Consider the following 70,298-nt stretch of genomic DNA (forward strand, 5'->3'; position numbering starts at 1 on the left):
CACCTCTGGTTTCAGCCAGGGGGTTAAACTTCCTAGATTCTTAGTAAGCATCTCTCTTTTGGATTTGGGGCCACATAGTAGGACTTCAGTTTTGTCTTCATTTAATTTAAGAAAGTTATCATTCATTCATTTGTTTATTGCCAACAGGCAGCTGGTAATGGAATTGATGGCCGTTTCATTGTTGGGTTCAGTGGATATATATAGTTGTGTGTCGTCCGCATAGCTATGGAAATTCATGTTATGTTCTCTGATTATGTAACCGAGTGTTAACATATAAAGAAAAAAAGTAATGGAACTAGGTAGCTTCCTTGAGCAACCCCGTAGCAGTTCTCATGTTTCTTAGACCTATGGTCTTCTAAACTAACATAAAACTTCCTTCCCGTGATATATGATTTCAGCCATCTCAATACACTATCCGTGAGCCCAATAAGCTTTTCCAGTCCATTGATTAGGATGTTATGATTAATGGTATCAAATGCTGAACTAAAAGGATCTAAAAGGATAAGGAAAGAGACTTTATTTGCATCAGAGTTTAGTCTGAGGTCGCTAATTATTTTGGTGAGAGCAGTTTCAGTACTGTGATATTTCCTGAAACCTGACTGCGAGACTTCCAGAATGTTATTTTCTTCAAGAAAATTATTTAGTTGGACTGAAATCTTTTCCAGTACTTTACTAATAAATGGAAGGTTTGATATTGGTCTGTAATTTGCAAGTAGACAGTTATCCAATTTGGGTTTCTTTAATAGGGGCTTTACAACAGCTCTTTTGAAGGCATCTGGGAAGACGCCAGTTCTAAGCGATGTGTTTATAATCTCTAGCACCGGACCTGAAATACTATCAAACACTCGCTTAAAGAATGTTGTGGGTATAGGATCAATATCTGAGGTTGTGGAGTTAGATTCACTGACAATTTTTGAAAGTTCACTAAGTGTGATACAGGTAAATGTGCTCATGGTTATGTTGCAGAATCTACTGATGTCAGTTTCGACCCCACTATTACTATTACTAGCTCTGATCAAAGTTATTTTGTTCTTGAAGAACAAAGCAAGCTCTTCACATTTAACTGCTGAGGATGGCGGGGGGGGGGGGGGGGGCAGGGACAGTGTTTAGCAGCTGGTTGATGGTGGAGAAAAGAACTCTGGAGTTTCTGGCATTTTCTGTAATAATGTTGGAGAAATATTCTCTCCTCGCTAGACGGATGGTTTTATTGTAGGTGGTTAGTGTATCTTCATAGATATTGTAGTGAATAGTGATCTTTGTTTTCCTCCATTTTCTCTCTGCTGCACGGCATTTTCTTTCTAACATTTTTATTTCTCAGCCATGGGGAGGTTCTGCTTGTGGACTTCTTTTTGGTTTTCAGTGGTGCAACAGAGTCTAACACAGATAATAGTGCATCATTGAGGTTCTCTACCATTTCATTCAGAGAGCAATCATGATTGGTTGGTTCATATAGAGCAAATTGTTCAGAAAATTTCATCATAGCTGTATGGTCTAAATATCTTCTTTGGACTAAGAATTCTTTTGTGGTTTTTGTTACGATAATTTCCACATTAAAAAGTATACAGTGATGGTCTGAGAGGGGTAGATCAGTTACTGAGATATTATTGATATTTAGTCCAGTTGTTATCACTAGTTCTAGTGTGTTTCCGTGTCGGTGTGTTGGGTCTGTTATGTATTGAGTTAGAATGAGACTGTCTAGGAGATTTAGGAGCTCAATAGTTCTTGGGTTGCCTTTTTTATTTACTTGGATATTAAAGTCTCCGTATGGCGCCCTTAGTCACACATCCAAGGTCCAGGTTCTTTGTACTGATGTTCTTTATTGGGCCGACAAAGATTGACACCAAAACACCGTAGAACTATGCAGAAATGAATAAAAGACATACAGCAATCAATCATACGTTCATAAACACTTAAACAATAACCATATAAAACACACATACCACTTTTGCCTGCTTGTGGACTAAGAGTGGATGGATATACTGCTTGTACCGTCTTCTTCACTTAGCTCAACCTTAGCTAACTTAAACATGCGAACATCAATTATTTGATATGCTTCACAGGAAGTGACATACCACATGTGTGATTGCTCAAGATGCCACATAGTGGAGAAACAATATAAAACTAGTGACTGCAATTACAGTCCCACCATCACACAAGGTGTGATCTTAAAGACTCAAAGGTTAGTTCAAACATAAAATTCCTCACATTTATCAAAACACAAGTACATGAACACATGTCAGTTGCATTTGGGAAACACATTAAACTTACACTTTAATCAGATTCAAGTAAAGATACTGTTTTGTGTATGGGTCTGTCTAGATATACTGGCTTAGTGGTGCGTGCACCGTTGCTGTCTAGTGTTGCATCACCAACCAAAAGTTTGACTTTCCTGACCCGTCCATCAGATCCTGGGAAGACTTCAACCACTTTCGCAAGCTTCCAACAGTTCCGTGGTACCAGGTCATCTTGAAGTAGGACAACGTCATTGACCTTTTTGTCTCGGCGATTCTTACTCCACTTACTCCTTTGTTGCAAAGTCAAAATATACTCTTTCTTTCACCTGGTCCAGAACTCATTAGCCAGGAATTGGACTCTCTTCCATCTCTTCCTTAAATAGAGATCTTCTCTAGAGAACTCTCCAGGTGGTTGTGCAATAATCTCAGACTTCATAGTCAAGATATGATTTGGCGTGAATGGCTCTGGTGCAAATGGATCGTTAAGGTGTTCAGAGGTCAACTATTCACGATTGCCATGGCTTCATACATGAAAGTTCTAAGTGAAGAACTGTCTAGGGTCCTGGCAGACTGATCTAAGATGGCTGTCAAGACACTCCTAACTGTTCGGATCTGTCGCTCCCAGACTCTGCCCATATGACTGGAGGAAGGCGGATTCAGGATGAAGCGACAGCCTAGCTCTTTCAGGCGCTCTTGAGTGAATCCTTTCATGAGTTCCATGAACTCTCTCTTTGCACCGACAAAGTTAGTGCCTTGGTCGCTATGGAGCTGACTTACATTCCCACGGATGGAAATGAAGCAACACAATGCGTTAAGAAATGCGTCAGAACTGAGATCATCAAGCACTTCAATATGAACAGCTCTAGAACACATGCAAGTGAACAGAAGGCCATGTCGCTTCAATTCCTTTCTTCCATCCATCACATAGAATGGCCCGAAACAGTCCATGCCACTGTATGTAAATGGATGGGTAGGTTCTAATCTTTCAGGCGGTAGATCAGCCAAGACTTGTTCTTGAATGCATTTGCGATACTTCCTGCATTTCACACCTTTGTAGATGATGGAGGACACATTACTGCTACATCCCAGAATCCAAAAGCCATTAGAGCGGATCTCTTTCATGGTCATGCCACGACCTTGATGGCAAATCCGTTCATGAAAATGCGTTATGAGTAGACGAGAAACATGATGTCCCTTAGGCAGAATAGCAGGGTGCTTGACATACGGATGGAGTGCTGCGCGAGTCAATGTTCCTCCCACCCGCAGAATATCCTGGTCATCCACAAATTGACTTAACTTATGCAGTCTGGAAGACTGGTTTGATTTCACCTCTTTCCCTTGCTTAAGAGCCTTGATTTCTTCCATGAAGACTTCTTCTTGGACTAAGCGGATTATGAATTGTTCAGCATCTCGTCTTTCATCAAGTGATGTGGACTCTGATCTTTCTGTCAGCCTTTTCATATTCTTTGCACAACGCTTGAGTCTTGCTACAGCCTTCGCCATTTTACTCCAGTCTGAGGAACTTTGCAAGCGATCCAACAGAGATTTCAGCTCCGTTACTTTAGTTGTGCGGACTTGAGCCTTTTTGAGCTCTGGGTTACCGTCACTCACTCCCACCTTGACCTCTTCTTTGGGGAGTTCTCTTTGCCACAGGAAACTCGGCCTAGTGAACCAATTTGACTCCATGAGCTCCTTCGCAGTGAGTCCACGAGAGGCATGGTCCGCTTGGTTATGTTCTGTAGCCACATGCCTCCATTGTTGAGGTTCTGTGCTTGACTTGATCTGCTGAATTCTATTGGCCACAAAGACATGAAACCGTCTTGCCTCATTGTTAATGTAGCCAAGAACGACCTTGGAATCGGTCCAATCGGTCTCTTTTAAGCAGATCACCTGTTCTGGTGGCAATGAGGGCAGCAGAGAGCTCTAATCTGGGGATGGTCGTCACTTTTGTTGGTGCCACTCTGGCTTTCCCCATGACAAGCATACAATGCACTTCACCAGACAGGGTCATAGTCCTAAGGTAAGAGCAGACACCATAGCCGGTAGCACTAGCATCAGCAAAATTGTGCAATTCATGACACTGAACATCTTTAAATGTTGGTGGCACATACCAGCGGGATATCTTTATAGCTGACAGATCATGGAGGTCTTGAAGCCAAGCTTCCCAATGTGGCTTGAGGTCATCTGGAAGTGGCTCGTCCCAGCCTACATTGTCTCTACACATGGTTTGCAGTATTCTTTTCCCAACTTGAATGAAGGTTGCCACAAAACCAAGGGGATCAAAAATTGAGGCCACTGTTGATAGAACACCTCTTTTGGTGAATGGGTTTTCCTTCACGGTCACTCGGAATTGGAATGTGTCAGATGCCACACACCACTGCACTCCAAGTGCCCGTTCTACCTTGGACTCTCCTAGGGCAAGGTCAAAGTCAGCTGAAGAGAATAGAAGTTTCGTTTTATGAATGTTACTGCAGCTTGACTGAACTTGCCCTCGCCTTGAGGAGCGAGATACTTGAGTCCAAAGAGGCAGCGCCGAACAGGTGGACTCTCATTCGGAATACTGATGGCTGAGCTTCCAATTCACCCTTTTCCCACCACAAGAATCTGAAGTAGTCTTGGATCTTCCTGTGTGACATGGAACTGATGAAACATGCGCTCTACATCGTACATGATGGCCACTTGACCCTTACGGAAGCGACACAGGACTCCTACAAGGGTGTTTGTGAGGTCCGGTCCAGCCAGAAGATGTTCATTTAGGTAAGTGCCATGAAATTTTGCAGAGCAGTCAAAGACTATTCGGATCTTGCCAGGTTTCTGGGGGTGATAGACCCCATGGTGAGGGATGTACCAGGCTGGCCGACTACTAATCTCCCACTCCGGAACCTTTTCCTCAGGATTAGCTGCTGTTGACACGTACACAGGAAGGATTGACAATGTGTGAGTACTTTTCTTCTGCTGAATGACTCTGTTGGAGGTTGCTTGCTGCGTCTCTAGATTGTCATTGGGTTGCTCAGGCCTTCTTTCTGCAGACCCTTGGCTCACCAGGGTGTTTTGGTGAGTTTTGAGTCTTGGGTTTCTCTCCCAATCTTGATGCAGACAGGTTGGATGACGTTTGTTGCATTTCTCACTGACGCTTCTTGAGATGCAGCACTTGGAATTGTGACCGATCTTGAGACAGCCAAAGCACAGTTTCTCTGACTGAACAAATTTCACCCTTTCTTCAACTGGCTTTTCAAAGATTTTTCGACATTTATGCAAAGTATGTCCATGCCTTTTGCAAAAAACACACACAGAGCTGCTCTTCTCACTTGAACTTGTGGTAGACGTCTTGGCGCTTGAGTTACGATTTCTTTGAAGCTTCTGATCTGGATCACTTTGTCTAGACCTTTCTTGTTCTGCTGGCTTTAATGCTTGCAATGAGGTAATAGGATTACAGGCAATCCTGGCTTCTTTGTTGAGAAAATGAACAAAGTATTTGAAGTCAGGAAAGGCTTTGCGTTCATCTTGAAAGGTTGTAACTGTTCTGTTCCAACGGGAACTCAACCAGTCAGGCAACTTGGCGATGATTCTCTGATTTTCAACACAGTCATTCAGAGTTTGCAAGCCCTGAATATAAGGCATGGCGGTTTCAACGCTCATTAAGAAGTCTACAAACTCACGAAGATCCTTACAGTCTTTAGAAGCAATCTTACGCCATGACTGTATCTTGTCTCTGTATGCTTTGCCAACTATGAAGGGATTTCCAAAGCGGTCATCAAGTATGTCCCAGGCATCACGATAGGCATCTTGTATTCCGATTAAGGAATATTCTTCAATAGCTCATTTGGCCAAGCCACCTACGTACTTGCTTGAGTAAGTTGAGTGCAGTGACACAACTGCCTTGTCTATCTAGCCCCTTCAGACCTGAATTTTTTCTGCTGGGCAAAAAAAAAGTTCCTAGTTGATTCTTAGTCTCTTATATCAATAAAGGGGAAAAAAAACTTTTTTGAAAACATGTTTTTATTTGTATTTTTTCATGACCATTACAATGGACGCCAGGACTAAATGAGCGTAAAACGCCATGAAAACTTAGTTTTACATAGGCCATGTTTTTAACATAGGAACAGTGGAATCTCCAAACACAATTAAGTTGATTATTATCTTATGGTTATACTTTTAATATTGTAAGCTAATAACAGATCACACTACTATTAAACAAATGGAAAATAACAAAATTACATGTCCCGGATTTTCCCATATATTCTCTCATTTGCGATGAGCAGCCTTAAAGCAGTTTCAGTGTGGCACAAAGCAAAGGTGGATGTTGCATTTGTCACAGAATACACATGTTTTTCCTGTGCAGTATGGCCTCTTGCACCTGGTGGCCTCTGTCTTCTCATCATAATTTGGCATGTGGTCAACCATATCATACTGCACTTCAGGTAGAGGTCTTGCATTTTGAACTTGTGGTCTGTGGGCATGTGGTTTTGGCTCTGGAGACATACTGGGCCTTCCACATTTTGCTGCCTCTGGTTTATGGACACTCACCAGACACCGGGCCACATTGATCTTGAAATGGAGGAGATCCAGGGTGTCTTTTGTCTGGAGATTTGCCCTCTTGGCATCCAGCCTGTACTCTAGCCAACTGTTGACCACAGCCAGATCAAAAGCGCCTGTGATCATTCTCAGGGTCCACTTTCTTGACCGAATTTCTGTGCGGTACAGACTGACAAGTTGATCAAGCAGGTCAACACCTCCCATCGCTTCATTGTACAGCTTGACCACCTCTGGACGGGACACCTTCAAAAATCTTTTCTGCTTTTTAACCCACCGCTGTACCTCATCAATCCTGCCAACACCAACAAAGTTGGAGGCCATGACAACTAATCTGCTGTCAAACCATTTGACCAGTGCGACCTTACCATCACGGCTTACAGCTTCATCGCAGCTTCCTCATGGCATTTTTGTCATCACTTTGTCGGACTGTAGAGGAGGATTGGCAAAGCGACAGATCCTTGCTGTTCCAGCGGCATGAATTTTCCTCTCAGCCAGCAGTTCCAGAATATTGTATGACGTGAAATAATTGTCAAAATACAATTTGTGGTTGGCCTCTGTGATGCGCTGGCAGAGATGGTACACCACTCCAACTCTTAGCTGTGTCTTCAACTGCTCTGACACTTCCATTGTAGCCCCTTGATGCAGAAGGAAGTCATAGGCCATGCCACCTTTTCCACACAGGAAGTATAATTTCACCCCCCAAGGGTGTGGCTTGCCTTTAACATACTGCTTGACGTTGAGAGCTCCACGAAATGGCACCATTTGTTCGTCAACACAAAGGTTTTCCTCTAGTGGAAGCTCCAAGCATCTCCTGCGCAGGGCATCATAGAGAGGACGTACCTTATAAAACACGTAATTGTTCTCTGCTGGCCTCTCCAAATTGTTAACCAAATGCAAATGTGACCGAAGCTGGAAGAATCTATCACGGATCATAGTGTTACGAAAAATACCAATGTCCATCCCGGCTTCCCAGTTCATGGAGACTCTTGGCATTGTCATCACGCCCATAGCAAGGTGGAGACCAATGAGGGTTCTGAGTTATCCTGAACTGGTGGGTTTCAAACCTAGTGTGCCACTTTGCATTGCATAAATGTTGGTGCTGTCTAGGGATGGGTATTGAGAACCGGTTCTGTAAGGACCTGGTTCCAAATTTCTCAAAACCCGAATATCAATAAGGTCCAAGCTTATCGATACCGCTATCGAGACCAAGGAATATAATGTAACGTTGACTTATGTCTCAAGAAATAAGTAATGTTATTTAAATCAAATCGCTGGTGCACAAACATACAACATATAAACTAATAAAATGACTAAATTCAATTGAATGGCCTGCCAACCGCCTTTAAACTAAACAAAGAAGAATGTTATTGCCTCAAGCGCTACCTAGGTAGCAAGCTCGCTTCATTTATCATTTTGTTGCTAGCTATGATGGCAGAACGCACAAAACGGTCAAAGGCTTGGCTACATTTTATTAAAGCCAAAGATAAAGACGAAGCAAAGTGCAATATATGTTCTAAAGTAATTTATTGTAAAGGGGGGGAAACAACTGCGATGAAAAAGCACCTCAACGTTTTGCATCAGATAAAGATAAAGCAGTACTTTGACTGTCTCCGAGTCGCAACGGTGCAAACTCCAGCTGCCTTTGCAGGACAATCCTCTGGTGATCCCACCACAACTTCGTAGCGAGTCTCCGTCGTTGACAATAATAAGCCAATTCAGGGCTCAGCAGTGCAACTATTTCACGCGCATATGCCCCTAAAATTTGATGTGTGCGCGAACTGCAAAAATTATTTACGAGCACAGTGTGTGAGTATAGACAAGCCTCCCCCCCTCACTGTTGATCATTCAAAACATAGCCACCGCAAGCATGGCTTTGTGGGATGCTTAAACATCGTGTTAAACAAAAACAGAGACATAAGAAAATAGGGATAAGATAAGGAAGGTTTGGGTTTGGTTAGCTGGTCATTTAGCTATATCAGGTGCATTTTGTTGAAAGGTGTTCAACTTTTCATAAAGTCGATGAGCTTGACAATGTCACTTCGTCAACCAACCAATCACAGTCTAGTTACTCATCCAGGTTGTGGACAGATTTAGATATAGCCAGAGTCAGGATCCATTGTGCCTATTTGCTCCTTTTAGCCAGCCTCCTCCTGAGAGCAACACGTTCCCCTTGTTGTTTTTTACATCTGTTTTACTTAAGAAATAGAAAAGTATCGATAAAAACTCGAATCGTTAAGCAGTCTCACAAATTGTATCGATATCGATAAAAATTTACGATACCCATCCTTAGTGCTGTCAGACATCAGATCGAAGAGTTCATCTGGTACATACGGTTTGAAGTATTTGTATGGGCTCATGGGATGTCGGTCATAAATGAGATGATTCTCAAAGGAAGTATCAATGATTGTGGTGAATGGCCTATGGCGCCACTTTATCTCATCCTTCCTGGTTACTGTAATCTGCTCATGGACATCTTCCTCTCTGTTCACAGTAATCTCTTCCTGATCCTCTGTCACTACACTTTCTTCTATCTCAACCTCAGCTACCACCTCAAGTTCTTCAAGCATGCATGGAACCTCTTCACTGTCACTTTTCTCTCTCCCTCATCCTATCCAATAACAAAACAATTTGATTTATAACTATTTTTCCATAGTCTCACTTGTGACATATATTTTATGCAATTTACATATTATATAAGGCATACAACTTTGTACTATATTCTCAACATCTACACTTACCCTCTCTTTTTCCTGCTCTTATCTTCCTAATTTCCTGAATCCAAGCAGTAAAGATCAGATAACTGTCCATTTACAAGGTGATCTAGGAAGTCTGCGACTTTATACTCTAAAAGCACATGTGTGATAAAATGGGTTATATACCTAATATACGTATATATATATACAATATAAATCAATTGTGAATTCATAGTTTAGCTATGAAATGCTTATAGGTATTTTTTTCTTTGCAAGTAGACACAGACTAAATGTGTGCTGGCTAATATCTCTTGACTCCCGATGTCCATTGGGATGGACATTAAACTTCTAAAAAATCCTGTAACTCAATTAAATGGAATATTGTCAAAATAACTTGAAATATTAACACTTGAAATGGTTAAAATTATGCTGAGAGAAAATGTATTAGGTTAGCGTGAACATTAATTAACATTTTTAATGAAATATAGGCACTTACTCCTCCCTCTCTTGAGCTTCAGAGCCATGCTTGTCTTGTCTGAAGCGCTCTCAGATCAAGTCAAAGGTCATTGCACCATTGTGATTGGATAATAAGGAACCAATGAATGATAAGCATCATTCAAATAATGAAATCACAGATTTTCTATTGGTTTAGACCCAGAAATATGCAATGTCCATTCCAATGGACGCCAGGTCTGAAGGGGCTAGAGAAGCTAAAGCAGGAAGGTCTTCTGGCTCTTCCCCAGCATAAACCTTTAGTCTGGCCTGTGCACCCGTCGCCCTGACCTCTGTGGTAATGAAGTCTTTTGAGCGCCTGGTGCTGGCACACCTTAAAGCCATCACAGACCCTCTACTGGACCCCCTGCAGTTTGCCTACAGAGCCAACAGGTCTGTGGACGATGCAGTTAACATGGCCCTCCACATCACCCTACAGCACCTGGACTCCCCAGCATCCTACGCCAGGATCCTGTTTGTGGACTTCAGCTCTGCCTTTAATACCATCATCCCCGCTCTGCTTCAGGACAAGCTCTCCCAGCTGAACGTGCCTGATTCCACCTGCAGGTGGATCACAGACTTCCTGTCTGACAGGAAGCAGTACGTTAAGCTGGGAACACAAGTCTCTGATTCCCGGTCCATCAGCACTGGATCTCCCCAGGGCTGCGTCCTTTCTCCTCTACTCTTCTCCCTGTACACCAACAGCTGCACCTCCAGTCATCCGTCCGTGAAACTCCTGAAGTTTGCGGACGACACCACCCTCATTGGGCTCATCTCTGGTGGAGACGAGTCTGATTATAGGTGGGAAGCAGACAACCTGGTGACCTGGTGCAGCCAGAACAACCTAGAGCTCAATGCCCTCAAGACAGTGGAGATGGTTGTGGACTTCAGGAAGAACACAGCCCCACTCACCCCCATCACCCTGTGTGACTCCCCAGTCAACACTGTGGAGTCCTTCCGCTTCCTGGGCACTATCCTCTCCCAGGACCTCAAGTGGGAACTGAACATCAGCTCCCTCACCAAGAAAGCACAACAGAGGATGTACTTCCTGCTGCAGCTGAAGAAATTCAACCTGCCAAAGACAATGATGGTGCACTTCTACACAGCCATCATTGAGTCCATCCTCACCTCCTCCATCACCACCTGGTACGCTGCTGCCACTGCCAAGGACAAGAGCAGGCTGCAGCGTATCATCCGCACTGCAGAGAAGGTGATTGGCTGCAATCTGCCTTCCCTCGAGGACCTGCACACCTCGAGGACCGTGAAACGGGCGAAGAAGATTGTGGCTGACTACTCCCACCCTGGACACTCCCTGTTTCAGTCCCTACCCTCTGGCAGAAGGCTGCAGTCCATCAGGACCAAAACCTCATGCCATACAAACAGTTTCTTCCCTTCTGCTGTTGGCCTACTCAACAAGGCCAAAGCTCACACTGACTGAATGTCCTCAAAAACGTTTTACTTTTTGCACTACACTCAACTCCTGTAATATTTGTATTTTATATTGTAAATTGGCAACTTATATTCTACTTTATTGTATATTTTATTTTTGTTGTATTCCACTTAGTATTGCTAGTTTATGTATCCTTAGTATAGTTAGACCACATATTTAAATTTAAGATTCCTATATGTTTACTGTATGCACCTTCCTGTCAAAGCAAATTCCTTGTCTGTGCAAACTTTCATGGCAAATAAAGCCCATTCTGATTCTGATTCTGCAGCATTATGCCATTTCAGTTCCTCCAATAGTTCCACTTCTTTTTTCTTTTCCTCTAATCTCCTTTTTCTTGCAGAGCTTTCTGCTACAAACAGAGCCTTTTGCCTTGCCTTCTCTGCTTCCATCGCTTTTTCATCTGCTTCTGGCTCAGCGGTCACTCTTTTCTCCTCTGTTCCTGAATCTCCTCCTCATATTGACGTTGAGATTTCATGATTTTAAGCACCTCTTGAGTTGCTGCCACTTCGGCTGCCGCTTGCTGCCTTTTCTGTGCTGACTTGAGAGAGGTCCGATCGGAAAACTGGGAAGCAGAAAAGGATTGCAGAGAAGCGATGGTAGACTCTGTGAGACTAAACACTGAGTCAGTCTTAGGCCAGGGTATGTCTTCTGGATCACCAGCAGCATTAATGCAGCACTGAGCCTTTTCATTTGCCGTCTTTGTGATGGCATTACATGAGTCATTTTTTCTTCTAATTTCAAAGTCAGGCACTGCAATAGCTCTGATTTGATCATAAATGATGTTAACATCAACGTGATGGGCATTAAGGGTAGTGACAACTTCAGAAATAAACTCTGGATCTTCTTTGTGTTTAATGGATCTTTTTAATCCATTGATATTATACTTCCACCTTGTATATGTGCATTCAAAGTCTCTTCTTAGATTATTCAGTTTAGCATCTTGCAACACCTTTCCCTTTTCAGTGTGCGTGTGCGTTGACTTTTCCGAACGTCTATGGTTTCAACTGAATCATCAACATCTGGGCTTTTGTGTGTCTGTTGAATTTGTGTAGACTCTTCAATTTGTTTATCTTCATCAACTTGTTCCTTATTCGTATCTTGTGGGTCAGGAAGATTTGCCTTTTCACTAGTGTCTGACATGTTAAATTACTATCTGGTGTCAAAATTAATCTTTTAAGCTAACTTGCTATTAAACTAGCGTATGAAATTGCATCAGTAGGCTATTCAATAAACTGCAATGTTAATGTTTGAACATTAAACTTAATGTGTCAGTTAAGGCGAATGTGAATTGAAATATAAATGAAATCTGAGTTTAAATAGTCTAAACGGGAGCAGTGTTAGACTAGGTTACAATGCAATATCACATTGAGATGTTAACATTTAACACAACATTTAACATTTAACATAGCATAGCATCCAAGTCAGACTAGGCTACGATGGAAGTCCAGTGTAACACAGCAATAGCAACTAGCATTCAATATTCACACATTAGTCAAAGCAACTTCAAAATGGCAAATCGTAGAAATACCCTTGAAACAATTTGATGCAGTCGATATCCGTTAATCTTAGAACGCACGGGAGGACGTGAGATTGAAAGTTCCAACAACAGTTCACAGAGGCTACTTGCGCGACTAACAAGACACCAACCTTAAGTGCTTGCTTGTTTGCTTAGCCTTACTTGTCTGCTAGCTGCTTTAGTCCTTCAAACGACTTGATCCTGGAATGCGTTACTTCTTTGCCGAACACGAAAGGTTTCTCATTTGCTTGGCGACCTCAACGTGCAGGTAACTTCTGATCCTCGACTTCACCGAAGTGTTCTACTATGCCGCCATACATCCAAGGTGGTTCTTTGTACTGATGTTCTTTATTGCGCCGACAAAGATTGACACCAAAACAGTGTCAGTGCGTGTCCACTGCAGCGACGCGAATCGCTTGCCATCGCTCGCCTACCCACAGCTCACCACGCTCGGGGGCGTTTCAAACAGATTCATGTAGAATGTAGTTCTCTAAAGTCACTGTTGTAGTTGTAATGGCCAAGTGTACAGACTTGGGTTTACCTACTCGCAACATCGATCAAAATACAACTTGTATAAAAAATACAAAACTGTTTAATAGACATACACGTTGACATGTGTAAAAAACGTTTTATTATATTACTCAGTCTCTGCTAATCTGTCGATACGATAGGGAGTTCCAGCCGGGCTAGCTAGCTAGCTTGTTACTACAGAACAAAGTTATGTAATGTCACTAAACTGAATTAGAAAGTACAAGCACCAACAACTTCGGCAACCATGCGCCATGCTTCGTTTTTTTAAAATTAACATCTCTGTACGAATACAGCTATGTATCGTACAGGACTGGGTAAGCAGCAACACAAACGATTAGTTTCTCCTCCACCTTGAAACCTAGAAAGCTAGAAATGTTTACTATGGTTGCTACGTTACGAGAAACGAGAAAACACTCCGATTGGCCATCGCTAGCGAAAATCGCTCCTCATTTGCATAAAGTTGAGAAAATCTCAACTCTGTCGCGTCGCCTCGCTACCCACAATGCACCACGCAAGCGATTCGCCTGGCTTCATAGAAAATGAATGGAAAACATGTTGTCGCTTGCATGTGTCGCTGCAGTGTGAACGCACTGTAACGGAGCGACGCGAATCGCTTGCCATCGCTCGCCTTCCCACAGTGCACCACGCTCGGGGGCGTGTCGACAGAATAATGCAGAGTTGTAGTTCTCTAAAGTCACTGCTGTAGTTCGTATAATGTCACGGCAAAGTGTGCAGACAAAATACAACTTTTACACACATTAGGAAAAAATCCGATATGCTTTCTAGATCTGACCACACCCTGTATTCAGAACAAACAAATTAAATTCCCTCCCGCTCTTTATATATTTTTAGTGGCAATACATTGGTATAAATACAGGTGCTCTCCATCAATATTCTATCATTCATCATGAATAACGTCCAGAGGATTACTCTCATTGCCCTGCTCTACTGCCGGAGAAGACCCCGCCGACGCTTCTGGGTTCATCCCATTCGCCGTTTGCGGGTAACCAACGGAGCTTATCACCGGCTGGTTCAGGAGCTGCAACTGGACGACGACTTGTTCCAGCGGTACTTCAGGCTAAACCGGGCCAAGTTCGATGACCTGCTGACCAGAGTGGGACCCCGGATAGAGAGGCTAAACACCTCTATCCGCGAGGCGATCAGCCCAGCTGAACGCCTCGCTATTTGTCTACGGTGAGCTTTAATAGCCTTTATGGTAAACAATTAATATTTCAGTGTTGTCAGACTAAAATATTGTGTAGTTATTTTATATGCATTAAATTGTATGTATGGTATTTCTTTGTAGATACCTTGCCACGGGGGATTCGTTCATGACGATCAGCTTCAGTTTTCGTGTGGGCGCAAGCACTGTGGCAGGTGTTGTTGGGACTGTGTCTCAGGCCATTTGGGACTGCCTGGTGGAGGAGTACATGCCTGTGCCAACCAAGCAGGACTGGAGGGACATTGCTGCAGGTTTCCTTCAGAGGTGGAACTTCCCAAACTGCCTGGGCTCCATTGATGGCAAGCATGTAGTCATCCAGGCCCCTCACAGCTCAGGGTCACTGTTCCACAGTTACAAGGGGACATTCTCCTCCTTGCAGTTGTAGACGCCGACTGCATGTTCCGGGTCATCAATGTCGGTGGCTATGGACGGAACAGTGACGGCGGGACCCTGGGGAACTCTGCGTTTGGTGAGGCCCTGAAAGATGGAACCCTGGACCTCCCAGAGAACTGCATCCTCCCTGGAGCAGAGCCACGTGGACCACTGCCACATGTCTTCGTGGGTGATGAGGCCTTTCCTCTACGGAGCAACCTCATGCGCCCCTTCCCTGGGACAAACCTCGTCAGGGAGAAGAGGATGTTCAATTACCGCCTCAGCCGTGCCAGGTTGACAGTCGAGTGTGCGTTTGGTATTCTCTCCAGCCAGTGGAGAATGTATCGGCGTGTCATTGGTGTCAACCTGGCAAAAGCGGAGGCCTGTGTGAAGGCCACCTGCATCCTCCACAACTTCATCCGGAGATCCAGGAGAGGGGCCACTGGATCTGCAGAAGCCAGTCCTGACCAGGAGTCAGCAGGTCTCAAGGAGGCTCCACGACTGGGCAGCAACAATGCTGCACGTGCAGCAATTCACATGAGGGATGCATTCACTGCCTATTTCAATGCAGAAGGTGCAGTGTCCTGGCAGCAATCAGTTGTGCAGCCCATGTCATCAAGAAACAAAGGCTCTTTTAAGAGCCACCCACATTAATCAGCAAAAGGCAAACAGTTCCAGAATGTTCTTTTCATAAAATATGAGCTTAATATGAGTTGTTTTTCTTATCATTATACATTTTCACTGTAAATAATAGTATCTTAATACCTAACAGCCCAATCCAATAAAAGGAACACACAGTTTTGTCAGTGACAATTTTTGTTTTATTACACATCACTGTGTGGCTTGCATCTCTGCCTCAAAAAACAAGCGGTGAATATTAAATTTCAATTCTGACCGCTTAGCTGGTGGCAGTCTTTTCAGGGCAGGGAGAAGGCTTTTAAAAAACAGCTCATCCTCGTCCTCTGCTTGAGGTGGTGGAAGAGGAGCTGCGGCAGGTGTCTGTGCCATCTCCAAAGCACCAAGCATCCTCTCCTCAAATGCCGACAGCCTCACTTTGCGCACCCTCTTTCGGCCAGAGGATGCTGGGGGCTGGCTGGTGGTTGCTGCTGCTCTGGCCTCACTGGCAGGGGTTCCTTGCTCACCTGGCTCGCTGTATGGCTGTGTGGCTGTCTGCCCTATTTCATCCTCACTGACCTGGCTGACTGAGGATGTGGTAGCAGGCCTCTGGAAGTTGCTGCTGGAGTCCCTGTACTCCATAAATGGAGCCAGGAACCCCATGACAGCAGCATACTTCCAGGGTTTGTGACTAGTCAGGCCTGCTCCACTCCTTCCCAACTCTTTCTCCTTGTTCCTTTCCCTCTTGTAGCTGTCTCTTAAATTTTTTTTATTTTTTTTTGCAATCCTCAGCTAGAAAGACATTTGAAAATTGTTTAATAGACATACATGTTGACATATGTAAACACGTTTTATTATATTACTCGAAGTGTCTGCTAATCTGTCGATACAACGGCTAATTAGCTACCTCTAGTTACCACAGAACGAAGTTACTTAATGTGAATAGACTGAATTACAAAATACCCACCAGTAGCACCGACAATTTCGGCAACCTTGCGCCATGCATCATTTTTTATATTAACGTCTCTGTACGAATACAGAGACATGTCATAGAGTACTGGGTACCCAGCCACACAAACAATCAGTTTCTCCTCCATCTTGAAACCTAGAAAGCTAGAAATGTTCACCGTGGTTGCTACGTTACGAGAAGACAAGCAAACACTCCGATTGGCCATCGCTAGCGAAAATCACTCCTCATTTGCATAAAGTTGAGAAAATCTCAACTGTCGCGTTGCGTCGCTACCCACAATGTACCACGCAAGCGATTCGCATGGCTCCATTAAAAATGAATGGGAAACATGTTGTCGCTCGCATCGCGTCGCTGCAGTGTGAACGCACCGTAAAAGTGGATGGATATACTGCTTGTACCGTCTTCTTCAATTAGCTCAACCTTAAACATGCGAACATCAATTATTTTATATGCTTCACAGAAAGTGACATACCACATGTGTGATTGCTCAAGATGCCACATAGTAGAGAAACAATATAAAACTAGTGACTGCAATTACAGTCCGTTTAAAACTACTTTGTCATATCTAGTGACACATAGTGATAATAGTTCAGAGAATACTTGTATGAATATTGGCGAGTGCTTGGGTGGCTAATATATAATGACAAAAAGTATTGATTTGGTTTTGAGCTCTATAGCAAAATATTCATATGAGGTGAATTCACCTAGCTCAGTAATTTTGAACAATAGTTCACAGGAGAAAATAGCTGCGACTCCTCCACCTTTTTTGGATTTCCTAGAAACTTGGTGGAAGTTGTAATCTGGCGGACACACTTCTATCAAAGTTGCTGTTGCCGTGTTGTTGTTTAGCTTTCTTGTGTTCTTGTAGTTGTTTAGGTTTCTGTTTAACAGATGCAGTCTAATTTGTTTTATTTGACCTGATCATTAACTAGAAATGTTTTGTTTTTTAGTGATCTAACATTTAGAAGGGCCAGTTTCATCTGTGGGGTATTAACAGATAAAATAGGGGTTGATAAATCTGTTTAAAGAATATGTATAGTTCTGTGACTTCTAACACTAGTTTTAGGTTTGTAACCAGGGTTCTAAATTAACACCCGCTAACCCGCCAAATGGGGGTTAAAATTCATTTTGGCGGGTGTTAATAAAAACTCACTAGCCAGTTTGGCCAGTGATACGAGGCATTACATGAATGATACATAAGGCTCTGTTCTCGGCATGGTTCTCGGTCATTTATCCCCCTGGCAGTACTTCCTGAGTTTCCTATGAACACTGTGCCGTAATGCTACGTGATAACGTTTTATACGCCCATTGGCTGCACGCAGTTGAAATGAAACCGGCACGAGAAACCGTGGAAACGAACGGAGCGTCCACCAGAAAAACACAAGGAAGGAGTCAAATGAAGCATAGCGGATCACAGGAGGTAATAACAGTTAGCTAGAGTAGTAGAAGTAGAGTAGGAATAAAAAGTTTACTTAATGTGGCGGTGGTTAGGACAAAGTTCTGGGGGCGAGAAGAGGAACGAGGCAGGGGATGAGGATATTGATATCACTAGAGAAACGAAGAAAAGAAAATGTAATGAAATGGCTGATGGGTAGAGAATGGCTTGTGTTTGACAATGAAAATGTTGTCATGTTTTGTAAGGATTGCCGCATGTAGTCTACGCATAAGAAAAATTATGTTGATTACTGACACAGTCTAGTGTAATGTAAATACACTGTTCTTAATAAAGAGTATATTAGGTCAGTTTAATTAAAGCCTGCTTAGGACAAAACGTTACTGTAAATCAGGGCTGCCAACTCTCATGCATTGGCGGTGAGACACACGCATTTCAAACATTTCACACACTCTCACGCCACACCTTCTATATCTCACGCTGAAAAGACAAAGGCAACCAAGTAGCCCTGTTAACGTTGTAAACAGGGCCGTGATGGGTAATCGGGATAGTTCCCGGTGGGCCGTTTCACTTTTGGGCAGGTCGAAGACTTTTTGTTGTTGAAATTTGTCACGTTAGTATTATCTATCTTTTCTTAAAGTAGGCAACACACGTTCCGCATTTTGACACCTCAGCCTCTCCATGGATTGTACCATGTGAGGGAGTTCTCCCCTCCCAAATGGAGTTGGTTGGGTCTATAGCCCGTCTTTTCCAAAACTTTTGGGCCGGGGGGCCCTATCACGATACGCGTCAGCGAGGATGGATGGGAGCAGGGCCAGAGTGATGGCATCACTAAGGTTTTACCAATTGAAAAAGGTCAATGTTTATTTTATTCAAAAAAAAAGAATTGTCACGCGCTATGCGCGCTCGCATTACGTGTGGTGGTTCCCATCTTGCATCACATCGAACCCATACATCCTAGGTTTGGGCTAAGCCCGGAATGTTTACAAAGTCTGGCTCCGTGCCTGATTAGCATTCTGATCGTTAGCAGTCAAAAAAAATGTAACAATATAAATAATAATACGATCCCTTTCTGTAATCATGATCATGAAAAGGCTGCATCCGGCCCTGTTTGGTATACAAAAAAGTGGGCGGGGGGGGGGGCACCAATACCAAATCCCACTCAAAGGTTTTTGCAAAAGTTGGCAGCCCTGTGTAAATGCACGGGCAGGAGTCAATCTCATCATGATTCGAATGGACGTTTTAGCCATTTACAATAAATCGTGTCCTTACTTAGTCACGTGTTGGTGATTTCACATACCCTTGCATCATACTTCTGTGCTTCATTTTACTTCATTTTGTGTTTTTCATGCCAACAATGTTAATAAAATGATCAAATGCATTCAGTGAAACTCATAATTGTTCTTATTTTCACCGGGAAGAATTCGGCTAGTGGAAATTCTGATTGGCTGGTAACTTTAGAATGTTACCAGTCAAATTGGCTGGTGATCCAAAAAGTTAATTTAGAACCCTGTTTGTAACCATGCATTTTACCATGCCATTTTCTGTTTGTGATGATGACCGGTATGTTTAATGAAATAGCATGGTGGCTGTCCTTGCGTAGCTTGTCTTTGGGAAAGTCTATGTCACTGAGCTGTTCCATCACAAGGGAATTCATCCGGGGGGGGGGGGGGGGGGGGGGGCAGATCTTTGCAAGGCCCATGTCCTTGCAGGAGGCTGTTTGAATGTTCTGTTCCATGGGAGGTTGTTTGGGATGTGTCAGTCAGCTTAGACACAACAGGGATAGGGGGAGCAACTTGATTTGTGGTCAGGAGCACGTGACTGATGTTTGCTGTTAGTATTTGAGATCCTCTACGGTTTGGGTGGAGTCCGTCAGCTTGAAAACGGTCTGCACAGTTCCAGAACACATTGAAATTATCGATATATCTCAGTTTGTGTGCCAGACAGACAGATGCCAACCATGTGTTAAAAGATAGTAGTCGACTGAAGGCTTCTTTTCCTCTTCGAAAGCCTGCAATTGGTCCACTGATAAATACATCTTGATATCTGTTGAGTGTGTTCAGTAGCTGGGTGAAATATTTTTTAAGTATCTCAGTGCCAGTTTTCTTGTGTAGGATATCAAACGAGCCAGTGTGGATGATAATCTTAGGGTTGTTTGGTTTATTGTTGAGGATTGTTAGTACCTCTGACGACAGTTCCTCGACAGATGTGTTGCTAAGACAAATATTTTCTGTCTTTGCCAGTTTAACATGTTGTTGGGAAAATTGAAGATGTAGCACATTTATCCTGTATAAGAATGATTCTGTGTTCAGCATTCCTTGTGTGTAGAGAGAGGCCTACCCCCAAATCTGAACTTTGGGGAACACGAGGCATATGTAAACAAGGTGACCTGGGCTGACCACTCTCTCTTACTGGAGAGGCCATAAAAGATGTCTGGCCTTATCTTTGTCGGGTGAATCATGTGGTCAAGCTTACAGGGGTCAGAAGGCACACACACTCAAACACGCACGCACACACGCGCGCCAGGTCTATGCAAGGAGCCAATGAAGAAGAGCAATGGAACATTTGCATGCCTTTGTCTTAACCAATGACTGTAAAGAGCGGTTCTGCTTAAATAGCTAGCTAGCACAACATGCTAGCGGACAAACTTTGTATTGCGATCAGACTTTGTCTCCTTGCTGGCAAGCATTAAACTATTGTACTTTCTTTGAATCCGACGACTCTGTGCATTACTTGAGAAATTATCCTAACAAATTGGTCCTTCGAGCCGGATCTCAATATCTTTTTCCGCTGTCCAGGGTCGGGACCGAATCCGTGCACGGCAGGGGTTTCTAAACTCCTGATAAAAAGACCTTGCAGCTAATTGCTGTTTCTCAAAGGCCGGTCCCACTGGAGGTTGGTAAAGAAGTGACGAGATTAAAAGAATAGCCTGAGGCACAGTCTCGTTGAATTTCAAGGTGAGAACAAGATTTGTGTTTTATTTTTACTAATATGTTTAAGGCCAAATTGATTTAAAAATGCCATAGTGTAGTCGTTAAAGGTGCACTCTGGTCCTTATCTGCTAAGATCTGGTTAAAGCCCAGTGCAGCAAGTAGGGCGTCATATTTACTGAGATCCGTGATCTGTGACGCATTGGGAGCAGAAAGATCGGTGAAGTAAATAGACAGTAGGTTTTGCTAAGAATATGGCGCCGGGAGATCCGGGAAACAGAATCAGTTACGGCCTGACCGACCAGAACTGAGATATTTGAAACATATCTGAGTTTGGTGGTAGTTAAATACCTAACCAGATTATTGCTGATTTATGTGGGAATGCCATTGCAGTAAAACTGAGGGATGAAATACTCCGCTGTGAAGTTGTACACTAAAACTCTAAATGGATCCTGACCTGTAAATGTATATTGGTTGAATTTGACACATAATAACTGATTGTTATTGCTGATGAATTGGGAATTGTAATTTACACATGGTAAAGGCGTTTGACATGCCATTAGAGAGTGGAGTTCTGCATTAGTGCGTTTATTGTTGCTGAGATGTAATTGTTTTGATAGATCTGGGTCTGGTGGTAGACACGTGCCTTACAAACATGTGTTATTAAATCCTAGCCAAACGAACAGGTTGAGGCCTGGGCGACCAGGACTCAGATATATGTGTGAACAAAAGATAGGACTTTTCAGTGTACAATGCAGAATTTGAACTCTCGATTTTTAAGTTAAAGTTAAATTAGACGTGCAGTTCTATCACCTACATTTGCTTAATTCAGATCCAGTTGTGAGATAGTGAAGACTAATCACAGAGTCATACTCGCTAAGATGTGGTGCCGGAGTCCGGGAAGCAGCGTTAGTAACCTATTTTACTAAGTTCTGTAGAATACCAGTGAAGCGGGTAAGCTGTCCACAGCCTGTGAGAAGGCTACAGGTAAAAGATATCTCCGTGCGCCCGTAAAAAAGATCCAGTCTGAAGGACTGAAGTGTATACAAGGGGAAATAATTCGCGATTGTTGTTAAGGCCTAATTTTTATGTTGTTATTAAAATAGTACTAAGAGTTGATAGAATTGTAAATATCGAGGTTCTATATAAATATAACCATGGTTAATTGTTTTAAAAGTTGTACATTGGAAGTGTGAAATGCTTAGAGATATGGAAACCAAAATTCGGGTTCAATGGTGAAATTGAAGTTTGAATTCCGTTTTTGGGGTTAAAGAGTGAGGAGAATGTGGTAATTTGTCTCAAATGAGTCTCAAAGAAGGCTGACATGATTCTAGGAAATTGCCAGTCCGCTGTCTGTTGAATAATGTCAGAAAAATTGCCAGAAAGACAGCGCTTGGATCGGAAAGATCAAGGCTGTGGTTTCGTGAGTGTCCAGAGAGACAGGAAAAATCGCAAAGGTATTTGTCATAGTTTACAGACAGAATCAACAGCGATGGCGGCGGGTACAGGCTAGTAAAGGAATTGCAGCTTGACATATGAGATCAGAGATGAGTAACCGCATGACGCATGCGCAGAGAAATTGAGAGATTGAAAAAGACGCAAATTTAGAGAAATAGGCGAATTTGATATTAATTTGGTGATTTTTTAAACATGTTACGTGATGAGTATTTTGAAATATTTGCTAACAAGGTTTTTGGTTGTTTGAGTACATTTTACATGAGTTTCAGAAATTCCGAGGAAAGGTGACTCCAGAGGGTAATTCTGCATAATTATGTGAGTATTAAGGCTGAAAGATGTATCCGTTTGGATGAATTCGAAGTTTGGTGGTTAACAAATGCGTGATCAACATTTGTTGTAATTCCTAGCCAAACAGGGAGGTTTTTGGAGCCTTTCCGACCAGAACTTGTATTTATAAGCGGCATATCTGTGTGAAGGTATTCAATAAGAATGCAGAAATTACACCCCTGGTTTATACATTGGTTCTAATACATACAATCAGAAGAGTTATAGAGCAAAATTAAGTGAATAGAAGGTAAACGCCAACCATATGTGTTGTTCAAAGAAAAATACGTTTTTGCTTTGTTCCAGAGCGCACTGTTTGTTTGATTCGAGTTTGAAGCGGGCGCTGATGGAAACAATGTGATAGATTTGAGTTATTAAAAATTAAGAGTAATTGAGAAAGTAACAAGAGTGTTGCATTAAATCATAATACAAACTATAAAATATTAAAATTCAATATTTTCATTTAGGGTTTTTGGTCCGCAAAATTGAGATTTGAAGAATTGTCCGTGCATTACGCATGCCGAGGGCACAATGGCTGGTAAATATAAGAATATTCAAAGGAGTATTCTGTATTACTTTCTTTGATAAGACTTTTGAGAAGTTAAAGAATACGGTTTTGTTTTACGGGCTTATTTTACTCTTGTTAAATTGTGAATTTAAAGGTTTAAAACAGAAAAAGGGAGAATTTATATTTTCTTTTGTCTTAAGGGCATTGTTTGGTTGACGTGATTACGGAGCGAAATACTGGCATGAGTGACTTAGGTCTAGGAGCAGTTAACTTTCCGAACATTGATTTGATAAAACAACATTATGATAACGATAGTTTAAAGCAAATTAAAATGTGGCTCAGAGAATTAGTAGAAGGCTAATTTTGAAATCAAAAGTGAGATTTAGTCAATAATGGCAACCTTGGGTGTTATGGGAACTTATGGGAAGTTTGTGTTTACACAGGAAGGTTGTTTTTATTTGGCAAAGGAATGTGTTTTGTTTATTGGTTCAAACACATTGATGTTCTGAAAAGGGAACTATCGCATATACTTTAGGTATATGGGAAAACATTTTAAGTCAAAATAGTCAAATCTAGGGTTTTTAAGAGTTTTGATAAAGGTATTGGATGCAATTTGGTTACAAATGAGAAAGAGAAAATAACTAAAATATACTTTTATTTTGAGTTTGATTGTAATTTGGCTTTAAGTTTTATTTTGATGTTTTGTCAAGAGCATGACACAATGGTTGGGATAAACAGTTACAGTGCGTGTCCACTGCAGCGACGCGAATCGCTTGCCATCGCTTGCCTTCCCACAGTTCACCACGCTCGGGGGCGTTTCAAACAGATTAATGTAGAATGTAGTTCTCTAAAGTCACTGTTGTAGTTGTCATGGCCAAGTGTACAGACTTGGGTTTACGTAGTTGCAACATCGATCAAAATACAACTTGTTTACAAAATATAAAACTGTTTAATACTGTAGACATACACGTTGACATATGTAAAAAAAACGTTTTACTCTATATTCCTCAATCTCTGCTAATCTGCCGATACGATAGGGAGTTTCAGCCCGGCTAGCTAACTAGTTAGGACAGAACGAAGTTACGTAATGTGACTAAACTGAATTTGAAAGTACAAGCACCCACAACTTCGGCAAACCTTGCGCCATGCCTCGTTTTTTTGTATTAACATCTCTGTACGAATACAGATATGTATCGTACAGGACTGGGTAAGCAGCCACACAAACAATTAGTTTCTCCTCCAGTTTGAAACCTAGAAAGCTAGAAATGTTTACCATGGTTTCTACGTTACGAGAAACAAGAAAACACTCCGATTGGCCATCGCTAGCGAAAATCGCTCCTCATTAGCATAAAGTTGAGAAAATCTCAACTCGAATCGCTTGAATCGCGTCGCGTCGCTACCCACAATGCACCACGCAAGCGATTCGCCTGACTCCATAGAAAATGAATGGAAAACTTGTTGTCGCTCGCATCGCGTCGCTGCAGTGGACACACACTGTAAGACTGTGGTGAGATTGTATTAATGAATGGTATTAGTGCATAAGGAGGGTTATTATAACCTTTGTTCTGAAAGAATTTGGGAAGACTCATTAAGTCTGATAAATTGTGGTTATGATGGTTCGTGCTAATTAGCTTGTTTTGGACTGCAGCCAAAGCAGGTTATGAAGTTCTACCTATCTGACCTTTATAGAAAATATAGTTGGGAAAAAATGTTTGGTTACTTGCTACATTAAGAACATTATGTGGTTTATATTTTCATTTGAGAAACATACAGAATAAATTCTGGTTTGGGATGACAATGGTTTTTATCATATCTTTGACAAAAAGAGGTGTGATTTGGTTAAACAGAGAATCTAAAATTATATAGGTCTTAAACTTAACAGGTTTTAAACAAAGAAAGGTTTTTGGAGTGAAAGAAATTAGACTAACAGTTGATTTTGTTTAAAAGGGAACAAAGAAACAGATTTCTAGACATAAGTAATAGGAGTTGAATATCAAATGATGAGATATTGTCTTGTTATATATGTTTGCTCAACAATGGAGAAATAGGGCAATGATCACTTGGAAAGATAAGAATTCTGAAGAACTTGTTGGTTCTACTAGAAGTAGTCCAAATTCCTGAAGAGGTGGATCAAAACGTTAACCGATTTTATACAAAATGCTAACTAGAAAAGAGATATCTTCTGCTAAATTCTGTTCCAGGTGAAGCAGTAAACCAAAGCGTGGATGAGTCAAACCAGGAGATTGGGTATTGATTAAAGTTATTAAAAGAAAGAACTGGTCCAGCCCAGGTGGGGGGGACCATAACAGGTACTCCTCACCACACCCACTGCAGTCAAAATAGCAGAGAGGACGTCTTAGATGCATTTGTCACATTGTAAGAAAGTAAGGGACATTGATACAGGGACAGATTAGTTACTCACCACAGTCTTGAGGCACAAGTCTGACTACAAAGGGGAGTCATTCTCTTAAAGAAAGGCGCGTCTCAACCTCAGTGAAGAAACCAACAGCCAACAGAGACATAGGGTGTAGACTAAATAGGCTAAAAAGATAGGAGACAGTAAGCAGGGACAGTTAGAAAAGATGGATGACCTATTTCCTCATCCGTAGTATTGTGACATCCGTGGTACCATATTTAGCTTACTGTTGCTAATATTCATAATAAGTCTTCCCTATACTATGGTTTGAAAAAGTGATTGCTCCTGTATGATGCTCCTAGTGGAAACAATAGGACAGATAAAGACAACAACGCTGAGACGAGCAGAACACACTAGTATTAAGAACTGGATTTACTGACAGAAAATTAGTGGTTGGAATGGATAATGTTTAAACTCGCAAAAAGGGAAGTCCAACTGTCTTGCATGCGTCAAGCTAGACCTCAACTAGGCACAGTGCTATTCCGGCTGATTCAACAGATTACACAGGGTATAATGTGTGCTTCAACATTATGACAATAGTTTTATGTTTACTGAACAATGAAATAGCATCTCATTACTGTTCGCTATGGTTAAAAGATGCAATGTTTTAACCTCAGTGACTATCTACAAGGAAAGATGTCAATTATGAAGAATTTGTTTGCTCAACCAGAAGTTCATACTGATGACATTGATTTTATTTTTCTGGGAATGCTAAAACAGATGTGGCAGCAAAAGAGGCAGCCATACAGGTCTGTCTGTCTTAACATTAGAAAAGGTATAATGAGGATGTGACTGTCTTGAGATATGCTAAATCACCAAAATGATGGGTTGTGTAAATTCACAGGAGGAACTTATGTTACTGAAGAATCTATTTCGTTATGCTATAATATTGAGCCATGAGTTTAATCATGTCTCAACAGGAGGGAGTGATAACGAAAGAGTGTTCACAGCATATGGATTTGCAAACTATTCAAGAAAAACTTTAAGAAAACTTTTTTAGCATACCCGATTTGAGTGAGAACAAGATATGCATGAACTTTATTGAGTTAAAGAAATGTTGTAAAGATTCAGGAATGGGCCCATGACGAGTCAGTTGCTTTCAACTGACCTCTGTGAGAATGTAATTTTAATTACTGTGTAGTCTACTTCTTCTGAAATTCGCAGACAGGAGAAAGATGCTGTCTCAATCCAGTGAGAGGTTCCTGACCTAAGGACACTGGATTGTGGTGACGGATTTGACACGTTAAGTCCTGGAAAATGACCCAAGGTGAACGAGGTCATTCCTGTCTAGTTTCAGAGGTGATAAACAAGGAGATATCATGGTACACGTGAGTCAAGCGTGCATTTTGTTTGACGTCAAAATAAGGAAAACTCCGCGCTGTGCCTGTAGTACAGTGCGTTGAGGTTGCCGTTGTAACCAGACTACATCTTCTACGAGAAGATTACACAATCACCATGCACACAATCATGGCATCCGTTTCAACAAATTGGACTTTGAGAAACAAGGAAAAGTAAAGATTTAACTGTTTCATTGATAACAATGCAAATGTTAAATAGATTTAGAAGTGAAGTTTTAATCTTGAGATAAGTGAGAAACTTTTCTGTGGAATAAAATTTAGGTACAAACACTCCTATCATGATACGTTCTACCAGTTACGTAAATATGTTCCAGTTGATTTGTTATGTTCCAGGGCAGAAGTTTGAATGTTTTGAGAACAGTTATGGACTGTCGGAAGAGGTGATAACAATGCTGTTTCATTTATGTGACTTGATGAAGTATTACTTGGGAATTGCATTAAAGCTTCATGTTTAGTTTTTGAGAAACTTGGTTATACTACAGGAAATTGATATTAATTTGAGAAGAAACAGAAATTGATAACATATAATGAGATTTCAGGATTTGTGCCCAAGTGATGTCTTATCATGCAAAGGTTGTAAAAGAGTTAGCAGCAGGCTGGAAAGAAATGTCTGTTGATCGTAAGTCCTGACTGCTCTGTAGGAGATCACCTTCGGGGGAGGGGGAGAAGCTTTTGCCACCTATAAAATGGAGATAAGGTTGACTGGGGGTGTACATTTGGAGACAAAATCTGGGGTGACTTAAGGGTTAAACAGGTTTTTGTTAAACAGGCACACTCCTGCGCCAGGTCTATGCAAGGAGCCAATGAAGAAGAGCAATGGAACATTTGCATGCCTTTGTCTTAACCAATGACTGTAAAGAGCGGTTCTGCTTAAATAGCTAGCTAGCACAACATGCTAGCGGACAAACTTTGTATTGCGATCAGACTTTGTCTCCTTGCTGGCAAGCATTAAACTATTGTACTTTCTTTGAATCCGACGACTCTGTGCATTACTTGAGAAATTATCCTAACACATGTGCTGTCATGGCATCTCCAATCAAGATAGTGGCTATATGTGGTGTTGTGTTTGCATTTCTAACGTTTGCGTTATTTGTAGCAGCGGAGCCAGTTCTTATCTTATTTGGGTTAGCAATGATAGGTCCTTGTGCTAGACCAAGGTTAGCCACTGTGTCAGTGCTAGCAATAGATTCTATAGTACTAGCAGCGTTAGCTCCTCTAAGAGCTGATGGGCTGTGGATAGTCTTAGCATACCTTGGATCTTTATAATCCTGTGATATTGTTGTCTGATTAGACTTGATAGGGGGTCGAACAGCGCCCCGAGAGGGGCTTGGAGTGAAATGGGGGACTCCCGGTCGTAGCAGACGATGATATGTTGGATTTGCATGTGTGTAGTAGCTACCATCATGGTGTGTCGGCAATCCGGGCTCTTCATGTTGGTTAGCTGCGTGGCTAGCACTCCTGTGCCTCTTCGCCTTGGATTCCACACACAAGGGAGAGAAAGTTCCCAGTGCTCAAATCTGTTTCTGAGTGGGACAGGAGGAGAGGTGATGCGGGAAGAGTTTCTGCCTCGCTTTTTTGGCTTTTTATCCTTGGCGCCATTCCCATCTCCGATGAAGGTAGAGGCAGCGCTAGGCCTCTTTGGTTTAGCGCAGAGAGCAGTCCATGACTCATCTGGTCCATCGGCTGGTGGAGAGAGAGCTGGTTCCAAGGGTGGCTCATTAGCTGGTAGCTTAGCCTCCGGGCTAGGTAGCATGGAATCTATAAGGTCTTCGGTTTCTCTGATATCTAAGAGGGTTTTGACTCTTAACTCCAGTTCAGCTATCCTCTGCGTAAGTTGTTTGCAGTCGTTGCAAGCCATAGTTCTACAGGGAACACGCTTTACCTTGCTTGCCTGTGGTCAGTCTGGGAGAGCAGCCCAAAATACTTCTGTTCTCCTTGGTCTTCAGTCCCTCAGGTTGTTCCTTTTTGTGGTTGTAGTCAATTCACTTGATTTTGAATAATATCATCAAAAACTATACAAATTACTGAAACTTAGAGCATTTCTCCGTGAAGCCAAGCAGGGAAGCAAGCAGGGAAGGTCAGGGGGAGGAGAGGGAAAGAAAATGCGACTGCCTTCGTTGAGAGCAAAGAGAAGAGTTTAATGTGCTGATACTTGAATATCAAAGTACAGCATGGGTTTTTATTTCTGAAACATTTATAGAAAATATCTGTCCATGGCCTTCGCAGCAGATGGTTGCCAGGTAAAGGTCTTATTTTTTGTTGTCTATTTCAATGAAAATTTTATTTGGCACTTGGTTAAGCTTTCTGCATGTTTTTTCATTATTGACATTATTTTCTCCACTCTTTTTATATTTTGCCTTTCCAGAATTGTTATATCGTCCTCAAACTCTAAAGACCTACTGTCCTCATGGCTGACCTTAACAATAGCCTTGTCCTTTGACACCATTACACTCCACTTCCTCAGTGGGCTCCATTTCTACACTCTTGTTTTCATTTGTATTGTCAACAGATTCCTCTTTGGACATTACCATCAATTTTCTCTTTTTCATGACCATATTGTTCTCAACGGTTTCTCTCATATCAACCGGCTCAGAGTGTGTCTCCATGTGGTCTTTCGCAAAGCCATGGACATCATCGTCCATGACTACAGCACATCCAGCACATCATTGTTTTACAGATGACTTAACTTGCCATCTATTTTCATGCCAAAGTGTATACAGCCATCTTCTAAAACATTGTTCATTATTCAAAAATACACTTGTTGACAGGTTGTAACATATTCCAGATTTCCATTGTGTATTTACATTTGGGAAATTCAGAGCATGAAACTTATTAATTACTACCTCCAAATTGCTTTAAGATATATTTCTTTATCTTCACCCTGCCCATTGTATTGTACAAAAATGATTGGAATCTAATTTAAATCAAGATGAACGAACATGAATTAGCTACTTCTCAGAGCAACTGACCTCCACCATGCACCATTATCTGAGATTCTGTTGTGACTGTTTCCCTCCAATTATTTGAGTACAGTCAAATACTGTACTTACCTCTAGTGGCCAATATGTGTCACAAAAAAAATAACAGTAGACATTTGGGAAAACCAGTATTCTTCAAATGATGAAATATTTCACTCTAACGGTGGCCATTTCTTTAAGACTGCAAGGGAAGCTCGGCTTCCCCTAAATTGTCAAAACAATATGGTAAAATATTTGCTATTGTGTTAACATTTTAAATACGTTAAAACACGTTCATCTCAAAGACGAGTTTGTTCAGCTACATATAGCATGTTGACTGACTCGATTTCCTTCTCATACTTTCCCGTAGCATCATAGTGCATTTTATTGTTGAAGACTCTCATCCATGGATTTCAATGTGGTTGCTTTGAACAGTTTTTTCCAGTGCTTCGAAACTATACGGTCATTGGATAATTGCTGCGATGATTCCCGCCAACAGATGCTCGGCGTCTCTGCGGGTGAATGGAGGAGTGGGCTGGCATGGACGCCGGGCTTCTGCGTGATGATTGGAGGGTCTGTCGAAAAACTGCATCTTCTGATTGACAGAGATTTTGTACTATAAAAAGTCGCGAAGCTACTCGAGCTCAGCCCCTCAAAACTAAATAAGTTCGACATTAATTTAGTGGGACATGGCTAATTCAAAAGCAGTTTGCTGGAGGCAAGCTATCTGCCGTTGCTATCCACCCTCCACTGATTGTTTGAAAGCGCAGGAAATTAGAATGTTTCTTTTGTAAGGGATAATGTATAGTAGACCTGACAGGGCGAACAACACCCTGACGCAAACCGGAGGGGTTTTGTTTCGCCCTGAAGGGGCTTATTTCCCCGATAATGACCGGAGTTCTATACATTACCCAGCTAACACAGTTACGTTGCCCTTACGTTGCCGCAACGTATCTGTGGGGTGCCAGTGCATATGTGGGGCGGCAGTAGGTTGCCGCAACGTCATTTTGTGACGTTGCCAGTCCGTAACCGCAACGTCATGGCAACGTTATTTTCCGACGTTGCCGGTCCGTAACCGCAACCTCCTAGCAACGTAACTTTCTGATGTTGCCAGTCCGTAACCGCGACGTCGTTGCAACGTTATTTTCCGATGTTGCCAGTCTGTAACCGCGACCTCCTAGCAACGTTGTTTTGTGACATTGCCAGTCCGTAACTGCAACGTTAATAATTTACTTAATTATTAAGTAACCTATATGTCATATGCAGACCTCATTTGCCCAGAAGGCTACTTGTTTTGGTATAACAGATGTGCCAGATGTGAACGTTCGGAGGAATATGTTTGTGTGATGTGTAGCCTGACTCAAGCTAAATCATAAACGAGGCAGCATTTCAGAATCAGAAAGTGTTTTAATCGCCATGAAAGTTTGCACAGACAATGAATTTACTTTGGCAGGAAGGTATATACATTCAACATATAGGAATCTTAAATATGTGGTCTACCTATACTAAAGGGGAGTCAGATGGCTGAGCGGTTAGGGAATCAGGCTATTAAATCAGAAGGTTGCCAAATGATGTGTCCTTGGGCAAGGCACTTTACCTTACTTTCCTCCAGGGAATGTCCCTGTACTTAATGTAAGTTGCTCTGGATAAGAGGATCTGCTAAAATGACAATGCACAAAATATGCATGTAACATTTAAAATAAAAACTAAAATGGCCAAAATATATATATGTAATAAAAAGTGCCACTGAAAAACAAACACTGCAAAACAAAAGTGCCAGACAAACAAATTGCAAAAACTGAATTAAAATCTTCTTCCAGTCCCCGCTACACGTCCTGTCTGTTGGCCCTGACAATGAAGCACAAAATAAGTTAGTGTCCTATCAACGTGCACACGTGAAAGGGGCTACACAAGTCATAAAAAAAACACATCTAAAATAACACATCTTCAGAAAAATATGTGATTCTAGTTTGTCACATAGCCATGTGACAGGTTGGATATGGAAGCTGCAAGCATGAGTCATTCACCTGGCTTGTTTTGAATGGGCAGCCGGGGCGTGTTTGAGTGTCTACGCTGTGAAGAGCTCCACAGCCTTCTCTCCTAGTCCTAGGGCTGCACGATTAAGGCCAAAATGATAAACACGATTATTTTGATCAATATTGAGATCACGATTAATTATCACGATTATTTGTTGATTATAACCTAATCAAATTTCATTGTCACAATACATTGTACTTGCATAATGGATGTGTATAAAACTCATATATAATCAATAAAAAACAAATACGGCAGGGCTCAGCATTAAGGCTTGTCCGCTTGTCTGGAACAAGTGGATTTTTTTGTAGGGCAAGTGGAAGAGAAATGTACTTGCCCCACTGGACAAGTTAAAACTCACACAAAATAAAATGCCACGTTACTTTATCTTTTGTTCCACTCATGACGTTTATTTTACCGATTTTATTTAACCGAATTATGCATGAGCAAAACACAGATCTCTACAGACCTTGCAGCTAATTTGATGCTCAACAATTGAACGGGGGCTTATTACTTGAAAGAGGAATTATTTACTGTGTCGACACAGTTACACTAGGGCTTTGGAAAACTGTGCCAAGCTCAAATAGGCTAATGGCTAGTAGAACATAACATTTCAGAATAATTTCAGTAAATCAAGCAGCGCTGCAAGACCCAGTTAAAAGTTATGCAGCTAGCAAACGTTAGCTAGCATCGCTAACAACATTGGCTAACTCAACTTCGGTAGGCTATCCTCTGTATTTGCAAGCTATCTAAACTTATACTGTATCTAAAATAATTCTTTAAGGATTAGCAAAGGCAGGTCACATGTAGTTTTTTTTGTTAAGATAGCAGCCTTATGACCGACTTCTATCTGTTGCGGAATTTTCCTCACGTTACTCTGTCTGTAACCATCTACATCTAGAAATTGAGCTGTATGGTGCAGGGAACAACTCTGACTGGCTCATGGAGGCACGTGAACGGACATTAGGTGTATTCGACTCCACGCAGCGCCGCAGCCGGCTGCAGCCAGCACATTGGAGAAAGAGTTTACCATAGCCCAATACATAAAATGACACATTTTAAAGCCGTTTATAACTCCTCCCCGACAGCAAGCGGCAACTCTCGCTGGTCGTTTCATGCAGCCACAGCCGATGTCGAACGTACCTATTGGTTTACGGAGCGCTAGATTGGCTTTGCAAAAAAAAACGTTGATATAGAGCGGTCTATGAACGGAATGACACATTTTAAATATCGCTCGATCACGCGAATTTGATTGTGGGAAGCCGAAATCGTGATCGTGATTAAAATTCGATTAATCGTGCAGCCCTACCTAGTCCCGTCTTCCACTTCATCACAGCATCTGCAATTAGAAGTCATGAACTTATTGTTAGCACCAATTTGAACGCTGCGTGTAAGCCATAGTTCACGGCATCTCAAAACACCTACCACTCTTTCGTAACTCCAGCACCTTAAGGCGCTCCTCAAGGTCTTGGAGTTCAGCCTGTGTTTGGGCCACCTGTAGGTCCATCACTGGCACCTCTTCAGCGTCTGCCCTGTCGTCGCCTGAATAGGAGAGCCTCTCACTGGTTCTCCTCCACGTCTCCATCTTCTGGAACATAAACTGTAATGCGTCTGTCAGTAAAGACAAGTAAATCAAGTTTACAAGAGTTAACATGATTGGCATACACTGTGGTTCTTCTAGATTAGCTGTAACATTGATGTAAATAACACATGTTACCTTGAATGGTTGTATACAAAGCATTAGTAAGACAGCATTTGTTGTTTTGACAAATATGTATCCCCCTGCCACGATCAGAACAACTTAAGTTTGCCTTACAATGAGTTGGCAATGCTATTGAGAAGCTTTGAGTGTCTTATATTTGCACTTGCATGGCTGCCAGCTGTTTTCCTGGACCCCATATGGGTTCTCCTCCACCAGACCAGAGTTGACACCTAGGGGTCTGGTGATGCAAAAGTTTTAAGTCATGCTTTTGCTTCAAAACATAGCCTTTAGGGTTGCCATGGTTCATACAATTATTGTCACTGTTAAAAACGGTCATTCATTACTTTACCATAATTTCCCAGGGACACAGCCTAGGCCGTGTGACAGTGGTAGGATACTCTGTACAAAAATGAAAGTGGAATTTAGTTTAAGTACATAGTATTAGCATTTTGGTATTGATATAAAACTAGTAGCATTGCACATGTGTGATCGTTCAAAAGCAGGGCCCCACAGCGTAGCGTCGCACGTGTGATTCTGAACATTACAACCGACTATTTTCCGAAAGACAAACAATGTGACAAACGCTATAGTATGGCTTCAACATTTACAATTAGTAGGCTAACAAGTAATACTAGCAGGTAGGAGCATTGCTACGAGTATTATGCTAGGTTGCTAGGTAACGGAAGCTAATTAAAGCTACCTAGCTGCCGTTTTGGGAAAAACTCACTCGTGGAAGCGTCGGAAATATTTAGAACTCACGCATCATAAGGTTAAAACGAATAAACTTATCCAAAAACAGATGTCATGTACAAATTGGAAGAATTAGTGACATGATACTTTTATAGACGCCATTGCTGTGCATGCCATGACCGACTGATCAAACCATGATCAGCCATGCGCTAGCTCCACAGTCTTTGAAAATCCAGGGCAAAATAAACTATTTTCGGACAAGGTTTTTTCGAACAGTTCTGAAAGTTTATTTTCAGTTTTTGTGGGTGATTTGTGAGACGCTCAACTTTGATGTATGTATTTTCAGTATTTAAACATAACTTTCTGGAGGGTATAGCCTTACCTCTACAGTACATTATACTAGCTCTACTACTAGTAGCTGGCGAAATCCTAACGTAAACAATGTGAATCTGAATAAGATAACCAGGCTAAATAGCCTATATTTCAAACCTTAACATAATAGCATGCTCCATCCAATTTCAGAAAATATGTTTATATATTTTAATCTATTTCTGTAAAGAAACTCACCTTTGAAGTAGCTAGTTTCCAGTTGAAATCCATGCGTTCCAGACGGTTTTGAATCCCTGCAAACTCTTTTCTGAAATCCCAGGTTCAGATATGCGTTCAAATGGGCATGCGCAAAGTTATTGCTCAGGGGCAGGTTTGCTAAGGAAGAATTGTAATATTCTGTGATGACTTGTCTTTGGAAATGAAACTTAAGAATCGCTTACCTTTTGGTCACATTTAATAATTTTGTATTACAAAATTATTGCAGCTCAAATTTGCATTGTGTGTCATACAGCTTTGGTGTGCTGGACAAAGAATGTTTGCTTAATCATGTTACACATCACACATTGATTGCTTTTGTACATGTAAAGAATGAAATACTTATATTTTAATATAGGCCAAAGGCTAAGAATATAAGAATTATATTCCAAATTCAGTCTTATTTATTAAAGCTATGTTTCTGCATATGAGAAAATTGGTGACCATGCTGGGGCTGAGCTGCACATTAATTACATACATTGTCTACATTTATACGTGCTGGGTGCAACATTTAATATTGTGTGATTGAAATTCATGTAGACTATGGCTGCATTACAAAAGTGTCAGAACTGAGAGCAGTCCAGTGTGATCTCTCCATGGATAAACCACTGCACTCAAGATCCGTTGTCCTGCGACCAAAGAGAGACTTAACGGCAACTTAACCCATGGTACCAAAATTAATGTATCCAGCCGACCAAGGGACAACGTCACGGCAACGTTGTCCACGGGACCTAAATAACAGTATCCAACCGACCAAGGTACGACGTCGCGGCAACGTTGCCCACAGGTCTAAAAATAACGTAACCAGCCGACCAAGGTATGACGTCGTGACAACGTTGTCCATGGGACCAACTGGCACCATTTCCTTTATGACGTTGCCACAACGTTGCCAGAAGGTAACGTCGCGGGTTACCAACTGAGCACCTACTGGCAACGTTGCTGCAACGTCATGTGTTAGCTGGGATAGCTGTGGCATTGAAGAGTGTACTGTAGCCTACTACACTGCCAGTGGGCGAGCCGAGTCTGTGACTCTGTGGCTAACGTCAAAACAAGACGCACAAAAGACTCACTCAAATTCCAAGTTTTACACAAATAACATGAACTATGCTGACCCGCTGGCTGTCTTCGCAATCGCCATATCTTTAAAACACTGCTGTCCATTTAGATGTAGAATTGACCCTGGTACGAAATTAAGAAAATACTCACCGGACGCAGATCGACAGCTGTCAACTAGTTGACTGAGTGTCAACACAATCGCAATTGTCAATGGAGGCTGACAGGCTCTCACGTAGCAAACTAATTAACATTTTTACACCAATCTATATTAAAACCTCATCACCTGGCTGTTTTCACAATAGTCCTATCGTCATAACATTTCCCTCTTTCAGTTTTTTCGTGTAAAATTGAACAATAAAATTAGCTACAAAAAATACTACTATGATGCTTTCTAGCATGGCTGCCGCCTAAAAGACGAGGCGGTCTCACGGGCAACCTGCCCTCGCTCAAATTTCAAAAACTGTCACGAACTAAATCAAAAATGCGAGATTGCAGTTCCACTCGAAATCGCTTTCTCTACAAAGCTAAATGGTTGTGATTTTTTGGGGGTGGTATTTTTCACTCGTAATCCAAGCTCCAATTTGCGAGCTAGAAAGTCTCTATCACGTTGTATCCATGCGTCGTTGCTAACGTGTGTTGACGTGGTGACGTTGCTAGCACAGGTTACCCTTCGTCGACAAAAGGCACTTTGTCCCCACTAAAACGTTGTAACCTCCTAAACTGTGCAACGGAATGTAAATCCAAATACAAGCAACTCAATCGAGACCATGACAAACATTTTGACACAGGCGTTGTCTATGTAGTCCAAATATTGACTGAGCCTTAGGGGAGGGGGCAAATAGGAATAGTACTAGACAAGGCTGTTCCTGCGGAACAGCAGTGAGAGTGCTGAAAACCTGAATGGGGATAGCTGACCATGCTAAAAAAGCTGAAATAGTGAACATTTTGTAGGAAGTTATAAGCTGAATGTCTTGTGAACATTTAAAAGGTTGAATGGTGTCTCTAGCTGAAAGTAGTTAAGTTTGAAAGAGGAGGAAGCTTTTTTACTGATTTGAAAGGATCAATCATTACTTTTAAAGGGAGAATAATTTGCACAAAAACCTTAATATTTAAAAAAGTATAAATGTGAGAAATACCAAAACAAAAAGCACACAGCTCCTGAAGGAGATGAACGTTTTTTTGAAAGACGATTTTTTTTTTTATTGCTGAAAATACAGAAATTAGAAAATACCCGCAAGCTGAAAGCTGAAATACCTTTTAAAAATGTGTGAGTCCCAGAAAAGAGGCAGTTTGTGGTGATGGTGCAGCTATGATTGCCAACGCGCTGAGGGCAGAGAATAACAGAAATTAAGCTAGAATCCACACCTCAAACAAGTTAACCTAGACACAAAACTGTACGTCCAATACAAAAAATAAGAATATTTTCCGAGACCCAAGACTCTGCCGAAACCAGAGATATTCTTTATATGTCAGTGCAGTCAGAAATAAACTCTACCTGCAGTTTCGAAAACGTGTTTCTTTTGGTTTCCTGGTGTGTGTTTGTTTGGTTGCCACGGCAATGGAGCAGCTGTGCTCGCTAACGAGCTGGGCAGAGAGAATAACCAACGTTTACCTAGCATCCACACCTCAAACAAGTTAACCTAGACGCAAAACTATACGTCCAATCCCAAAAAATATGGATATTGTCCGAGACCCAAGACTCTGCCGAAACCAGAGATGTCCTTTATATGTGTGTGCGGTCAAAAATACGAATCTACCGGCAGTTTAAAAACATGTCTACTTTCGAAATTCTCTGACGAATTTACCCACCTCTCCGTTGAAGTTAGTGAGAGAATTTAAAAGGCTGCTCTCGTTCAAGGCTCATGGCTGGAAATCTGTAAATGTGAGCTCTTTAGTAGTTACATTAGCTTAAAGAGGACAAGTTTTCCTACATTTTAAGGTATAACTTGTTTCTGTAAGTTAAACTATATGAACGTCAGAGGAATTTGTTTGACAATTTAGTTGAATATCAGAAAAAGAGCAGCCAGCAGAATGTGCTGGCTTGCTCAATCATAAAAATCAAGAAGAAGCCACATTTTTCATGTATTTAAAACTGTCACAATTCAAATTTGGCTGAATATATTTGAAAAAGCTGAATCATTTGGGAATAGCTGAATGTCTTGTGAACATTTTAAAGGTTGAATGGTATCTTTAGCTGAAAGTATGCTGAAGCAGTTAAGTTTGAAAGAGGAGGAAGCTTTTTAATGATTTGAAAGGATTTACCATTACTTTTAATGGGAGAATAATTTGCACAAAAACCTTAATTCTTTAAAAAAGTATAAAAGTGAGAAATACCAGAAGTCATAGCCATCCTCTCCGGTGAAAGTATGCAGGACTAGTTAATGGCCAAAAAACGTCGGAAGAACTGAGAAGTTGATATGTGAGATAACAATGCCGAAGGCAAAGCACCAAGAGTGTATGGCTGCAGCCTCCCGCCTCATACCCTCCCGTCTCATGCCTCTACTTTTCAAAATAAAAGCTTGTGTCCGCTATTTATCCTTCCTACTTTGGTGTACATGTTTTTTTTTTAGCTAGACTACAAACTAAAAATCAATTCTTCGGCTGCAGCCTGGGAGGCCCGCTTGAGTTTAGGCGTCCAAACGACAGTTGAGGTTAGGATTAGTTTAAGGCCAAGAGTCGTAGCAGAGGTCGAGGTTAAGGTTAGGCACAACCACGACGGTTGGGGGACAATGATGGTCGGTACAGCACACCGTGCATTTTGTCACCTGTGGTGTGTTCTTTTTTTTTAAGACACGGATGTGTCCTTAAGGGAAATCACAAAAAGAAACCATCAAAGTCTGCAACCATAAATTGCTCTCGGTAACGTTAGCTAATATTCGCCAACAAATGTCAACATAAAACGCTGATGCAGTTTTAAATGAAGGTCATCGCAGGTTTCATCAAATATACGTTAACATCAGGGACAGAACAATAACATCCAGAAATCAGCAAACAATATATTGAAATTTTTTTTTTGCAACAAACGTGCTCACGAACTTACCTTTAACTCCATCCATAAAATAATTCTCGATTTCGTATTTTTGACCCTCTGAATTTACCATTGGACAGCTTGGGCATGAGACGGGAGGGCATCAGATGGGAGGCTGCAGGCTGCAGCCATACCCATCTCCAAAGCACACCCAAGTAGGCATACATACACATAGGCTAACACATTCTGGTTTAACCTGTTGGGGTCTCCTGCCTCTCCAGTGCAGGCATTGGTAGAACAGGCTGCTTCATCGCCAGCTGTATCGGTTGTCAACAGCTTCGACACTCCAGGCAGGTGGACATACTAAGAATAGTATGCAGTCTACTTTTGGACAGGTAAGTACACTACCCCCTCTCCAAACCCCATCACCCCTACCCATCACTTTCCCTTCGTTAGCAAAAACTTCTCCCTCCCTCTTTTCCCTCTTACTATCTTTCTCATCCCATCCTCTCTGTCCCCACTCTTCCTCACATTTCACCTCCTCTTTGCCACCACTCCTCCTCTCCCTAGAGGTGGTATGGTCCAGACTACTGAGCAGTACCAGTTCCTGTATGCCACCCTGGCCCAGTACAGCACACAGCTTGAGATGCAACCTGCCAGACCGCAGGAGGACCAAGGGAACCCGGAGAACCATGGGACCAAGGAGAGCCAGGGGAACAAGGAGGACCAAGGGAACCTGGAGAGCCAGGAGAACAAGGAGAAGAGAGAGACCAGAGGCAAGGGAGAAGACCAGGAGAACCTGGTCATCAGGTCCAGTGCTGACAGCACAGCTTCAGAAACAGTATGACATCATCGCACCACGCAGACATCTGGAGCACTGCTCAGCGTGCGGCACAGTGATCAGCTATTCTACTGCCCAAGTCCCAGTTCTCATAAGGTTATCTGTTATCAATGTTCTTTTCTGAAGCATACATGAGGACATTGGGACAAATGTAAATTTAACCTCATGGATATGTTAATTAAATTGTAATTTGTGACATTATTCAAAACGTTTCTTCACCTTTGTGATTACATTCATGATTCCCTGGTAACAGATATTAATTGGTGTGTGAACACTCCACCGTTTCTCCCCTCCTCTCTCCTTCTTCCACTCCCTCTGCCCTCCCCTCATCCCTCATTCTGCCAGGCACTCTTCTCCTTCTGCTCCCCATTCCTCCCATTCCTCCTCCTCCCCTCCCCTCCTCCTCACCTTCTCCTCCTCCTCCCTCCTTCTCCTCCCCCCTCCTCACCTTCTCCTCCCCCCCTCCTCCTTCCCTCCCACCTTCCTCACCTTCCTATTTGATAACAGAATAAGACAAGCACCCTCCTTGCATTCAAACACAGTAAAAGTAATCCTGAAATACCTAACATTCTCAACACAACTTTATGTATCTAAAAGTTTAAGAAATGCTAGTGTTTTATCTCAGTCTTAAACTGAAGTAAAGTGACTGTGTACCGTGCCACAATAAGTATCCTCTGTGTGGCTGCAGTCCTGATATGGAGATGTCACAAACCTAAACACAAACAGCTTAGCGATGACAAGGGAAGTATAAACAAAATGCCAATGTTTTTTAGTTTTTTTTTATTCTTGAAAAAAAGATCAAAAGTGATTTTTAATAATGATCAGAGTGGGAAGTGACAGGTCCTCGCTGCAGTCAGGTCAGTAAGCAAGCAGCTCCCTCTACTGGTGAGTCATGCAGCTACAGCAGAAAACCTTGGAGAGAGCGCCAGAGATCCTGGGGAAGAAGCCTTTAATAGACTTCTTTTGTTTCGGTTCCTCTTCTCCTGGGATGTTGGAGGACTCTGCAAGATCTGGGCCTGGACATGGAAAACCATCACACAACAGGATGTAACATCACACACAACTTCAGCACTGTCTATTTACTTGCAACGAGTGTGTGTGTGTTTGTGTGTGAAATGATGGGAGCGCCAACTAAAGCCTTGCCTAAATGAACAAATATCCATTCATAATCTCACTTTCACCGTTGAGAGGAGTAACTGTTTTTTGTTTTTTCCAGTAATCGCCTTGGTCTTCTCTCTCATCTGGGGTGGAAGGGAGAGTTAAGACAAACATAAATCCTTTACATTCTTAAATGTTTTACATTATGTTGACAGGACATAACTACATTAACTGTAACTGTCAGAGGTTCAAATCCCTCGTGTTTGGATTTGAATGAATAAGTCTGCGAAATAATTACATCTACTGTTTACTACTCATACATAATGTATTCTACACATGCTTACTTGTAACCCATCTTATCCTTGACTCAGTTAAGGTCAGTTATACCCAGTGCCAGTGTGTGTGGAGTTATTTTCAGCTTACCAATGTGAACCATCTTTGGAGGCTGGAGAGTTTTTTCTTTCCAAGATGTCCCAGATTGGAATAGAAGATGGAAGACCTGTTGAAGGTTTGGGAGGGCACAGAGTGGGATAACATAGAGTTGGAGGATGAAGAGGATGAGTGGCAGGACGGGGAAGTGGAGGTCTCCTCAGAAGACCTGTCGATGTTCTCCCAGGCTTTTAACAAGCCTGGGTCTGCAGCTCTCTCTCTCTGCTTCCTGGAGATCCTCAGCTCTTCTGGTGATTTGGAGGAGAAGTGACACTCTCTGGCCTTTACAAAACCAAATCTGTCACATCTCTTCTTGACCTTTCCATCTGCTTTAATCTCCATATGGGTCTCACTGGCCTTTCCCAAGCCAGAAGACTCCATCTCAGGTCCGTCATGTAGCCACACATCCTCACACAAGGAGCTGGAGCTTCCTCCGGCCTTTTTCAAGCCAGCAGAGTTCTTAGCATTCTCCTTCTCAAAATGGACGCTAAGATCGGACACGGCAGGAGCGTGCCAGGCCTTGGCGTGGCGGGAGATGACCTTGGCGATGGTCTCAGCCAGGCCACAAATGGCTCCAGCTTCTCCATGGCAAGCGGAGCGGAGCAGGGCTCTGCTGCTGTTAGTGCTGAGCGACAGCTTAGCATAAGCCGCCTCCAACATGGCGTCCAGGGCGTCTGTGCCGCTGTAGAAAGGGCTCTGAGGCAGGTGCTCCAGGACGAGGCTGATCCCATCTTGGGTCTTGAGAATCCAGCCCACTTCCTGGAGGAGAGTTGCCTCCATCTGCGAGAAGGTGGAGGAGCTAGAGGTTGACTCCTGGAGGGCCAGGCGGACCAGAAGACCATGCAGCAGGTCCCGCAGGGTCTGGTGGTGTAGGGCACTGGGCCCGGAGGGCTTCCAGACCTTCTCCTGGATGCAAATCTCCAAAGTCTGCAGGGAGGGGGTCTCAGGGGCAACCAGGGAAGCACCTGGACCACCTCAGGGAGACCAGAAGCTTCATCATCTTTCCCATCCCCCATGGTATTTATTTGCCTGGCAATGTTGATTCCTTTAGTCAGACTATCTGACATTTCTTCCTCTTCATGGAATTCATAAACATGGTCAACATTGTCGTTGTCGGGGACAATATCGGCCTTCTCAGACTGGCCTACTTTTAGGTTAGTGAAACTTGAACTCAACTCTGGGTCGAGACTTCCTGTTGTGGCTTCAGAGGAGGAGCTGCAAAGGTTAGCGATCCTGGCCATGAACTCAGCATCAACCCCTGGCACAAAAAAAAACACACTCACACTTTTAAGTATCTTTGTATTACTATAGCTATTACCTATACTTTTCTTAAAACAGTATTTAATATTATAGTTTTTAACTATACCTACACTGTCATTCTGCGGTACTGTAGCACTTACAACTCTGTATTATATTAACATAGTTATAGACTCCAGAGGTCTTTTACCCCAAAAGATTAAGGAACATTTCACAAGGAGGAATTTTTGTAACATGTAAAACACATTCATTTAATAACAGCAATATGGCGACATGGTGAGACATTCTATTTCTAAAGATTATTCCATTAAATGCATTGTATCATTTGTACTTATTCTGTAACAGTGTGCTCAGTGTTATTAGTTACCTGAACACCTGAAAATTCCCTTTGGGGTCAATGTATTGAATTGAGTAAAAGATTTCTCTACCTTTGTTGACAATGGCCATTACTTTTTCTGGGTAATTGCAGGAACACTGAAGGACCCCTCCCACTTTAAGGGTTAACACCTCAGAAATTGCCTCTAGTACCCTCCTCTGGTCCTGGCTGTAAGAGGAAGATGGCCGGTTCCTACCCACAGTCCCTTGGCTGGGGCCCGGCATCACGCAGTGGGACCCTTCCAGAGACGTGCAGTCGCTGCTGTCGCTGCTGTCCCAAGATACATCCCTGATGGAGGACCTGTCCTTCTTACACATCAGTTCGAGGTGGTCGTTCACCAGGACACATTCGTCCGGAAGCAAGTTGGTCAGGCCAAGGAAGTTCTCCATCAGTTTCTTGAAAGCCAAGTGGATGAAATTGTACAGCATTGGAGTGAAGGTGCTGCTTGGCCTCCGGGTTCTGAATGTTGGGCTTGGAGCGGCAGCGGCCTGTACTCGAGGGGAGTCGTCCCACCTGTGTGTCCAGGAGCAGCTCATAGAGGCGGTCAATCAGCTCCATGGAGAAGCTCTGGATCCTCGTCTGCAACATCCTGGTACACATGTTGTGAGAGGCGAGCAGGCGGCCCAGGGGCCTGTTGCACAAAACTAGGATAAGGGATTAAGCCAGGATATCTTGGTGATCCTGGCTCAATTGATCCGTAATCTGGTTGCACTAAAGATGGATAGGGGGCAGGAGGATATGTTATGGTATAAATTACCATGGAGATTTATTCTGTGGAGCTAGCCTGCTCCAGACCAGGCTAAATTCCAGGATCTATTTAATCTCATCCCTAATGTCAGTCAGCAGTCACCACAAATGGAAACCAATAGTTATTTCACTGCTCACTATACATTGTTATCACATATAACTAGACCCACTGTCATTATTTAAACGTTTGTGATCATTAATTTCAATGATTTTGGATAAAAAATGATTTTTAGATGATGTTGCTATCATTAGATAATTTACAGTTTCCCATAGACTATAAGGCTATATATAAAATGATAGAATATTAGGGCCACAGAGGGGAAAAAAACACAAGTCATAATATTGTAACCAGTTGTTTTAAAGGAGGACAGTTGTTAAAATGACAGATGTGGGGCATTTCGTGAAATTGTACTTCAGTATGGTTTCATAAACAAAGACATGCTGATGTGCCAGAATATTAAGTATCACATTGTCATAAGTATCAAAACTGTAAAAACAATATGTAGCTTTTCTGCAGAAAGAACCAGCCTCATAAATTTATGACTTTATCCTTTTTCTTCAGTGTGGCCCTAGTACTCTGTCATATAAACAAATACACATTCCATATGAATATAAAAACACAATGTGTAACATTATGTTCCTTTATTGAATAAGGACAAAACAAAGCAGGTAAACCATCAGCTCCTTTCGAAACTGAAGTCACAGTGACTCTACAAGATGGAAAGCACAGAATCCAAGCATATTATACAAAATGATACATACACATTCAAAGGTCTGTATATAACACACCCTGCATGTCTGCACACTAAAATAAATGCAGGACAAATCCATACACATCAACTGAACAGACAAATGAATGGATGCAGTAGCCTCCCTGCAGCCTTGTATTACACACAGTATACCGCACAAACATCATAAGAGGCCAAATTCGTAAAAAAACGAACCCAAAAAAACCCAAATTCCTCTGCCACCGCAGGACATATTTAACCAAAATTGAAAGCACACATACTAACTAAAATAATTCAACACATATTGGTCCCTCAGCAGCCGACCACTGTCGTCATCAGGGAAGATTGCCGGATTGTCCCAGTCCATGGCTGGTGGCACTCTGGGGGCCCTCTCCTTCCTCAGGCAGGCCACATTGTGGAGGACAGCACAAGCCACAGTAATATCACATGCCCTAACAGGGCTGACCCTTAATTTGTGAAGGCAGTGAAAGCGTGCCTTCAGGAGGCCAAAGGTCATTTCAACTCTGGCCCTGGTCCTGGCATGGGCATGGTTGTAGGCCTGCTGTGCTTCCTGGGGGTCTGTGAAAGGTGTCAGGAGAAAAGGCTGGCAGCCATACCCCCTGTCTCCCAGCAACACACCAGAGAATTCACCTGTCAACACAAAATCTCATCATTACTACCTCATAAACACAGTGATATTCTTGACACAGCCATGATGGTTATAAATAGGGGTTGTGTGGCTTACCTTGTGATAGGCACTGATAGATTTCAGAGGCCCGAAAGATTCTGGAGTCATGGACTGAGCCAGGCCATTTTGCCACAACATTGCTGATCACACAGTCAGCATTGCAGACCATCTGAAATCATAAGATGATGAATATTACACCAATCAATGCACATCACTGGCAATGCAGCGTGTTCGTCAATGGACAATATCAAAAAGTTATGTTCACCTGAACATTAATGCTGTGAAAGGATTTCCTATTCACAAAATCGGCCTCATGGGCACCTGAGGGGGCTTTTATCCTTATGTGTGTGCAGTCCACTGCACCAATGACATTGGGGAAACCTGTCACACAAAGTAATGAGTATCCTACTATGTGTTAACAGTTGTCCTGTAATTTGTAGATCCTCTTACCTGCAATCCTATAGAACTCCTCTTTGATGTCACAGAGTCTTCTGTGGCCAGGGAAGGAGATGAAGACATCTGCTAATGCTTTGATAGCCAGACACACACTCCTTATTGTGCGGCAAATTGTGGCCTTGTTCAGCTGTTCTGCATCCCCCACTGAGTACAGGAAGGCTCCACTAGCAAAAAAGCGCAAGGCCACACAAACCATTTGCTCCACACTCAGTGCATGGCTCCGTGCAGTGCGGTGCTTAATCCTGGGACCCAGTAGTCTGCATAGATACCTGATGCCATCTGCAGAAAACCTGTATCTTTCATATAGATGGTCATCAGGGAAGGCCAGTGGGTCCAACCGGTCCCTGAAGACCCTTTCTCGCCTGAAGGCTCTCCTCAGCACAAGTGCTTCTTCATCCACCACATCTCGCACGAATGGGCATGCCATTGTCAGAGCAGAAAGGAACACACAATTTTGGGCCTTCATATAGGCTAGTGGCCACACCTGGTGCTGGGGGGGTGGGCAAAAGAGGGCGATGCCTTATAACGATGACTTGGTTGTACTGATTGCTGGGAAAATAAAAAAAACCTTAGAAAGATGCCACCGTCCTGTGTGCTCACAATAAGAGCTCATATGTCATGGCTCACTTGACTTTACGAGAATATACCTAATTTTTTATTTTCAGCTGTGTCATCTTCTTGGAGCTGGGGGAGGAAAGAAAAATAATGATTAATACATTTGTGTTACAGTTAGCATACAGTGTACATTGAAGGCATATCTCACCTCCCTCTCAAGTTTTTTTATTTCAAGGTCCAGTTTCCTAATTGTCCTCTTTTTTATTTCGGACTCCAGTGCAAGATTTTCCATCTTTTTCTTCTTGTACTGAATGTCTATGTCTGCCAGTTCTATTTGGCGCCGGAGGTGGTTGCCATACAACTTTCTGATAGCTTGTGAGCTCTGTGAACACAATACAATTAGCGCAGCTGGAATTTGGCAGGATGTGGTGTCCTTTTATTAATACGCACTATGTTGCCAGGCTGGTTTTCCCACTGTATAGCATCTGGGTCCTGTAAAAGAAATTAGATTTTTTGATTTTGATGAGGACTCCTCACCATTGTAGAGTAAATAGTACTTTCACAGTCTTAACATGATACCTCATGCCTTCTGGAATCCAGAGAGATGGTCTCCTCCTCATCATCGTCTCCATCATGTGCTGTTGCTGCTGCACTGGGGCCTTCACCCTATCACATTTAATCGGATTCATATTGAAGCTAGTAGACAAGACATGCCAGGCCTACAGTATGCCTTTGATGGAGTACTCACTGGATCAGCATCGTCTGGTGCTTGTGCTGGTGGCTCTAACAGGAACACAGTGCTGCCAGACACTGCAAGGCAATAGGTAAACCAAAGTCAGACAGTCCAAATTGATTCAATATGAATGTGGTTGTATCCCATGTAGAGATGGAAGGACATACCTTGAATGAAGCGGGTGGCATCTTGGGAGGAACCTATGCTTGTCTCTTTCCCCCCAGGGATCCCCTCTAAGACGGGCCTGCCTTTATTTAGCTCCAAGGCCATGTCCTCTGCTGGGGTAAGGTCAGCCTTTGGTGACCCACCACCCGTGCCTTGTCTGTGGGTATTCTTTTTCACTGCTAAAACAGTACAGACAATGTGTGAGCAGGCACCTTCTGGGTACAATATATGCTTGTGCTTTGTTAAATATTAGTCAGGGACCATACCATTCTGCAGAATGTTCTTGTATTTGATTTTGACCTGCTGCCATGTCCGTTTTGGCCCGTTCATGTTTAATCTACACACACACACACACACACACATTTAATGGAGTCACACTGCAAAAAATTACTTGGTATTTTTGTCTTGTTTTCAGTAAAAATATCAAAAAATTTATCATAGCTTTATACAGTGTGATGGAGTTACTTTACACAATTTCACTCATATCTGCAGTGCATTTCAATTAAAAATTTAACCGTTTCATAATTACAGTACAACTGCATTTTTGGAGATGTGAATTAAATATTTGAATTGTAATTGTGATGTTTCAGCGGAGCGGTGAGTGTGTAATTGTGCACTACTTACGCATTCAGGCGGTCTGCAATACTTTGCCACGCTTTTTCTCTTTGCTTTATCACTGTGGCGGTGTTGCCTTTCTTCTTAATTATATCTTTTACCTCCTCGTATGCCTCCATGAGGATTTGTGCTTCCGACGGGGAAAAGTACGCGGCTCTAGTTGCCATGGTAAATCAGTTAATCTGTGATCTGTGGCGGGGTCTATTTGAGTGAGCCGTGAGCGCGCACCTATCCAGGATTGGTTTCACCTGGCTTAATGAATCCGTGTCTGCTCATCCTGGCTTGGTCTTTGTGCAACCAATTAAGCCTGGACGCACATGTTTTGGCTTCATTGAGCTCAGCTGAGTCATTTATCCCGGATGTCTTAATTCTACTTTTGTGCAACAGGCCCCAGGTCATACTCAGCCTGGTCCAACAACCCGACGGAGGAGCCTCCTTTGTCTTTTTTGCAGTCTTCATCATTGGAGACTGATCTGGTGGCCATCTGCCATCCGCACGACAGTGTCCAGCATTTTGTGAGCCGTCAGGTTGAGGTTGTGGCTGTTTGCCTTGCTCCTGGTGCTAGGGCTCTTGGGGCTAGGGCTACTGGAGGCTGACCTGGCCTCCTCCTTCTGCTGCTCCTCTTCCTCCTCCTCCTCGTCGCTAGCCGAGCTGCACTCCTCCTCTGATCTCCTCTCCTCCTGCTGGGTGCTGAAAAGGAAGCTTTCCTGACACGATCGTGTGCAAGCCTCCTTCTCCTCCTTTCCCTTGACCCAGTTCCCCAGCAGCTCTCCCTGGCTGCGGCTTCTCCTGCAGCTCCTCCCGCTGCTGACCCCCTGGTTCCTCCTCTGTAGGGCCTTCACCTACTCTGTAACCTGGCTGAGCAGGGACTCGCTCACGCACTCCACTAACAGGGTGCAGTCATTACCGCGTGGCTGCAGGAAGTCCACCTCTCCTTCTCTAATCATCTCCACAGCTGCGCTGAAGTTCTCCAGAACGAGGTGGATGATGTTGCAGGCACTGGAGATGTTCTGGGGCAGGGAGGCTGTGTCGTCGTCTTGGGGCTGTTCAGGGAAGAGCGTCTTTCTCTGGCCATTATCCCCTGGAGGATGCCCCCCACCCACCTCACCAGCTCCAGCTTTTCCTCTGTGGTGAAAACGCCCTGTCTCTGGAAGAGGGCGTGGTGGGCCAGGATGCCAGAGAGGCTCTCCATCTGGGTGGAGGGGTTGTGCGGCTCGCTATCGCATCTGACGCGTCCAATGCTGCTGACCGAGCTGCGGCCTGAGCCGGTCGATACCGCTGTCACACATCTGGGCCTGGGCGATATCATAGCCTTTTCCATCTCCTCAGCCTCCGCCACACTGCCAATGAAGAACGACGCCATCTTCTCAGCCTCCTTTTTCTCCCTGTGGAAGACGACCTCTGACGTGTTGCTGTTGGCAGACAACAGGGGCCGCGGGGGCATCTGCTCAATGTCGGCGCCCATGTGGATGTCGGCGAGGACCTGGATCTTCTCCTTGGCGTCCTGCCAGGTGTTCAGGATCAGGTCCTCAGAGATACTTGTCACATAGAATTCAGACAAGGAGCTGCCCGGGTAGTGAAGCACCAACTCGTCCATCACCTTGTCCATGGCCGAGTCACAGAGCTCCTCTACAATGGCAGACAGCTTCGCCTCTTCCCTGTCTCTCGCCATCACTCCCTTCAACATGGCGATGACCTCTGCCACAGTGAGGGATGCCGTGGCAAGGATATCCTCCTCTGTGGACCTACTGGGGTGAAGGGGTGTCGGAGGCATCTCGCTCGATAGCCTGTCCTGTGGCCTGGATCCCAGCCCGCTTTCCAGCAGGGGGTGGGACTTCTCTGAGATGATCCCCTTGGGGACATCAGGCTGGGCTGAGCCCTGACAAGAGGCCCAGTCCTTGGACAAAGCAGGAGACGAAGAAGACCTGTTCCTTGTGGAGATGCCGCTGCTGTAGGAGGTAGCGGAAGACAGAAGGTCTTGGTGGAGGTGAAGGACCTGGTAAAGGGCCATGGCAGGCAGAACCCCATCATTGGCCACCTGGAGAACCCACTCCATCATCTCCTCTGAGCGCTTCTGCAGCTCAGCAATGCTCGTTTTCTAAGAGAGAGAGAGAGAGAGAGAGAGGGTGAGAGGGGGAAGAGACAGAAAAGGATGGAGAGAGAGAGGAGAGAAAACAGGCAGAGTGAAAAAAGGGGAGAAAGTTAAATCGCAACAAAGATACACATAGTTATTGTCAAGCTGAGTAAAAAAGTATTTTGAGTTAGAAACGTAACATTTTATCTACCTTTCTCAACAGGACCTTTTTGACCAGCCTCCACTGACTGTAACAAGAACAAGAACAGATGTGTTACGGACTCTCTACAGTACAATGACAACTAATGACACATCTTAACATTGTGTTCAACAGAGCAGTAGCCTAAAGGGGACGTTAACAAGGACACTCACGGGTGGGACATCATGGCCTCTGACACTGGAATTTCGTCCAGCGTCATTGGTTCCTCTGGGCGGGATCGGATTTTGATTGGTGGAAGAACAGGGGATTGTCGAGGATTGTCACGGTATGATTGGTGGATCCCTCTTTCTTGATAGAAAGTGATAGTTCAATTATGAATGTTTTACTTTTGATACATTAATAAACCGATTACTCACAGTAGCTGGTCTGGGACATGGGAGGCATCTTCACACATGTAACCTTGATCTGCAGGTAAGACAAACGCTTTAGCAAGGCAAAGTAACAGAGAAAGTTATCAGAGTTGTTGGAGACATGGAGGTAGATTGAGTTGAGGGGAGTAGGTGGTGAGAGAGAGAGAGAGAGAGAGAGAGAGAGAGAGAGAGACACAGACACAGAGAGGTGCCTTGAACAGAAATTATTTTAATTTTTGATATGCCTTGGAAAAATGAAATATGAACAGATTTACACTATGTATTCAAGTTACACGGCTACTTGCCAACAAAAATAACTTAACACAGTGTGTATTTTTACAATGTATTTGTTACCATTCGTATTGTTGATCAGCAGAGAAATAGTTCGCCAAAGACGTTGAACTTTGAGCATTATTTAGGCTTCAAATCAGCTGACGTCGCTAAGCAACAGAGTACGCTGGGGTTGAAAAGTTACCGGACTACTTGCGGAGTGCTACGAAAGATGTGAATCCGAGGCAAAAAAGGCCACTTCCCTTGACAGCGGTCAAATATGCATAGCAACGGTCAAATATGAGAAAATTGTTCACCGCAGAACGTTGGGAAGTCCCATGCAAGTGAATGGAGCATTTCTACAGCATTAAGAACACCCGTGTAATAAGACATAATAAAGTTTAGCCATAGCTGTGGCATTGAAGACAGTACTGTAGCCTACTACACTGCCAGTGGACAGTCCGAGTCTGTGACTCTGGCTAACGTCAAAACAAGACGCAGTCTCACTCAAATTCCAAGTTTTACACAAATAACAAACTATGCTGACCCGCTGGCTGTCTTTGCAATCGCCATATCTTTAAAACACTGCTGTCCTTTTAAATGTAGAATTAACCCTGGTACAAAATTAAGAAAATATTCACCGGACGCAGATCGACAGTTGACTGAGTCTCAACACTGTTGACATCACTGTTGTTGCTGCCGCAATCGTCAATGGAGGCTGACAGGCTCTCACGTAGCAAACAAATCAACGTTTTAACAGCAATCTATATTAAAACCTCACCACCTGGCTGTTTTCACAATAGTCATATCGTCATAACATTTCCCTCTTTCTGTTTTTTCGTGTAAAATTGAACTATAAAATTAGCTACAAAAAATACTACAATGATGCTTTCTAGCATGGCTGCCGCCTAAAAGACGAGGCGGTCTCACGGGCGACCTGCACTCGCTCAAATTTCAAAGACTGTCACGACCTAAATCAAAAATGAGAGATTGCAGTTCCACTCGAAATCGCTTTCTCTACATAGCCAAATGGTTGTGATTTTTTGGGGTGGTATTTTTCACTCGTAATCCAAGCTCCAATTCGCGAGCTAGAAAGTCTCTATCACGTTGTATCCATGAGTCGTTGCTAACGTGTATTGATGTGGTGACGTAGCTAGCACAGGTTACCCTTCGTCGACAAAAGGCACTTGGTCCCCACAAAAACGTTGTAACCTCCTAAACTGTGCAACGGAACGTAAATCCAAATACAAGCAACTCAATCGAGACCAAGACGAACATTTTGACACAGGCGTTGTCTATGTTGTCCAAATATGTACTGAGCCTTAGGGGGGCAAAAAGAAATAATAATATATATGTGAGATAACAATGGTTGTGCCCTTGCCGAAGGCAGAGCACACCCAACTAGAGAGGGTGTGCTTGCTTGCGTAGGTTGCAGGTGGGTCCGTTTTCCCTTCTAGTGATATTTTCAAGCATTAAGCCTACTCATATTGCATAATTCATTAAGAACACCCAGACCCTCACCCCTCGGCTTGAGGCAACGGCCCCGGTGGATTTAGGTGGTATTGCATTTCCGATTTTCTACCCGACTCGTCCAATCGTTTTTATTCTATTAACTCCAGTCAACATTTCTAAATCTCCCCCAATAATTTTGGTTTGATTCTCGAACCTGGCTCATACTGCTAGCTTTTTCATAGAATAATTTTTCCTGATTTTTGTTAAGTTTGAAACCAATCCGAAATGGGTAAACTAGCACCTCATTTCTTTGCTTACATCAAGAAAATTTGGAAGCCAGAAACGTTTTTACGGATACGAACAGGGGACAAGCACAAAAGGGAACACTGATTTACCTGAGCTGAATGAGAACAAGGAGAAAGGACTTGATAATCTACAGTTGCCTGTCTTTATTGTAGCACATTTTACAAATGGTTGCACATATACATGACGGTTGTTTGTAGAGTTTATTTCCGTTATTTTAAAGCAGATTTAACCATTTTGTAATGAACGCTATTATGCCCATGGCCTGACAAACGTAATCATAGCATAACATAATTAGTTATAATATTGTGGCATGTTACGGCGTCATTATTGATTGTTGACATGTTATTCTGGAGCAAAGACGAATATGAATAAATCATGTCTGATTTACAATATTGTTAGGGTCGTTATATTGTTAGAACGTTATGTCAGTAACCACCACAATGATGGCATTAATAATAAGCTAGAAATAGTAACACTCATCATCATTATAATAGTATCATACGAATAGGCTTAATTTAGCTTGTTTTGCTGATTGTGTAGGCGTTGAATCGAAAGGCCAGAGACGCTTGGTGTTTGTCCCTGGCATGGGAACCACAATTCACTTTCGGTTAGATTCTCAGGGAGATAATTGACTCATTAATATCTGACTCCAATTTTAGACAATGTGCGCAAGTGCGTTACCTGTAACCTTGAGCGCTAAACAATTAATGACATCCCAGCTAACACAGTTACGTTGCCCTTACGTTGCCGCAACGTCACTCGTTGACCAAACATACGTTGCCGCAACGTCTTTGGCGACGTTGCGGGACCGTGCATCTGTGGGGCGCCAGTAGGTTGCCGCAACGTCATCTTGTGACGTTGCCAGTCCATAACCGCAATGTCGTGGCAACGTTATTTTCCGACGTTGCCAGTCAGTAACCGCGACCTCCTTGCAACGTAACTTTCCGACGTTGCCAGTCCGTAACCGCGACGTTGTCGCAACGTTATTTTCCGACGTTGCCAGTCGGTAACCGCGACCTCCTTGCAACGTTGTTTTGTAACGTTGTCAGTCCGTAACCGCAACGTCGTGGCAACGTTATTTTCCGACGTTGCCAGTCCGTAACCGCAACCTCCTAGCAACGTAATTTTCCGACGTTGCCAGTCCGTAACTGCGACGTTAATTACTAACCTATATTTCTCAGTTCTTTTGCGTATATTGGGGCGGTTCATATGTAGACCTCATTTGCCCCAAATGCTACTTGTTCTTGTATAATAGGCTACATAGCCAACTTCAGGAGGACTATGTTTGTGTGGTGTGTTGCCTAACTCAAGCTAATCATAAACAAGGCAGCATTTCCATGTAACATTCAGTCATTTTATTTCAAACAAAGTGCCAGTGAATACAGTGAATGAAACAGTGAATGAACATCTTCTGCCAGTCCCCGCTACAGGTCCTGTCTGTTGGCCCTGACAATGAAGCACAAAATAAGTTAGTGTCCTATCAACATAATTGCACGTATGAAAGGGGCTATACAAGTCATAAAAAAAATCACATCTAGAATAATATACATAATAAAAAAAATATTATGGAATTCTAGTTTTTGGTCACATAGCCATGTGAAAGGTTGGATTGGGAAGCTGCCATCATCATTCATTCACCTGGCTTGTTTTGAATGGGCTGCCGGGGCGTGTTTGAGTGTCTACGCTGTGAGGAGCTCCACAGCCTTCTCTCCTCGTCCCGTCTTCCACTTCATCACAGCATCTGCAATTAGAAGTCATTAACTTATTGTTAGCACCAATTTGAACGTTGAACACTGCGTGTAAGCCATAGTTCACAATATCTCAAAACACCTACCACTCTTTCGTAACTCCAGCACCTTAAGGCGCTCCTCAAGGTCTTGGAGTTCAGCCTGTGTTTGGGCCACCTGTAGGTCCATCACTGGCACCTCTTCAGCATGTTTGCCCTGTCGTCGCCTGAATAGGAGAGCCTCTCGCTGGTTCTCCTCCAATGTCTCCATCTTCTGGAACATAACCTATAATGTGTCTGTCAGTAAAGACAAGTAAAACAAGTTTTACAAGAGTTAACATGATTGGCATACACTGTGGTTCTTCTAGATTAGCTGTAACATTGATGTAAATAACACATGTTACCTTGAATGGCTGTATACAAAGTATTTGTAAGACAACATTTGTTGTTTTGACAAATATGTATCCCCCTGCCACAATCAGAACAACTTAAGTATGCCTTACAATGAGTTGGCAATTCTATTGAGAAGCTTTGAGTGTCTTATATTTGCACTTGCCTGGCTGCCAGCTGTTTTCCTGGACCCCATATGGGTTCTCCTCTACCAGACCAGAGTTGACACCTAGGAGTCAGGTGATGCAAAAGTTTTAAGTCATGCTTTTGCTTCAAAACATAGCCTTTAGGGTTGACATGGTTCATACAATTTATTGTCACTGTTAAAAACGGTCATTCATTACTTTACCATAATTTCCCAGGGACACAGTGCTAGGCCGTGTGACGGTGGTAGGATACTCTGTACAGAAATGAAAGTGGAATGTAGTTTAAGTACATAGTTTTACCATTTAGATATAAATATAAAATGATCAGCATGGCACGTGTGATCGTTCGAAAGTAGGGCCCCACACAGCGTAGCGTCGCACATGTGTGATTCTGAACATTACAACCGACTATTTTCCGAAAGACAATGTGACAAACGCTATGGTATGGCTTCAAAATTTACAATTAGTAGGCTAACAAGTAACACAAGCAGATAGCAGCATTGCTACAAGTATTATGCTAGGTTGCTATACGGAAGCTAATAAAAGCTACCTAGCTACCGTTTTGGAAAAAACTCACTCGTGGAAGCTCTGGAAAAACTCACGCATCTTAAGGTTAAAACAAATAAACTTATCCAAAAACAGATGGCATGTACAAATTGGAAGAATTAGTGACATGATACTTTTATAGACGCCATTGCTGTGCCGACTGATCAAAACGTGATTTAACTTTCTGGAGGGTTTAGCATAACTCTACAGTACATTATACTAGCTTTACTACTAGCTAGTAGCTAGCGAAATCCTAACGTAAACAATGTTAATCTGAAACAGATAACCAGGCTTACTAGCCTAAATTTCAAACCTATACGTAATAGCATCCTCCATCCGATTTCAGAAAATATGTTTATATATTTAAATCTATTTCTGTAAAGAAACTCACCTTTGAAGTAGCTAATTTCCAGTTGAAATCCATGCGTTCAGTTGCAAACTCTTCTCTGAAATCCCAGTTTCAGAGATGCGTTGAAATGGGCATGCGCAAAGTCGTTGCTCAGGGGCAGACTGAGCAAACCTAGGTTTGCTAAGGAAGAATTGTAATATTCTGTGATGACTCATGTCTTTGGAAATACAACTTGAGAATCGCTTGCCTTTTGGTCACATTTAACAATTTTGTATTACAAACATTTAATATTGTGTGATTGAAATTCATGTAGACTATGGCTAAATTACAAAAGTGTCACAACTGAGAGCAATCCAGTGTGATCTCTCCATGATAAACCACTGCACTTGAGATCCGTTATCCTGCGACCAAAGAGCGACTTAACGGCAACTTAACCCATGGTACCAAAATGAATGTTTCCAACCGACCAAGGTACAATGTCGCGGCAACGTTGCCCACGGACCTAAAAATGACGTTACCAGCCGACCAAGGTACAACGTTGCCGCAACGTTGTCCATGGGACCAAAAAATAACGTAACCAGCCGACCAAGGTACAACGTCGCGGCAACGTTGCCCACGGACCTAAAAATGACGTTATCAGCCGACCAAGGTACGACGTCGCGGCAACGTTGCCCACGGACCTAAAAATGACGTTACCAGCCGACCAAGGGACGACGTTGCGGCAACGTTGCCCACGGACCTAAAAATGACGTTACCAGCCGACCAAGGGACGACGTCGCGGCAACGTTGCCCACAGGTCTAAAAATAACGTAACCAGCCGACCAAGGTACGACGTCGTAGCAACGTTGTCCATGGGACCAACTGGCAACATTCCCTTTATAACGTTGCCACAACGTTACCACGACGTTGCCAGAAGGTAACGTTGCGGGTTACCAACTAAGCACCTACTGGCAACGTTGCCGCAACGTCATGTGTTAGCTGGGATGAAACTCTTTTACGTAGGTAAAAATTGTCTGCTTGATCAGAGCATCGACCCTAAAGACCTAGTAGGATATGTAATCGATCACTCAGAGGTTCTGGTAAATTCCTTCGGGGTGTGGAGATCCACTGTAATTGACTCAGAGGCCTTAGGTTAAATCCTCCAAAACCAGACTAGATCTAAGTTTTCACCGCCGTAGCTTGATAGATACGTTTCAAGGAGAACAAGTAACTTCAAAATCCACACATGAATAGTTTATTATCTAAATAGTAAGATAATCAATGCAATGATAATGAAATATCATCAAATACAAAACATACCTTCAGAGCAATGGTCAACAAAGGTATTCACAATGAAGACTAGGCGCCTAACGCACCGGAGCTGTATCGTAAACAGAACTCGAGGTGATTGGTAAAACTTCTTCCTATATGCACCCAAACCTGACTAAAATGGGGACACCGGTCAGATGACTGAAAAGTTGTCTAACGCATACAAATTCGAATTGGATCATTAATCAAGGCTGCAGTAGACCAAGTGGAGCCCTTGCAAGACAAGGGAATTTGTTAAACACATGTTGGTCTGCTGCAGGCACAAACTCTGTAAACCCTGTACATGTACATGTTACAGTATTAAAATGATTACAAGCATGTAATACATAAAATAAGAAACAAAAGTATATCAAACATGATATTAATAGCGGTTTAGAACCTCGTTTTCAAGAACACAACTTTTCATGATAATTTCAGAGTCTTCCTCTGTCCACCTTCCTCTTCAACTGTTGAGACCACCTCTCCAGAGGTGTGTCATTAAGGTGTGATTGTCATTTTAGCATTCATGCAAATCAACAACTGTCCCAGACGAGTGTCTGGGTGACCAGTGACAAAGGGGCTGCCAAAACAGCCCTACAATAGAACAATGACGGAGCCAGATTCAAGTTGACAGTTTCTTTAATCCAAAACAATACTTAAGCAGTCAAACTAAAAACATGAAGCAAAAAGAACAACGTATTGGCCCTGCACGTACAATACTACTGTACTACTAGTATAGATTTTCGTAAAGTTCACATGTAGCTTCTTGATCGGACTTGTACCACATTCTGACAGTTTTCTGCAATGCCTTAGCTCCAGCTCACAAGCTCACGACTGGTTGTTGCAAAGTATGACGTGTACAGCTAGTTGCACAAGTTTCGGAGCTCGGAACAAGCTTCTGCGCAAGACCGGACGAGTCGGTCTGGAAAGATGGCGCGGTCCATTTTGCGCTCCCGCTTGCCTCACTGCGCCACTGAGCACTTTTCATAGAAATGAATGGGGACGCCATCTTGGAAGAACCATCTAGCTGTGTATATTAATATATAAGTCTATGAGAACACCCTTTAAAACAGCGAACCCCCTTTGAAACAAGCAAACCCCCTTTGGAACAAGCTACTGTAACAACGTTACCACTGGCAGTATTTCTGATGGAATTGCGATTCAATCAGTACCGTCTGTTAACTGAAAATATGCCCCCCAAAACGTAAATACGTTTGACATTAATTTATGGGGACATGGCTAATTCAAAAGAGGTTTGCTAGAGGCAAGCAAGTGTAACCCAGGGTTACAGGGAACAAATTAATTAAATGTAAAACAACTTTTTATAAATAAATGTATGAAGAGTAACAAATAAATAACTATTATATTCACAAAGGTAATATACAAGAGCTATTATTTATTTGTTGATTAAGAAAAGTGATGTTGGTGTGGTTTGGTCCCAGGTTGATGCTGTGGATCAATGTACGTATTTGTTTCATGTTTTTATGTTGGGATAACTTGCTGTCGGTGAATGTGCATCTTTCGGGGTGCAGGCGTGAAAGTTTGGGGTCTCGCGCGGGAAGGGAAGGCTAACCGAACTAGAGAGAGGCGAGAGACTAGAAAGAAAGAAAAACAAATAGCATTTTACTGAGAAGAAAGAAAGAGAAGATATTGATTTAGTTAACTAGTAATATATGTTAATGTTTTGTGAATGAGTATTTTTTGAGAGAATATTTGTTATTTTGCTTTAAGCGAAAGTTTTGTTTTCCTGAATTGGTTTGTTTTTACGGTTGGCTAGCCGAAGAAGCTCTGCTACAGTACGGTTGGAGAACTGTTAACGAGCTGCCTCAGCTGCGTCCTTTTTTTCCCCCTCCTACATTCTTCTAGCCTGGCTCTGCCCTCGTACGTACTTCCACTCAATTTGGATTTTGCTTCTGTTCTAGGTCTGGGAGCTTGACTTTGAAGTCGGTTTTCAGAAACAAAGTTTTTGTAGGTCCAATCAGCGAACAGAGGGAGTGGCTGAGAACGATGATGTTAATGTTGTGCATTAGTTTGAGTAGTTCAGTAAAGGCGGCGGAGAAAGATGCGACCGAAACTATTCTGCGGTTGTGGCAACGCTGCCGAAAATCCATAGGTTAAAGCCGGAGCAAGAACATTCCTTGCTAAGTTTTGTTGGTGGCCATGATGTTGTGGCCCTCCTCCCCACGGGGTTTGGGAAAAGTTAGATTTTCCAGCTACGGCAGCTAGCTCCGTTACAGTAGTGGTGAAGGAGTTGGCTAAGGCGAACGCTTGCGATTGGTTATGGCAAATCAGAGTGGCTCTGGGCAGATCCAATAGTTTTAAACTTCAACAGAGGACCCGCCTTCAAGGAAGTTAACATTTGTCAATGGGGCAATCCCAGACCCTCTGTACAAATGAAATTTATAAGGGTCTGGTTAGGACCAGGCTAACATTCTTCTACATCCCTTGGGGAAAATCCAGCAAACTGACTTGTATTTCGTCTGCTACACCCGATCGGTTCTTTGAGTACCAGGTTTGGAGTGGAGTGTGAACTGGAAATCCTTACAGAGTCATCTACAGGTTGCTAGCTACTGTAGCCAACAGTCTGCTGGCTGCCTCTGAGAGATCAAGCAGAAAGAGCCTTGCTACGACTGGTAGGACAAGAGCCTGATTCTATTTGATTTGTATTTTTTGACTAACCTGGTCCTAACCAGACCCTCGTACATTTCATTTGTACAGAGGGTCTGCGATCGCTCCATTGACGAACGTTAACTTTCTTTTTTGAGCCGTTTCCCTCAGTAAGGCAATTGTGCAAAACCCTATTCCACTTTTGGCCGGACTGTTTAAGACCGTAAAGGGATTTCTCTATCTTATAAACTATACCCTCTTTTTCTTCATAAACTTCTGGTGGATTGATGTAGATCTCATAATCTATGGGAGCGTGCAAGTACGCAGTTTTCACGTCCATTTGGTGCAGGAGTAAATTCTCCTGTGCAGCTTTTTGTAGCACCACCCTTACACTCGTCATGTATGCCGTGGGTGAAAACGTCTCCCCATAGTCTACTCCCATTCTCTGGCTGTAACCCTTGGCCACAAACCTTGCTTTGTATTTGTCTCTCCCATCTACATCAGTCTTGATGGCGTAAACCCATCTACCCCCCACTGTCTCCTTGCCTATTGGCAGTGCTGTAGGGGTAAAGGTCTTGTTCTCGTTTAAGGACTGGATTTCCTCATCCATGGCTTTTGCCTGTTCTTTTGAGTTAGCTGACCCCATTGCCTCTCCAAATATCTGTGGAATGCCACACACCGCTCTACAGCAGTAGTCTACTGTGATATAAACCGCATCACTACACAGTTTTCAGTTATGAACTCATCTAAGTGACTCGGCTTCCTTCTTTCTCTAGTTGGATACCTTCTACTCTCTGGTTCACCACTTGTCACACTCTGCTGTGTTTGATTATGGTTACTAGACCTCGCTTCTGTACCTGGACTATCACTATTTTCTGTTTTCCTACTCACCCCCTGCGTGGTTCCACAAGTCTTGGGTCTCACAGTGTCATCATAGCTATCACTTGGATCTGGCTCACATGTCTGTGTTTGTTTTTCTGCCTCACAAACTTAACTAGTCTGTGTTTTTGTACTTTGTTTGTATCTGGATAATACGCCAAATACGCTGGGCTGTTCTTGTTGTGACCTACAAAATGCCCCTGATCACATCTGGAATCAAGCTCTGTACGTGTAACATACAGACCCAAGCATTTTGGATACACTGGGCTTTTTGTCTGTTAGCAGCTCATAAGGAGTCTGCCCTGTACGTCTGTTAAAACATCTGTTCCGTACCATTGCTGCTGTTTGTACAGCGTAGGGCCATAGCTGCTTTGGTAATGCACTTTCAACTATAATGCACCTACCCATCTCAAAAAGAGTACGCCAACCCCTCTCTGCTGTTCCGTTCTGGTGTGGGGAATAAGGAGCTGACGTTTCATGTCTGATCTTATTTTTCCTCAACACTGCATGTAAGCTCTGTTCCGTTGTCGGATCTGATGCACCTCACCTTCCCATAAGGGGATATATCTGCTAGGAACTTTTCCGTAGCCTGTACTGTGTCACTTTTTCTTCTTTAGAAAATAAACAAACACTGCGCTTGAGTAATCATCAGTAAATGATTGCACATATTTGTAACCATCTCTCGACTCAGTGGCTACGGGACCGGCAAGATCTGTGTCTACCATCTGTAAGGGAGCTTTTGCTCTGGTATCAGGGTCCCCATTTCTGGTTTGGGAAAACTTTCCCTGAATACACACCTCACACTCTTGTTTGGGCTTACCCGTTTTGCCTTTGATCTGCATACCAACAACATTTTGCAACTTAAGAACATCGTCATCGTGACAATGGCCTAATATTTCATGCCATGTCTGTATGTCGTGACAGGCATTACACTTATCATTAGATTCAGATTCAGTATGAAAATAATACAGCTTTCCATACACATGAATATTAAATCTGGTACCACCTCTGGTTATCAGGACATCTTTATCTTCTTTGAAGACAACCGTAGCTCCACTCGTAGTAGCTGCCTTCACCGAGAAGATGCTCTGGGGATATGTCGGTACGAACAAAGCGTCTCTCAGTGTCGCCTTCCGTCGCTGTCTGTTGCTGTCGATGAGGGAAACCTCAGCATTCCCCCTCCGCTGAGCAATCCCGCTGCACCGGGTGCCGTCTGCCAGCTCGATAATGTGCGTTTCTGGCCTGTACGCGCTGTCGAAACTCTTGAAGACGGTTATGTCAGTGATGACATGAGAAGTAGCTCCCATGTCCACCATCAGACCCCTCTCCTGGATGCTGGTTCTGGTTCCTCCGTCTCTCACTGTGAACGCGTAGTCCTCGTCGGCATCTTCTGAGACTTTACTCACACCATCTTGTTTGTCCTTACGTCTACAGGTGGCATCTTTGTGTGTGTCACTTCTGCAAAAACTACACCATGTCTTCTGTCGACACGCTCTGTGGCCTTTGATGCCACACTTGAAACATAACATTTCTGTGTCTTCTTTGTTCCAGCCACGAGCGACCGTTTTGGCAGGACGCCTTCCACTCTTCCCTTGAGTCTTCATCACACTGTCGCTCGACTCAGTTGCGTTTATCTTGTCTGTTTCTTCAAAACTTCGTAGTTTAGTCCTGAATTCTGCAAACGTGATGTTATCGTCCATTTGAGCCACATGTATTGCAAATGGCTTAAAACTCTCAGGCAGTCCTTTTAAGACGATAGCCACTAGCAGTCCGTCTCCGTCACATGTCGGTCGAGGCAACCTGCTCTTCCCTCGTTCCATCATGCAAGCTTGCTCTTGTCCTTAGCTACTGCCCATTAGCACGTGGTTCGTTGCGACTTTCTAACTGTCAAACTTTTCTTCCGAACAACTCCTGGGCCCATAACCTGTTGAGTTGTGGTGCACTGTTGCTGCAGCTATCGTTGCATTCGGAGGAAAGAATAAATGATGGAGTTATCTTTAGCCGTTCTTGGCGTATTTATTTAACAGGCTTCTGACACATCAGTCTCACGGTCAGAGCTAACTTCAACTGACTAACTAACATATGGCAAATTGGCCTTTATAGCCTGTACCCTAGCGCCACCCTGTGGCGTAACCATATATACATACCACAGTACAGCATTACATATACATCTGAGTAATTAAAGTATCTCAACAGTACTTTCAATCAAATCAATAATCCCCTCATTTAATTAAAGTAAAATAATATCCAAAAAGTCAAGCCGTTTTCCAAAATAAGAGTCCCACAATCAAATCAATATAATACAGTGACAATCCCATAGATATTTTAAAAGCAGAAATAAACCCCAAGCTAATAAGAATAAATAGATAAAACTTAAGGGAATCAGGGAGAACAATTAATTGACACTTTCACATTGATTTGGGGAATTACTATTTTTGTGTTATTGTCATTTAGTCAATTGAAATTGTTAGTTTGGTAAATGTGTTTTTTTTATGAGAAGGGAAAAATAAAACGGAGGTAATAGAGAAACGAAATATCAAAAATAATAACAATTCTATTACCTCTGACATATAGCCAACGTGTTCTGTGTTCTGTGTGTTTCATTCTGTAGTGCAAACAGTACCATCTTTCCAAAGAACAACATATTCTGATACATCTCCCATTGATCATCATTATTATTCTCTGTAGCGGTGTCAAAGTAAGACACTCGTTACACAAGCTGCTGTTGCTAGCCACACTTCACTGATTGTTTGAAAGCGCCGGAAATGAGAATGTTTCTTTTGACATAATAAAGTTTAGCCATAGCTGTGGCATTGAAGGCAGTAGCCTACTACTACACACTACCAGTGGGCGAGCCGAGTCTGACTCAAATCACAGAAGTATGCTGACCTGCTGGCTGTCTTCACAATCACTATATCTTTAAAACACTGCTCTCTATTTTGATGTAGAATTGACCCTGGTACGAAATTAAGAAAATACTTATCAGACGCAGATCGACAACACTGTTGTTGCTGCCACAATCGTCAATGGAGGCGGACGGCCCTTACAAAAAAGTTACTTCAAGTTTATTTTGTAAGTATTCTTAGTATAAAAAGTATACTATTATCATGTTACTTAAAGTATACTAGCAGTGTACTTATTTATATACTTTTTTTGTACTAAGTAAACTGAATTGGCCCACTTTTTAGGTCATTTAGTACACTTTAAAGTACACTTGTAGTGTATTTCAAGGTTTACTTTTGAGTACTGCAAAGTAGCCTGTGTAGTGCACTTTCAGTTCATCAAGTATACTTTCTCAAGTACTTCAAAGTATACTTTGGAATACTGTAAAGTAATCTGTGTAGTGCACTTTGAGTTCATGAAGTATACTTCCCAAAGAACCTCAAAGTATACTTTGCTATACTTTCAAGTGCACTTTCTTTTAATGTAAGTACGTCAACAAGTAAACTTCTAAATGTAATTTCACTAATATTTACCTACGTATTAAAATTTTGGGGGCCCCTCAAAAACCACAAATCTTGAGTCACTTGGCGAGAATGGGGCCCTCCTAATACTTAGATTCGTAGCTCTTCACTGTGTACTCAATAACTTTTCAAGAATCCAGCTGTCAAATGTAACAGTCATTTAACTCATGGTTACAATGGTAAACCAGCACAACAATGACAATTACCACGCAACAAAACTCTATTTTCTAAGCAGACACAAAAAACGAAATTCATGAAGTTACATTTGTATTTTGAACAAACGGCAGACTATCTTCATTATTTCATGTCGTTATTTCGTTCTTCAGTCAGTTTGACAGAATAACCTTCAAATTCTCAAGTAGCTTTTTCGTTTTTTTCCATTAATACTCCAATTGATAAGAGTATAGGGTTTCAGAATGTTTTAGCAGTAATTAAGGTTACAGCTTCAGTAACAAAAAAAGATTCAATGTGCAATGCATTATAGATTTTCATAGATATGAATAATTAGAATGAGATGGATCTAAAAAATGTAACCTGTAATGTACTTTAAAATTATTTTGACCGTTTTTGCTGTATAATAATAGAAAACATACATCCTACTCCAGAAAAAAATTATAAAATTTTCAGTTTCTAAGCATACTTCTTAAAAGTATATCAAAAGTGAATTAAAAGTGTAATATCCATATTTTAGTATACTTATAGTATACTTTAATAAACTTCTTTTTTGTAAGGGGGGAGTCTCATGTAGCAAACAAATCAAAGTTTTTACAGCAACCTACATTAAAATCTCACCACCTGGCTGTCTTCACAATAGTCATATCGTCATAAAATTTCCTTCTTTCTGTTTTTTCGTGTAAAATTGAACTATAAAATTACGAAAATACTACTATGACGCTTTATAGCATGGCTGCCGCCTAAAAGACTAAGCGGTCTCACGGGCGACCCGCACTCGCTCAAAGTACAAAGACTTTCATGACCTAAATCAAAAATCCGAGATTGCAGTTCCACGCAAAATAGCTATCTCAACAAAGTCCAATGGTTGGAAATATTTGTGGGTGGTATTTTTCACTCATAATCCAAGCTCCAATTTGCATGTTAAAACGTTTCTATCACGTTGTATCCATGCGTCGTTGCTAACGTGTGTTGACGTGGTGACGTAGCTAGCATGGGGTACCCTTCGTCGATTAAAGGCTCTTTTCGCCACAAAAATGTTGTAACTGTAAAGGAATGTGTAGCTGGGTAGTGGAGAATAATACAAGGTTAAATATCGGACCAGGTTACTTGTAGTTTAATGTAAGTAATGATGCAATCACAAGATACACAATGAAAACAACACACCAGGAAGAAGACCCACAGGTCTACTCAGGGAGGGGGGGGGCAGACAAGACCCACAGGTCTGAGGTAATCCAAGGGAGGGGGTCTCCAGGGAAGGGAGTAGATCGCCCCAAGGTCCTGATGGCGTACAGGGAGATAGGAGCTGCACCTCCAAGGAAAAGGGGGGGGGGTTGTGTCTCCAGGAGAAGGGGTGAGGCAGACCAGGCCAGGGTCGATGATGCATGGGGGAAGGTGGGGCAGGGTCTCCAAGGGAATGGGGCCTCAGAACAGAATATATCCAAAGGAGGTCAGACCAGCTGGTCTAAGCCGTCCTTAAATGGAGAAGAGTTACAGTCCAAGCATCACCTTATCTCCCAAATTGACACTTTTACTCCCAAGAGCTGAGAGGCCCTATTGTGCTCGCACCAGTCTCTGAGCATCTCAAGATTTCCTCCTGTCTGACCTTGGCATGTTTGCACACACCAGAGTTAAATTGACGCACATACTTTGCTGCACAGATTTGTATTTGCATATGAGGCCACATTTCCAGTGTTTCCCTTTTAGCAACATCCGTCACTAAACAGTGTCCAGTCCGGGTCTTTTAGTGGTGTGGTGGTGAGGTCCGGTCTTATCTTCAGATCCTTCTGGGACACATATTCACGGTTGTGGGGTATGAGTTCAGTAGGATCCAACTGAGGGGCCATGTTGATGTTTCCAGTCTCGTAGGCAATGTGTGGTTTTGTCAATGTTCCACACATTTGAGCTTTTCTTACAGCCAAGATGGTGAAAGCCCTTGAGGTGAGGAATGACACCACTCCGTGTGTTGTGTTGAGTTTTAGCGGGTGGCACATGCCAATGTGTGCTGTCTTTTTGATGTCTTTGGCTAAGGCCGCCAAGTGTCTGCCGCACCCTGTTTGTCCCATTTCCACATTACCGAGTTGAGCTGTGATACATGAGTACTGTTCTTTCTCCCTCCTTTTTCTGAAACAGAACCGCCGTTACAGTACCACTTGTTTCAGAAACATGCAGGTGAAATGGTTTTGTGTAGTCCGGAGGACAAAGATGTTTGGCTTGTCCCAGTGCTTGTTTGGTGCGGATAAATGCTTGCTCAGCCTCTGGCGTCCATACGAGTATTTGTTGGTGTTCCCTGAATCCGGCGTTGTTAAGTATATCCCTCAGTGGTTGGGTTAGGGACACAGTCAGGGATGTGGTTTCGGCTGTACCCAGTCAATCCCAGAAATGCCAGCATGTGTTTGACAGTTGTTGGTTTCCCATAGTTCAGAATGGACTCCTTTTGCGAGTTTGTTAGTGTCATGCTGTTGGCTGAGGTCAATCTGCCCAGATACGTGACTGTTCTTCTGGCAATCAGTTTTTTTTCCTTTTTGACCTTATATCCTTTTTCCGCCAACACGATCACGATCTTCGGGCAGGGTAATGTCTGCCAAGTTTCGCAACACCAGGTTAAATATTCCCAAGGAGTCCTTATATCCTTGTGGCAGGCGATTGTAGGTGTATTGCTGTCCATTGTATGTGAATGCAAACCAGTCTTGGACGTCTTGACGGAGCGGGATGCAAAAGAAGGCGTTCGCCAGATCTATAACTGAGAGTGGGTTTGTTCTGGGGACAAATTCATGAGTGAGACATATGGATCGGGTACAACCAACATTCGTGTTTCTGTTACATGGTTGATTGGGCGGAGATCATGTACCATCCTTTTCCTCCTGCTTTTGGTACCGGCAGTATTGGTGTGTTTCATTTAGAGTTTGACGGCCGTATCACTCCAGCTGTTAACAATCCGGCAATGGTCTCGCCGATCCCTTCGATCTGTTCTTGTTTGAGTTTGTATTGAGGACGCCAGACTGGTGTGTCGTGTGGATTCTTCAGCGTTATCTCAACCTCGCTGTTCACCTTTCCTACGTCATATGGTCCCGTCGTCCACAACCTTTCTGGGACGTCCTTTAGGTAGTAGTTCGTGTTTGGGTAGTTTGTGTGTTCCCGTCCATGGTCCCTTTCTAGCTCCACTTCTTCCATGCTTCCTTCGTTGTCTTGTGTGTCAGATATTCTCCACATGTCTCCTGCGGCGTTCACGTGTAATTTTGGTGCTGCCGTGGGCATCCACGTCATTGCCAATGCCTTTTTCACCATTGGACCGAGACACCTTGCTTCTCCTCCTGCTGCAACTGATAGGGTGATGTGGGGTACTGATTCACTGGTCAGTGTGAACCATGCCATTTGGTCAGGTGGTAGCTCACAATATGCTGCGACTCCTTCTTTTCCCACATATGTCTCTTGATCGAATCCTCTCTGTTTTTCCCTCTCTGTGTGTCTGCCACGCCTCCTGATACACTTCGTCTGGTGCCCGCAAGTAGTTGTACGTGCAATGTGGAGGGTCAGGTGGTGGTCCGTATGGATGGAGTTTGTTGATCCATGCCTTCCAGTCCATGTAGGTTTTTAGCACTCCTTTCGCTTCTTCTGGTGGAGTCAGTCTTGTCCAGTAGATTTGTGTCATTTCAGTCATACCTGCTGGTATTGCTGCGTTTGTTCCCATGAATAATATCCTCTGGCCATCAACAATTGTCATTGATGTTTTCTCTCCTGGCATATACAGTGTTAATCCTTTGGCAGAGCAGGTGATGGTCACTCCTATTTTTTGTAGCAAGTCTCTCCCCATGAGGTTCATGGGGCATTTGGGGGCATGCAGAAATGAATGTGCCAGTGTTTGTGAGCCGACCTTGGTGATTAGTGGCTGGGTGTACCGTTGTTCTTTGCTTTGTCCCGAGTATCCAACTGTCCTGATGGTTTTAGAAGAGAGTGGGGCTGTCTTTTTTAGATTGTTCTGGCATGACACAGCTGCACCTGTGTCTACCACCGACAGTGTAGCCTGTTGAGGCCGCAGAATGATTATTTGGCCTCTCCTCCTTTCTTGTTGTAGCCACCTCTTCCTCGTTTGTTGTTGTTTTGGCCTTGAGGGCAGTCCCTGGCATAATGTCCCATGTCTCCACATGTGAAACATCCTCTTGTTTGGCCTCCTTGTCTGCCGCCTGTTGGGTGGGCATACTGGGGAACATTTTGAGGAAACGCAGGTGGATACTGATATTGGGGTTGAGGGTATTGGGGTTGAGGGTATTGGGGCTGAGGATATTGGGGTTGGAGTTGTTGGGATTGAGGATATTGGGGTTGAGGGTACTGGGGCTGAAGTGGCTGAGGATATTGGGGTTGGAGTTGAGTATATTGGGGTGGGGGTTGAGGTAATTGTTGGGATTGTGGATATTGGAGTTGGGGTAGTTTGGGCTGAGGTTGTTGGGGTTCGGGTAGGGGTGGTTGAGGTTTGGGTTGAGGTTGTTGGGGTTGAGGTAGTTGTGGTCGCGGCAGTTGGGGTTGTACTTCCATTGCCATTTGTTCAACCGGAGGTTCCTCCACTATCATCTGGGTCTTAGCATCTTTCTTCTTCTCGTTGGCCAGGTCGTGTCTGTCTGCAACCTGACCCCTCACGAGCTGTCTGTTCATTTCACTGTCTTTCTGACATAACTCTTTTTTTTGTATAAGATAGTTTGTCCATTCAGCCATAGGTTTGTATGTCAGACCCACCACGTCCTCCAGTCCGTCCCTGACGGCCTTCGGGAGTGCTCTTACTACTGCAGATTTCCAAAACTCTCCAAAGCTCTTGTTATGTCTTATTTATTTTCAATTTATTTCTATTTGTTAAGAAAAACTAAGTGTGTGAATCCCCCCTCCTAATTGTACTCTTGTGCAGGGACGGACTGGGGGAAAAAGTGGCCCGGGAGTTATACTGTCAGACAGGCCCACTCAGTAAACGGCACGTTGTCCACTCAATGCATCGCACGTATCGACCAGTCATTGGCCTACTTGGAAAAATAACCATACACTTAGCATTATTTTGGAAGATTACAAAGAAATTACATCAAATATGTTAAATTTCTTACGTTAAACTTCCAAAGTCCGTAAGAACACATTTCAGAAGACACGTCAGAAAATTGTCAAAAAATCGGCACCATGAGTGTGAATACAGATCGCGAGGAGCAGTATAAACCTCAGTCAGTGATTCTACACTTCAAAAGGTCTTAGAGCAATTTATATGTATTCAAGCTGTGACATGTGAAATAATATCAGATGCTGGCAATGTCAGAGGGCCGGTTGGTAATGGAAGTGGACCGCTGTTTTGGACCATCCCAACTCCGTCGGCCCACCCCGTTCTTCTGGTATCCCCGATGGCCAGTCCGCCCCTGCACTTGTGTGATTTTGTTTGAATCCACCTTGCGCCGTTTTGCGTTGTCATGGTTACCAAACACTTTTTCGTCAGTCAGTTGAGTTCAAAGAAAGTAACGTTTGTTAACTTGTCGGAGAGGAGGTAGAGAAATGGAGGATTTGAGGTTACCTAAAAAGCGGAGAAAACTGGACCAGCAGCCAAACATACATACAAAAATAGTTTTTTTTCAGACAGTAAGTAACTTGATACAGAGCTAAATGTGTAAGCAAATAAAACGAGTAGCCTAATAAAAGCACAAGTCTGTTTTTCTGATAAAATGATGTGGTCACAATGCAGGCATTCACTGTCTCTGAGAAATTACACTATTCCTTTAGATGTGAATTCAAATGGTCAATTTAGTCCTCGAAACTATGTTATAAATGTGCACATTTTCATACATAAAATATAGAATTGTAGGCAATGCACTTAACAAAAAAAATCATGGGAAAGGGTATTCATTTGGACCCCCCCAATATCTAAACCATGGTTACGCCCTTGGTGGCTGATGTCCAGTAAGTAGTTGTAAGAAAGGATTGGTGTGACAATTTATTTCTACCACTCAATACAATAAAACATTCATATCTGTCACCATTTTCCCTGCATTGATCTCTATGTTAGCTAGCTAGCTAAGTAACATCACCAGCTTTTTGAATTAGAGTCAGTGACTGAGAGAAGATAGCAATGCAATAATTGTGTTCCCTATCTGACAAGGTGACATGCGTGTCTACCATCTGAAATACATGTAGCTAACATGAAATTAATCCAGTTAATCGCACCATAGCGATTTCACTATGTTGGCAGGGTTCACACACACTAAGCTAGTTGCATTTGCATAGCTAGCAAACAAACTGATGGAGCAAACATTAGCTAGCACCTATTCCATTTGGCGTTGTCAAAAGATGGAAACTTTGCTATCGTCAATTTAATCCAAGATCAGCACGAATATTATAGTT

The 70,298-nt window shown here is 42.8% G+C and overlaps 1 protein-coding gene and 3 long non-coding RNA genes across 11 annotated transcripts; 1 reads left to right on the plus strand and 3 right to left on the minus strand.

The window, feature by feature from the left end:
* Positions 1 to 31,362: 31,362 nt before the first annotated feature.
* On the minus strand, positions 31,363 to 37,658 carry LOC146273472 (uncharacterized). 6 transcript variants are annotated; one of them, XR_014766706.1, is made up of 7 exons: positions 37,538 to 37,658; positions 34,969 to 37,366; positions 34,061 to 34,110; positions 33,435 to 33,949; positions 33,319 to 33,348; positions 32,003 to 32,087; positions 31,363 to 31,823 (listed from the first exon to the last, which is right to left on the minus strand). It is a non-coding gene; the product is annotated as an uncharacterized LOC146273472 (long non-coding RNA). The 6 variants fall into 6 exon arrangements; XR_014766707.1 differs by lacking the exon at positions 37,538 to 37,658 and having other exon boundaries at positions 34,969 to 35,038; positions 35,172 to 36,058; XR_014766703.1 differs by lacking the exon at positions 37,538 to 37,658 and having other exon boundaries at positions 33,435 to 33,609; positions 33,727 to 33,949; positions 34,969 to 36,051.
* A 676-nt stretch (positions 37,659 to 38,334) lies between these two features.
* Positions 38,335 to 40,034, plus strand: LOC146273473 (uncharacterized). The gene is made up of 3 exons (XR_014766711.1): positions 38,335 to 38,461; positions 39,292 to 39,405; positions 39,581 to 40,034. It is a non-coding gene; the product is annotated as an uncharacterized LOC146273473 (long non-coding RNA).
* A 6,050-nt stretch (positions 40,035 to 46,084) lies between these two features.
* Positions 46,085 to 48,301, minus strand: LOC146273474 (uncharacterized). Of its 2 annotated transcripts, XM_084706394.1 has the most exons (8): positions 47,708 to 48,299; positions 47,350 to 47,420; positions 47,086 to 47,262; positions 46,934 to 46,995; positions 46,765 to 46,851; positions 46,636 to 46,677; positions 46,394 to 46,567; positions 46,085 to 46,179 (listed from the first exon to the last, which is right to left on the minus strand). In XM_084706394.1, exons 1-8 carry the CDS (start codon positions 47,863 to 47,865, stop codon positions 46,102 to 46,104), a joined length of 849 nt encoding a protein of 282 aa, XP_084562520.1. In that variant the 5' UTR covers positions 47,866 to 48,299; the 3' UTR covers positions 46,085 to 46,101. The 2 variants fall into 2 exon arrangements, with proteins under 2 accessions (XP_084562520.1, XP_084562521.1); XM_084706395.1 differs by lacking the exon at positions 46,085 to 46,179 and having other exon boundaries at positions 46,321 to 46,567; positions 47,708 to 48,301.
* Positions 48,302 to 53,702: 5,401 nt separating this feature from the next.
* Positions 53,703 to 55,815, minus strand: LOC146273475 (uncharacterized). 2 transcript variants are annotated; one of them, XR_014766710.1, is made up of 6 exons: positions 55,570 to 55,815; positions 54,836 to 54,886; positions 54,653 to 54,715; positions 54,205 to 54,382; positions 54,009 to 54,111; positions 53,703 to 53,807 (listed from the first exon to the last, which is right to left on the minus strand). It is a non-coding gene; the product is annotated as an uncharacterized LOC146273475 (long non-coding RNA). The 2 variants fall into 2 exon arrangements; XR_014766709.1 differs by having other exon boundaries at positions 53,703 to 53,816; positions 55,570 to 55,787.
* Between the last annotated feature and the right edge of the window lie 14,483 nt (positions 55,816 to 70,298).

Source organism: Hypomesus nipponensis, chromosome 9 (assembly GCF_054491055.1).
Source record: "Hypomesus nipponensis isolate SF chromosome 9, ASM5449105v1, whole genome shotgun sequence".
NCBI classification, from domain to species: Eukaryota; Metazoa; Chordata; class Actinopteri; order Osmeriformes; family Osmeridae; genus Hypomesus; species Hypomesus nipponensis.

Coding starts and splice junctions, on each gene's coding strand:
- LOC146273474 (XM_084706394.1), bottom strand. CDS start 47,865: ATGGCAACTAGAGCCGCGTACTTTTCCCCGTCGGAAGCACAAATCCTC. Junction 46,852..46,933: donor CACCAGACGATGCTGATCCA/GTGAGTACTCCA, acceptor TAAATGTGATAG/GGTGAAGGCCCCAGTGCAGC. Junction 46,678..46,764: donor TGGATTCCAGAAGGCATGAG/GTATCATGTTAA, acceptor TTTCTTTTACAG/GACCCAGATGCTATACAGTG.